The sequence below is a fragment of the Diuraphis noxia genome, unplaced genomic scaffold (genome assembly GCF_037042655.1).
Source record: "Diuraphis noxia isolate RWA-SAM2 unplaced genomic scaffold, SU_Dnox_SAM2 contig0001, whole genome shotgun sequence".
In the NCBI taxonomy this organism is placed as follows: Eukaryota; Metazoa; Arthropoda; class Insecta; order Hemiptera; family Aphididae; genus Diuraphis; species Diuraphis noxia.
In genome coordinates, this window is record NW_028301711.1 from 8,098,683 (window position 1) to 8,170,771 (window position 72,089).

At 28.2% G+C, this 72,089-nt stretch overlaps 4 protein-coding genes across 8 annotated transcripts; 2 read left to right on the plus strand and 2 right to left on the minus strand.

Annotated features, from left to right (window-relative positions):
* The first annotated feature begins 3,037 nt into the window (after positions 1 to 3,037).
* Gpo1 (glycerophosphate oxidase 1) lies at positions 3,038 to 11,804 on the plus strand. Of its 3 annotated transcripts, none has more exons than XM_015516106.2 (13): positions 3,038 to 3,246; positions 7,587 to 7,690; positions 8,644 to 8,809; positions 8,945 to 9,167; positions 9,228 to 9,391; positions 9,451 to 9,745; positions 9,811 to 10,004; positions 10,114 to 10,308; positions 10,376 to 10,632; positions 10,703 to 10,861; positions 10,928 to 11,116; positions 11,185 to 11,283; positions 11,444 to 11,804. In XM_015516106.2, the coding sequence occupies exons 2-13, from the start codon at positions 7,595 to 7,597 to the stop codon at positions 11,474 to 11,476; spliced, it is 2,070 nt and encodes a 689-aa protein (XP_015371592.1). In that variant the 5' UTR covers positions 3,038 to 3,246; positions 7,587 to 7,594; the 3' UTR covers positions 11,477 to 11,804. The 3 variants fall into 3 exon arrangements, with proteins under 3 accessions (XP_015371592.1, XP_015371590.1, XP_015371591.1); XM_015516104.2 differs by having other exon boundaries at positions 3,041 to 3,246; positions 11,460 to 11,804; XM_015516105.2 differs by lacking the exon at positions 3,038 to 3,246 and adding an exon at positions 3,843 to 4,351 and having other exon boundaries at positions 11,460 to 11,804.
* Positions 11,805 to 35,784: 23,980 nt separating this feature from the next.
* On the plus strand, positions 35,785 to 47,463 carry LOC107167168 (uncharacterized). Of its 3 annotated transcripts, XM_089217874.1 has the most exons (4): positions 35,785 to 36,074; positions 37,357 to 37,469; positions 39,627 to 39,707; positions 46,343 to 47,461. In XM_089217874.1, exons 3-4 carry the CDS (start codon positions 39,655 to 39,657, stop codon positions 47,043 to 47,045), a joined length of 756 nt encoding a protein of 251 aa, XP_089074000.1. In that variant the 5' UTR covers positions 35,785 to 36,074; positions 37,357 to 37,469; positions 39,627 to 39,654; the 3' UTR covers positions 47,046 to 47,461. The 3 variants fall into 3 exon arrangements, with proteins under 3 accessions (XP_089074000.1, XP_015371579.1, XP_089074001.1); XM_015516093.2 differs by lacking the exon at positions 37,357 to 37,469 and having other exon boundaries at positions 35,787 to 36,074; positions 46,343 to 47,459; XM_089217875.1 differs by lacking the exons at positions 35,785 to 36,074; positions 37,357 to 37,469; positions 39,627 to 39,707 and adding an exon at positions 45,036 to 45,088 and having other exon boundaries at positions 46,343 to 47,463.
* Positions 40,786 to 44,242, minus strand: LOC149059405 (uncharacterized). Its single transcript, XM_089216970.1, has 2 exons — positions 43,951 to 44,242; positions 40,786 to 43,785 (listed from the first exon to the last, which is right to left on the minus strand). The coding sequence occupies exon 2, from the start codon at positions 43,772 to 43,774 to the stop codon at positions 42,608 to 42,610; it is 1,167 nt and encodes a 388-aa protein (XP_089073096.1). The 5' UTR covers positions 43,775 to 43,785; positions 43,951 to 44,242; the 3' UTR covers positions 40,786 to 42,607.
* Positions 47,464 to 51,520: 4,057 nt separating the features above from the next.
* Positions 51,521 to 51,916, minus strand: LOC149059406 (uncharacterized). Its single transcript, XM_089217604.1, has one exon. The coding sequence runs from the start codon at positions 51,914 to 51,916 to the stop codon at positions 51,686 to 51,688; it is 231 nt and encodes a 76-aa protein (XP_089073730.1). The 3' UTR covers positions 51,521 to 51,685.
* Positions 51,917 to 72,089: the final 20,173 nt, after the last annotated feature.

Sequence of the window (72,089 nt, forward strand, 5' to 3'; positions counted from 1 at the left end):
ATTCAATTTTCAAGCTTTTCTGCCTAACAAATAAATTTTTATCGATATTAATTTAAAAAAAAAAAATAATTATCGAAAATTTGAAATGCTATGAATAGTTCAACTTAAGTCGAAATTTTTTGAAAATTGCATGGTGGGTAATATACTTATATAAACATTAGGTGAAAATTTCATGTATCTATGGTCATTTGTTTTAATGTTACATCAAAAACCAAAATCGATTTTGACGAAAAATGAGTGTGCGTTAAATTTCCCGTTTTTCCCGTAATTTTTAGTTTGTTTTTCTCAATTATTTAGAAAAGTATTAAGAATTTTTTACTTTTGACCCCCCAAAGTACCAACTAGATTCACTTTCTGATCGAACGAGGAACTGTTCTACTGAAGACAAAAAAAAAAAAAAAAAAAACACACATCATGGTAAAATCAATACAATCATCGCTCCGCTCAGAATCTAAAATGACAGAAAATCGGGAATTTTTACGCAAAATCAGATTCGACCAAATCGATTTTTTTATATGGTTGTAATTCAAAATCTAATCACTGTAAATACTTAAAATCTTCACCAAATGTTTATGGTAGTGCTATCTATATACAGTTTAATTTTCAAAAATTTTTGACTTTTTTTGAGTTATTTATAGACCACTGAAATTTTCGACGTTTTTGAGAATTTTTTTTTGAAGTGTCGATAAAAAAATGTTGGACGACCAAAAAAACTTGAAAATTTAATACAAGATTCCTTATGATTTGTTCTTATTGTAGCTAAAAAAAAATTAAAAATCGTATGTTACGATTTTTTTTAATAAGCGTTTATAGTTCAAAATTTTACGAAATCTGTCGAAAACGCGAAAATTTGCATGTAATTTTGAAGTTGAAAAATCATAAAAATATTTGTGTTTATAACTAAGGATTAAAAATACAACACTAAGTTTTCCTTCAAGTAACTATAGAGAAAACTCGAAGCATCATTATAGGAAAAATTTTAAGTGCGTTTGAATTTTAAATTTTTACGAAATAGCGTAACGATAACGATTTATCCTCAAACGATTTTAAATTTTTGTTATTATTCAAAAAGTATAAGTCGTAGATACTTGAAAATTTTATCAGTTACTAAGGTTAGCGTTTTCTTTACATGATTTAATTTTCAAAATATGTTGACTTTATTTGAGATATTTATAAACAACTAAAAATTTTCAATTTTTCTGAAAATTTTTTTTTGAAGTGTCGATAAAATTTATTGGCCCTATCAAAATACTTGAAAATTTAATACAAAGTTAGTCATAAGTTATTCTTATAGTGATTAAAAAATTATAAGAATACATAGGCACAATTTTTTTTTATTAGTATTTGAAGTTCAAATATTGACTTAATACGTAAAAATTACGGCAATTTTCAAATTATCTTAGACCGAAATTCATAAAAGTTTTTCTTTTTAATTCTAAGATTTGAGAATTTAATACAAGGCTCATAATATATTTTTACAATAGCAGTTGAAAAAGAAAATAAATGTATAGCCACAATTTTTTTTTTACATGTATTCAAATTTTAATTTTGACAACATACGTAAAAAACCATGAATATTTGCAAATTATTTTGTAGTTCAAAACTCATAATATTGTTTGTATTTATATCTAAGGTTATAAAATTTAACACCAAATTTTCCATAAGTTTTGCTTCAAATAGCTATAGAGAAAAATGTTTTGACCGTTTGAGTTTTAAATTTTTATGAAATTGCGTAATGATAACAATTTATCCTCAAACCAGGTATTCGTATATCTATGATAATATAAAGTATTATGAATTATGATAACTATATGATAACTACACTAATTGATTAACCGTGCCTTATGCAAAATGCGTCTCAATTGAAAAATAAAATATTTGTTTCAAAATAGAATATATGACAATATTTAAATATAATATATCCTAGACTGACAAATCATCTCCGTTCAGAATCGTTATTCGTATACAATGATACCTATCATTGCATTCAAATTTAATCCCATCCATTACAGTAACCTACTGTACAGCAGAGCGACATCCACGACTTACCCGCTTTTTTTTTTTTAATTCTAAGATTTGAAAATTTAATACAAGGCTCCTAACATATTTTTACAATTGCAGTTGCAAAATAAAAGTAATACATAGTCACAATTTTTTTTAAAAGCATTCAAAGTTTGAGTTTTAATAACATATTATGTAAAAATCACGAAAACCACGAAAATTCGTAAATTATTTTATGCTAGAAATTCATAAAAAATTTTCAGCCAGAATTTCATAAAGATATATCTTTTCACAGCTAACGTTAGAAAAATATATATGATAGAAGATTCCTAATAATTTTTCTATTTTAAATTACTGGAAAAAGTAATACTATTGTTGTAAATATACATAACAAATCGTTAAGTTCTAAAATAACGACCAAATACAAAGCAGAAGTCAATCGAGCCGAGTCATCAAGAATGCTACAACTACATAAGGCGACGTCTGCGACAGGAGCGGGGCTGTTCTGATTTCGCTTCGATTAATGTCGTGTCTAGTAACGAGCAGTATTTTTACATTTCAAAATTGTACAAAAACAAATACATAGCATGAAACATTTTAATTTACAATAAACTAAAAATAAAAATAATAATGATAATAATAATAATTTAAAACTTGGTATTCGATTTTGAATAAAGATTACTCTGTCCACGTGCCTTTTCAAAAGTGTTTAAGACGCGTTTTCGAATGTTTATTAAATATTTAAATGTTACTCGAGTAGTCGAGTTCCTATCTACTTTACGAGCTGCAGACACAAAGTTGCTGGCAAACGTACAACAATATATTATACGAAAATTAAACAAATAAACTTAAAACTATACACAATAATAATAATAATAAGCGCGCGCGTACACCAACGCGAAATAAAACGTGCGCGGCGTGCTCAGGTATTAGCGCGCTTGCGCCGCCGAGTATGATGTAATTTTTGCCGACCGCGCGCGGAGTCCCCAATGTCACGTCAAGCCGCCAAAGCCGCCGCCGCCGCATCAGAGGACGTCGGTCGCGATCGCTCGCGGAGGGGAAAGGAAGAGAAAAAATTGTTTTAATAATATTTTTTTTCGCGTTCCGCCGCCGACCGCCGGGCGTTTATTTTTAAAAACTCGGCCACCGCCGCCAGTCGAGTGCCGACCACCGATCACCGTCGCCGTCACCGCCGCTGCCACCGTCACTGCCGGACTGCATGACCGACACCGGCTCACAAACGGGGTGAGTACCTCCGGTTCGGTTCATAATAAAATATTATTAATACTATCATTATTAATTGTTAAAATATATTAATATCGCACGATTATTATTATTGGGTTTTGATCGAGATTTCTGTCCGGGCCCCTCCCGCCCATTTTCCGCTCTGGACGGCATTGACCTCGCTACGATCGATATCTGACGAGAACGCGCGACGGTAATAGTAATGTCGCAAAAAAAATGAAATGATAATAATAGTAATATTATTATCATTATCGTTCGTCTGCATGCCGTGCGTCTGGAGGTGATAACGATGTCCACAATGTTCGAGTTTCCGGAATCCAATCACTTGCATCCTGTCCGTCCTGTCCTGGTCGGTGAGGTTCGTCTCGCCCGTACGCGCCACCGCCAACACCACCTCCGACCTCGTGACTCGTTATTCGCGATGATAACGCTGATCGCGGCCCGCCGCCCGCACGCACTCTCGTCTTGGCTCGCGTCGTATCGTTTCGTTTTGATTCCCCTCCAAAACCGTGGGCATCGTTCGTTTTGCCGATAGCGAACGATAAACCAATAGGTACCATACTACCATTAAATAATTGTAGGTTTTTTTTATCGCAGTCACCATTGACCCGCGTTTTTACCGGCTCGCGGTGGTCAGCGATTCTGGATTCAGTGATCGTAACATACTCGTCGCGCGTCGTGTTCACTGCTCACCGCCAGTCGGCCCAGTCGTGTTCCGGACGTGTTTGTCGCGTTACGCACGTCGCCGCTGCCTGCTGCCCACCGGCCACCAGTCACTCTCGCTTTTAATTCGCCACCGTTTCGGCTCGTTTCCGGTTCTTGTCTTAATCAATTATTATTATTAATGCTATAATGTTAATATCATCAAGACATACCGTAATTAATTATTGTCACGAGTGTGTACGGTTTTCGTCCATCATAGCAACAAGAACAATATCATTATAATAATATTAATATATATTTTTTCTTCAAATTTTCGTCTGATTAATCTTTATTATCACCTATTATTATAATTCTGCGACCGTTGTCAGTCCGACGAGTGTTTCAAGTCTGTGAGCGATTTTCGTGTTTTTAATTTCGCTGCCGCCGATCTCATAACGACGAGGTATAAATGTATAATAATATTATTGAATTAATAATCTCTAAACTACCTAACTGTTTTATGATTTTACATAATTTTCGTCCACGTTCTTGCGCCAAAAAACGACCTTGGCTCTACAATCTCGTACGATCAAGATACCTGTTTTTCGTTGACTCCACTCAAACATACCTGTACTGATTTAATTACCAATGTGACCGAAGAATTATACTTAAAAAAACAGTATTCAGGGACATCAAACGTAGCCTAACTATCTACATTTAAAATAAAAAATTTTTTTGAAAAACAAAATCATCCAGTGTAGACTTTTTGAAAAATAGCCAATAATAGATACTTGTATATACCTACCTAGTCCAAATAGGATTTAAATTTACTGTAAAATATTATGTTCACGTTCCTACCTATCTACCTACTCCGGTTACAAACATCAATTGATAACATATTATTTTTCTCGGGCATTTTGTTTAATCGTTGTCACTCCGCTGTTGTTGAATGATGTGTTTACAGTCATGTATTTGTACTTTTTGTAATTATCTAGGTATTTAACATTAACATTTTTCGATGATTTATTTTTCACAAACACAAATTTTGCACATATCATTGGATATTTTATTAATAATAATTTACATGTAAAAAACTAACTTACCTACCCACATGAATTAATTATCGCTGTAACCTGTAAATAGTTTTTTTTTAACAAATATCCACCTCTAACAAAAATTTTGTTCTTTGTAATTCCTAATAAGTAATAATATTTAATCGTTTTGAATTTAACGTTAAATGTATGCAAAAAACAAAAACCTGTAAATATAAATTGGATTGGAGCTGTAGATGATAATCTAACTTTTGAAAGAACCTAAGCGTACTTAAATGTCTCTAAATGAGACAGAGATTTAACTCAGGTCGCTCCTACAACTATATCAACTATATCTACCTACTTGTTAGATAAAACATCTTATTGTAATTAAAATACTATTTCATTCCTTGTAGGTACCTAACCGTTTAGTTATGTACTGTTTAGTATGCATAAGTAATCAATGTTAATTTATTCATACAAATATACGGGCAAATATATTAAATGTGAAAAATGCTTATGAGATTGACACATTTTTTGTTATTGTTAGTTGTTAGATAAGTATTAGTAAATATATTCTGTGGCATATCTGTGTTACTAATTAGGTACTATTATAATATTATTATGTTCTAAAAATTACAGAAAACAAACATTTCCATTGGCTTCAAAAATCGTTAATTGTTTCAGCCAACCTACTGCAGTTTTATCTATAATTTTGAATGTGATATATGTAATATTACTATTGATATTATTTTAACATGATTATGTATTATAAAAAAGTTCTAAACTCCAAATTTCTGCTGGAAAATATAGTTAATAATTATTATCAGTTTACAATAAATTATCTGAGAATAAGTAATCATAAAATTAATAGTCTCATAATTAAGAGTTAACCTATTAATTATATATATATTACCTACCTACAAATCTATTTTTATTTTGTAAGAATTAAAATCAAATCAAAACATAACTAGATAACATAACAATGTATTGGTTATATTTGACAACCAATACTGTGTGAAAGAAAAAAAAAATGGCTTTTAATTGTTCAACTGACTAACTTGTCCATCCATCCACACTTATATTTATTTTGATTAAATATTGTTCTTGTTTTCTAAATTAGTTTGGGTATTTGTATGGCCATACATGAGATCAAAAACACTAAAATAATAATCCACATAATGCGTGCCTACATTTTAACACCTAATTTACATTTTAATGTCTACCTTGGTATATAGCATTATTTTGTAACTATTAAGAAATTTGTAATTAACACACTTAAAATAAATAACGAGTGGTCTAATTTTTTATATCAATATTAATTTATTCTATTTTTGTTAGTAATTGCATGAATTATATTGTGTATTTGGTTAATTAAATACTAGGTAAGTCATATTATGTTAATGAGTATAATTACTCTTATAATTCCTAACTAAATATGATTACTTATCGATTTTAATTTATTCATGCTTGTGAAAATTATTTTAATTTATGTTTAGGTACCCATTATTACAATCTAACATAATATTATCTTCTTAAAATAATATTTTTTCTTTAATAGCTTATTATTAATTTCTTGTAGCAGTGGTAAAGTGATAATCTTACAGATTTCTTTTATCTAAATGTCTTAAAATAACTAAAAAACAATTGTTATTTTAAAAATAAGAACAGATTCACTGTTGACTAATAAACAATTAATGTACATAAACTTATAAGGTCTTAAGTCATCAAGTAGAAATACAAATCGAACTAATTTTTTAGTTAAATATATTACATATAATGATGTCATCATTGTCATCTAGCTAAATACCGATGAGTGATGAATGATAGTGTGAGGTATTTATATTTATTCAAACAGAGGTCATTGTTTATTTATTGGATATTGAGAATATGAATTGTCTATGTTAATTTACAAATTAAAAATGTAATCATTTTGTTTCTTTATGGTTTTAAAATTGTTTGAATTTGAAAACAAGTTCAATATCATTCAATGTCACATTGACTTAGAAAAATGTATTAGGTTCCTCCCTATTATTTATGTAAGAAGTTTTATATTTAAAATTTGTTAAGTATAGATATACAAGTATTAGTATATTATGCATAACATGATTTGACTTTTGGCAGTTAATCTAAAGGTCTGCTAAAAAAGTATCTGGCCTTATTCCAATTAGTAAATCTGCTTCAGGATTTTAAAGAACAGTTTTTGTTTATTTAATTTCAATATTAGCCATTTTATTTGTTTGAATCAAATTAAAAAAAATTAGTAAGATTAAATTATTTGTGCATACCGTTCATTGCAGGTAATAGATACCCAATGAATACCCAATTCCTTTACTATTTTCTAACAGAGTAATATTTTAGATTGGTTTGTAACACATCAATATTTGATAATGAGTAATAATATCTACTCTAAAATTATTTGAACGTGAATCTATTTGTATATTTCAATCGTACATTAGAAATGGCTTATCAATTATTATCAGTTTATCATATTCATTGTACAATGATAAAATATGTCTTAAATAAGTAATAAACTATTCAATTATACTGAAATTAGTAAAATTTTTGGTATTTTCAGTATTATAATTTTTACTTCAAGTAAATGATAGCTTATAACAGTTACCTACATTATGTAATTTACTAATTAAATTAAATTTTTTATCTTAGATTACATAATGACGTCAAAACTTTATAATCTAATTGTTGGTGGTGCTTCAGTTACCGCTGGAGCCTATTTCTCCACATGGTTATTGACTGGAGAAAACCCAACAGTATGTATTACTTTTGTTATATTACTATTTTATTATTATTGCACTTGTTGTTTAAGTAGATACAGGGTGATTGATTTATCATAAAACACTCATTATTTCAAAAAGTATTGATTTTTTCAAAATATTTTTTTACATGGTTTCAAGTTGTTAAAAAACCTAGTTTTTATTAAAAAATTACATTTTCAAATATTTTTTATCCTTATCATTTTTTAAGTTTTTTACTTTTTTGAATGACAACATAGAGTTTTAATTTCATATTCCAAAGCAGAATATTTTTCTAAGTATTTTGATACATAAAAATTGAATTTGGGGCTAGTTGTTTATGAGTTATAAATATTTAAAGTTGTGATTGGCAGAGTGGAGTAGTACGGGGTTATTCTGCAAAATGTTTGTCCACTACTCGACTACTCTGCTTGTCTAAACTTTAAATACTTATAACTCATAAACTATTAGCCCCAAATTCGATTTTTATGTATCAAAATACTTAGAAAAATATTCTGCTTTGGAATATGAAATTAAAACTCTATGTTGGCATTCAAAAAAGTAAAAAAGTTAAAAAATGATAAGGATAAAAAATATTTAAAAATATAATTTTTTTAATAAAAACGTTGGTTTTTTAACAACTTGAAACCATGTAAAAAAATATTTTGAAAAAAGTCAATACTTTTTGAAATAATGAGTGTTGCTTGATAAATCAATCACCCTGTATACACATATAATATATATATATATATGTATTTTTTAATAAAAATATTAGGACCTAGGTAATAGGTATACTCCCTACTCTTGTCACAAGCATTGCTGACAGAGAGTAGGTTTCAAATTTATATAGCAAACTTGTTTGTATATTAAAATGTTTTGATGTTAAAAAAAAATAAAAATACATTTTAAGTAAATACATTTTATCATTACTTGTGATACATTTAATGAAAATTATTTATTTTTTACTGAAGCAATTACAAACAGTGCAAGCAGAAGCCGGTAAAAAAACTGGAAGACTACGTACATTACCTCCAAGAAGTACTCAAATCCAATCTTTACATTCAGAAGACTTTGATGTCCTGATTATTGGAGGAGGTGCTACCGGTGCTGGCTGTGCTATTGACTCAGTCACGCGAGGTAAGATATTTAGTCTAAAAATGTTGAGCCTGTTTTAAATATTAAATACGAGATTAAATATGATAATAAATTTGAATTTATAATATAATTTTAAATTAAATTTAAATTGTTGATAATGTAAATAATGATTTTCAGGTTTAAAAACTGCACTGGTTGAGTTAGACGATTTTGCGTCAGGTACATCAAGTCGCAGCACTAAACTCATCCATGGTGGTGTACGTTACTTGCAAAAAGCAATACTTAATTTAGATATGGAACAATACAAAATGGTCAAAGAAGCATTGCATGAACGAGCAACAATGCTTAAGACAGCTCCTCATTTAACCCATGCAATACCAATCATGTTACCAGTTTATGAGTAAGTTCTATTTTTTTTTATTTAATTCACATGTTTTGATTATTTCTTATGGTTATATAGGTGGTGGAAAGTTCCTTACTACTGGGTTGGTATTAAAGCATATGACCTTGTAGCAGGTTCAAAAACAGTTAAAAGTTCTTATTATTTGACCAAAAATGAAGCATTAGAAATATTTCCCATGCTTAAAAAAGATAAATTGGTTGGAGCTATTGTATATCATGACGGTATTGACAATTTAATTGTTTAGTTTGTTTAGTTGTTTCATCGGTTTGTTATATTTTAGGTCAACAAGACGATGCTAGAATGTGTCTTGCTTTAGCACTGACAGCAACTCGTTATGGTGCCACTGTAGCAAATCATGTAAAAGCAGTTCATATTCTTAAAGACGATAATGGAAAAATTAGTGGAGCACACCTCCGAGATGAACTCACTGGAAAAGAATGGGATGTTAAAGCAAAGTGCGTCATAAATGCTGCTGGGCCTTTTACTGATTCTGTACGAAAAATGGATGATAGCAATGTTAAGGAAATATGTACTCCTAGTAAAGGTGTTCATATTGTATTACCTGGTTATTACAGGTAATTTTTACTAATCCTAATATAATATATTTTTGATTTAAACAATGTATTTCTCATATTAATAGCCCTGAGCAAATGGGACTTTTGGACCCCGAAACGTCTGATGGCCGTGTTATATTCTTTTTACCATGGCAAAAGCATACACTATCAGGTACCACAGACAGCCCATGTGATGTAACATATAATCCTACTCCTACAGAAGATGAAATTTCGTTCATATTAAATGAAATTAAAAATTATCTGAACTCAGATGTCGAAGGTATATATTTAAATTGAGCTTTTAAAACTATAATTTAGATAGAAGTCATAACCGGACTTAAAATACTATATTTTTTTATATTTATTTAATATTTAAAAACTGATTTTAGTACGCCGAGGTGATGTCTTAAGTGCATGGGGTGGTATTCGTCCATTAGTGTCGGATCCAAATAAAGGTGACACTCAGTCACTGGCACGTAATCATATTGTGCATGTAAGCAAATCTAATTTAGTAACAATTGCTGGAGGTAAATGGACTACATATAGAGCTATGGCTCAGGAAACTATTGATGCTGCAATAAAAGGTTGCTTTGATTTTTTTTTTTTACTAATCAATTATTGTTTTTATGCAACTCAAGATTATTTTTACAGCTGTTCCAGAATTAAAACCAAAAAAACCTGAATGTCAAACAGATGGTCTCCAATTGGAAGGAGCACATGGATGGACACCAACTATGTATATCAGATTGGTACAAGATTTTGGTTTGGAATGTGAAGTGGCTCAACATCTAGCTACGTCATATGGTGACAGAGCATTTGCTGTAGCTAAATTAGCTAACCTTACTGGCAAACGTTGGCCAATAATTGGTAATAAAATTCACCCTGAATTTCCATACATTGATGCTGAGGTAATAATAGATTAAAATTACACTACAATTTTCTGTACATAATTTTTGAAACTTTATTTTCATTTAAAAGATTCGTTATGGAGTTAGAGAATACGCTGTTACGGCTGTTGATATGATTGCTAGACGTTTACGATTGGCATTCCTAAATGTACAAGCTGCTCAAGAAGCACTCCCAACTATTGTAAACATTATGGCTGAAGAATTAAATTGGAGTGAGGATGAAAAACAGGTTTGATATTTGACAACTTTACAACCTAAATAGATACTATTAAATGTATCATGTTACTATGTTTAGAAACAATTGAAAATGGCCCACAATTTCTTGGCCACTGAAATGGGTATGAGCGTGAACAGAGCATCTCGAGACAAAATTCCAATTACTCTATCTCAAGAAGAAGTTAAAATGTATGTGAAGAGATTCCAGATTCTCGATCATGATCACAAAGGATATGTTTCTATCAATGACATTCGTAGGAGTATGAAGGTATTTATTTTTATCAATTATTTTATTTGACGTAGTTAACAATTATACGGTCTTACATTTTAAAACAGAATGCTGGTGAAAATGTAACTGGAGATGAACTTCATGAAATTCTGAAAGAAATAGACACCAATATGAATGGCCAAGTTGAGCTGGATGAATACTTACAGGTATACATATAAATATTAATCAATTTCAACATTACTGTTTTAACATGAAAATTAAACTAAACATTTTTTTATTTTATTTTTTATTTTGAGTTTATACTAATGTTTTTTTAATATAATTTTAGTGTGATGAGTGATACCATATTAATTTATTTTATATAAGATGTGTTTTCTTTTAGATGATGTCCGCTCTTAAGTCTGGTCATATATCCCACTCTCGTTTTGCCAGAATGGCCGAATTAGAAGAATTCCATAATAAAACTCAAAGCAAAATTAGCGTGGAAAGAAGTGGCGGTGGTTTATAGATGAATATTCTATTGCGATAAATCCCAATTTATTTATTTATTTTTGGTTTTATTTTAGCATCCACAAACAACTTTTTTAGATGTTATTGAATTCTACCATAACCAAAGTATTTCTTTAATTTTAATTTTTTGTTTTGTTACAAAGTGTTACTATGTATAAAAATAAAAATTACTGTTATGACCACAATGTTAAATATAAATATAGAAAAATCTACAAAATTCTTTTGTTTTTATGTTATTATATTTTAAGTATATCTAATAGTATATATTTTTTAAATAAGTTATAAGTCAGAACTCATCTAAGTACTAAAAAAATAAACCATGTTATTAAAGTCTGGTTACTAAAAACAAAAAGAATAATTACCAAACTGTTTACAGTGTAAACACTATTTAAGGTAACACTAAATATGTCAGGTGGATGACCTTGTAGTGCAATTAGGTTTTCAGGAGGTGATAAGGAGTACTTAAATATATATTTTCAGACTAAAACTAAAACTAACCTACCCTGCATGTATCACTATTATCATTATAGGTATTTTGTTATACGTTTAATTAAGACAGTCTACTCGTATGAAATATCTTACGCTAAAAATAATGTTTAATTATTTCACTCTTATTTTATTATTTTATTATTATTATCTGATTATCTTATCGTTATTAGAGCTATTGAAAAATAAAACAAAATTCCACTATATAAATAGTTAAAATTGTAACCCTATTATAGTGGATTACTAAAAAAAAATCACCCTATCACCTTCCAAAAACCCAATTGCAATACAAGGTCATCCATCTGACATATTTAGTGTTACTTTAAATCGTGATCACACTGTATTGTTGCATGAATATTAAAATTATAATCAAATTTATTGTGTAAAATAATAAGTCTTTATCAAACTTTGCTCAGGAAAATAGTGATATTATCAGTTATTTCCACTGACAAATTTGTGACAATGGATTCTAAAAATTGTCAACAGCTATTAAACGCTTGTCTCATAAATTGTTCCCTCTTCTACATTTCATTTTTCTCACTTAATTATTGTGTATTAAACTTGATGATGAAAAATATTTTTTCTTTAATTATTAAAAAAAATTTTAATATTAGTTATTAATAATTAATATTTAATATTATTGAAATTATCAAAATATCAAAATATGATACTTTCCAGTATGTCGCGATTTTAATTTTATTCTTCTACAGTATATAGGTAATATTTTATTTTTAATTAATGTATTACTGTTATTTTGCTTAACTTGTTTTATAGAATTTAAAATAACATTTCATTTTAGATTCTGAACGAAGTGAAGAATGTATTGATTTTACAATGAAGTGTGTATTTTTTTTTTCTTTGTTTTTGTGTCTGTGTACAGCATAACTAGTCGAAATAATGCTTCGATTTCAAACTTTGGGGGTGGTTTCCGATGTAAAAGTGAAGATCCTTGGTGCATTATAGAGGTCAAATGTAAACATTTTCCAACATTTTTCAAAAAAATCGAGAAAAACAAAAAAAAAAAAATGACAGAAAAACGGGAATTTTTACGCAAAATCAGTTTTCGACCAAATCGATTTTTTTATATGGTTGTAATTCAAAAACTAATCTCTGTAAATACTTGAAATTTTCACCAAATGTTTATGGTAGTGCTATCTATATACAGTTTAATTTTCAATTTATAAATTATTTATAGACCACTGAAATTTTCAATTTTTTGAAAATTTTTTTTGAAGTGTCGGTAAAAAAATGTTGGACGACCAAAAAAACTTGAAAATTTAATACAAGATTCCTTATGATTTGTTCTTATTGTAGCTAAAAAAAAATTAAAAATCGTAAGTCACAACTTTTTTTAATAAGCGTTTACAGTTCAAAATTTTACGAAATCTGTCGACAACGCGAAAATTTGCAAGTAATTTTGAAGTTGAAAAATCATAAAAATATTTGTGTTTATAACTAAGGATTAAAAATACAACACTAAGTTTTCCTTCAAGTAACTATAGAGAAAACTCGAAGCATTATTATAGGAAAAAATTTAAGTGCGTTTGAATTTTAAATTTTTACGAAATAGCGTAACGAAACGATTTATCCTCAAACGATTTTAAATTTTTGTTATTATTCAAAAAGTATAAGTCGTAGATACTTGAAAATTTTATCAGTTACTAAGGTTAGCGTTTTCTTTACATGATTTAATTTTCAAAATATGTTGACTTTATTTGAGATATTTATAAACAACTAAAAATTTTCAATTTTTCTGAAAATTTTTTTTTGAAGTGTCGATAAAAATGTATTGGCCCTATCAAAATACTTGAAAATTTAATACAAAGTTAGTCATAAGTTATTCTTATAGTGATTAAAAAATTATAAGAATACATAGGCACAATTTTTTTTATTAGTATTTGAAGTTCAAATATTGACTTAATACGTAAAAATTACGGCAATTTTCAAATTATCTTAGACCGAAATTCATAAAAGTTTTTCTTTTTAATTCTAATATTTGAGAATTTAATACAAGGCTCATAATATATTTTTACAATAGCAGTTGAAAAATAAAAGAAATATATAGCTACATTTTTTTTTACATGCATTCAAATTTTAATTTTGACAACATACGTAAAAATCACGAAAATTCGTAAATTATTTTATTCTAGAAATTCATAAAAAATTTTCCTTTTATACCTAAGATTTGAAAATTTAATACAAGGCTCCTTACAAGTTTTTCAATCTTTATCACAAAAAAAATGTCCACCGGAAATTCAAATTAAATTTTTATTAACATTTGAATTTCAAATATTGACAAAAATTCGTCAAAACCATGAATATTTGCAAATTATTTTGTAGTTCAAAATTCATAATATTGTTTGTATTTATATCTAAGGTTATACAATTTAACTCCAAGTTTTCCACAAGTTTTATATAGAGCTAATTTGAAGCGTCATTATAGGAAAAATGTTTTGAGCGTTTGAGTTTTAAATTTTTATGATATCGCGTAATGATAACGATTTATCCTCAAACCAGGTATTCGTATATCTATGATAATATAAGCCTTATAAATAATCTGTCGTTATTGCGATAACAGAAACAACGTAGGTACGTGATCTAAATTATCTGAATTATTTTTGTATTTAGTACACTCGCGAATGCCGACCTTATTCGTTGTCGTTTTTATAATAATTTTTGTTAATTTGTGTATTATTTTATTTAAATTCTAAACGTTTTTCACATCATGGCATCTGAATCGAAGAAAAAATGTAGGCAGTATAATATTGAATATTTGAAGTATGGTTTTATTCAATCGCCTACAAATATAACATTACCAATGTGTCTCATTTGCCGAAAAGTATTTTCAAATGAAGCTATGAAACCATCGAGACTGCAAGAACATTTAATAAAAGTTCATGCTAATAAAAAAAATATGGATTTATTTTATTTTCAAACACTTGAAAAGAAATTTTTGAAAGAGCCGACATTGGTCAATATGTTTTCAACAACGTCGAAACAAGATGATGACGGATTGCGAGCTTCGTACAACATTTCTCTACTGATAGCCAAGTCTGGTAAACCACATACTATTGGCGAAGAACTTATTTTACCAGCTATAAGCGAGGTAATAAACACAATGCTGCATAAACTACAAATGAGGAATTAAAATTAAAGTTCAAGGAAGGTTACCAAGTATTCTGGCTACAAAAGCAGATACCTATACTTTATCCTGGATTGTGGGCTGTTGTACAAAAATTTCTGATCGCATTTCCATCATCTTACTTGGTTGAACGTGGATTTAGTGCAGTAACCAATCTACTCACTAAAAAAAGACAACGGTTACAAATAACTAATCGTGGGGACTTAAGAATGCTGCTTACGAAAATCGAACCTAATATCAACGAACTTCTAGCAAAACACCAACCACATCCATCTCATTAAGATATTTTTTTTGATTTGTACCTATACATTATATATATATTTATAAACAATAAATTTAATTTTTCATTGCATACTTTTTTAACAATATTTTTTTTAAGGGGGGCGTCTGTCGGATTTTTTTTTTTGGAAGTGGGCGGTAAAGATAAAATGTTTGGGAAACACTGATATAAGGTATTATGAATTATGATATCTGTTTTCGCCGTTGCCGATCCTACGATTACGGCGGTTATCGGCAACGACTCGCGTTATGTATCGAGGACGGGAGCGGGAGGGGTTACCCACACAAATGCAGAAATATAATATTTGACTATAAAGATATTACGGCCGGTGACCGCACGGTATATATATTAGTTATTAAATGATAATATTTTAAAAACATGTGACAATTAACTATAATAATAGGTGGGCGCCCAGGACATTAATACATGGAATATAATTAATATAAATATAATATAATATGGTGTACAACGACCTCAAATGTCGTAAAATATATAAAACAGATAATAATAAATAAATGGAATAATTGAACACTAAGGTCGCAATAACAAAATATTAACAGTTGCCAATCAGTTGGCCACTGACCACGAGTGGACAAAATATAATGTACGTATATAATATGACCTGATTGCGACAGCAATAATGGACACGTTGACGTATGAACGTATGATGATCCCACGCTGTAGAACGACGATGATATTATAGGAAAAAACTTGACTCAACCCGATCACAAGTTGACGTCAATCACACTTCATGTTCACACGAAGTTGTGCAATATTGCAACACGCAAGGACGGCGTACGAGCACGACGTTGTGCTCGGTTCGACCGTTGGAAAAAAAAAAAAAAGACAAAAAAAACATTTCGCGGCCGCTGGGCTGGCTATCGGCTGACGAATAGTTACAGGGCAGTGGAGAGGGGAGCTTTGCTGGACATTTTATCTCCTTGTCCGATATCTTATCTCCACCACACCTGTGTTCCCCGAGCAAACATAAATAGCTGGCCAAAGAACGTTCCGCGATCGAACAATAACTATACTAATTGATTAACCGTGCCTTATGCAAAATGCGTCTTAATTGAAAAATAAAATATTTGTTTCAAAATAGAATATAATATGACAATATTTAAATATAATATATCCTAGACTGACAAATCATCTCCGTTCAGAATCGTTTTTCGTATACAATGATACCTATCATTGCATTCAAATTTAATCCCATCCATTACAGTAACCTACTGTACAGCAGAGCGACATCCACGACTTACCCGCTTTTTTAAATATAATTGTACCATAGGCGTGCGCAGCTAGAGTTTCAAGTCAGGGGCAGCGAATATTTTTACCGGCCCATACATGAGTATTAAGTTAACATTTTTAAGCTCAAAGTCAAAATTTAACTTTTGACCTTTAAATAAAAATATTTTAAACCATAATCATTGGTTAATCATAGATTGTTTTTGCTCAACACCGGTATACCATATCAAAATTAAAAATACTTCAAATATCAATAACACATTATTCTTTATTATTATAATACGGTTATATAAGTATTATTACCTATGTAGTTCAGTGGCGGATAGGCTTATATTTTTTTACCGGGAAGTAATTTGAATAAGGTCCCTCAAAAAATAAGACACGAGCGACATTTTATTTTTATATAACGATACAATACAAAACTATATAACAAGTAATATAGGTACTCTTAGTACAAATTTGTTTATTTTTTATTGTTTTAAATCAGGTATGAGATAATATTATAATATATTTTATATCTACATTTTTTAAAGTTAATACATTAATAATTTTTTTAAAGAATTCACTATTTAATGAAACATTATCAATTATACTATCTGTACTAATATAAGTTAAATATCTTTTTCTACACTCATGAGTATAAAACTTTCTAAACGGTCTTCAGTAATTGAGTTTCACAAGCAGAGGTTAAAGTGGGAAAAAATTCCAGAGGAGACTAATGTTTCCAAAAAGTTTTAAGCGTTCCATATATAATTTCATGTATAATGTCTAATGTATAAAATCCTAATTTGTTAAAGGGGACGCTTTTTAACCGCCGTCAGAGGTAAGGGGACAGAGTCCTCCTGCGCCCCCCCCACTTTAACCCCTGTTCACAAGTAATTTTTAATACATTTTAATTTGGAAAAAATCCGTTACCAACCCACTTGTGTGACTGAAAATGATAAAAGTAATTGTATTTATTATCTGAACAAAAAAAAATTTATTTTTGTCATTTGCACATTGTAGTTATGCCTCTCTATTTTTTTTTTTTTACTCCATTTCAAAGCTCCGACTCATATTCGATTATTCAGTTTTTGCCATCAGTAGTCATAGTTTGTTTATAATTAAATAATAAATAATGTATATAATGATATATTATAATTTATTAAGTAATTCAAAAGTAAAATTTAAATTTATATTTATATTTTAAAACGTATCTAAATTAATATACGCATAAACTATACATTAAACACTTCAATGAAAAATATGAATATGCATTAGACAATTAAACAATTTAAGAGTACGTAACAGTTAACAGTGGTATTTGTTGTCTCCGTCTTACCAGTGCGTAATATAGAAAATGCACGCTCAGCAGAGCACTTGTAGCTCATTTAGTTAAAAAATTACAGTGAATCCGACCTATTATGAAATTTGATGGTAAGAACATGATCTGTGTTTGCACGTTTGTTTTTTACGATAATTCAATTTTTAAGTGAGTTATGAGCATATAATATACAGTATATTAAAAATGCTCATAACTCACTTAAAAATTGAATTATCGTAAAAAACCAACGTGCAAACACGTATAATGTTTTTACCATCAAGTTTCATAATAAGTCGATTCACTGTAATTTTAAAACTAAAGGAGCCACAAGTGTTCTGCTGAGCGTAAATTTGCCTTATTACGCACTGGTAAGACGGAGACAACAAATACCACTGTTACGTACTCTTAATAATAAGGTGAAAACTGACACAAATGACAACAGCTAAAGCCAATAGGACATAAAAATAAAATTATAAATTAGTATAAGAGCGTATAAGTGTATAACCATACAGCATTGGTACATTATATATTTATATAGTACAGCTATAATCTATTGATATTAAATACGGTTTTCAATAACTCTGATCTAAAAATAAATCTCAATATTTCCAATGATACGGCCGATACGGGGAACAAAAATAAATATTGTCTATAGCTAAATGATTATGGTATTTTTGATTTTTTTTGGTAGATTGGTTAAAAATAGTAATAATTATTCAATTTGCATCTTTATTAAAATTATTTTCAATTTTCAACACACAAGGTTCAGTACTTGATAAATAGCCATAGGGCCCCATATATCAACACAGGATAAGGCCTACCAGGAAAATCCCGAATTCCCGGTGGGCCTATCCGCCACTGATATAGTTCGGCCCATACAAATATATTCAAACCGTCCAGGGGCAGCAAGAGCACGGCTGCCCCTGTGCGCACGCCTATGAATTGTACATAATTGTGTTACATTTACATTGTCTTGGGTATTATTCTGAATATAATATTAAGAATTATAAAACCAATATTTTTTTTAATTCTTAGTTTATTATTTATATAAATAATTGTCATAGGTAGATATATAAGTATATTATTATTTACAAATACAATATATTTAAACATTGGCTAAAATTTCCCAAAGGCAACTATTCTTTTATTAATATCTATAATATCTAAAACAAAAAAATATTTAGAATACTTTTTTAGTCTTATAGTACTCTAAATAGTCTAAATTTCCCACGAGTATTACAAATCCTTTTGAAAAGTATTTTACCCAAGTGTTAATGTTAAACTAGCCTGCAATTAAAGATTTGAAATAAAATTAGTATAGCTCAGTTTATTAAAAATTAAGGTACAAAAAACAATGGTACTGGTCTAGTTGACCCCCGCCATTTTCATCTCTCGTATTTTCGATGTTATAAAATGTATAATATACTGTCATACTGATAGACTGTTGAGTGCAGATAAAAAAGGTACGAAATCATAATATACGTTAGATATTCATGTGAAATTCTCTAATAGATATTTTAAGAATAATGTTAGGTAAAATACGTGCTGTAAAATTAATGATATAAGATAGGTATAATAGCGGGAGCACTATATAAGATATAACATTATGGAGCACTCTACCTCAGTTATTCAGTCGTCGTCATCTGAAAAAAAAAATGAATTTCCGAAAAATTTATAGTGACGTGCATGATGTTTCGTCGGCAATAATTTGTTTGCAAAACGAAAATATTGTCCATAAGACTCGGACTTGTAACAGTTTTTTAATATATTTTTATTTTGATCGCCTGAATTGTTCTGTATAATCATAAATGTATAATGTATTATTATTTGTACATTTTTAAATAAATTATGATTATTAATTATAAGTTATAAAATCGAAAATACGAGAGATGTAACATGTAAGTGGCGGGAGAATTGCCTTATGGGCGGAGGTCAACTAGACCAGTACCAAAAAATTTGATAGTATTTCAAGAAGTAACACAATCTTATTTAAAAGAATTATTAATTTTATTTGAACTCAAATATTGTTTTTACTGAGTAGTCAAATGCGTATTTAAACTAAATACTTTTCAAAATAAGTAACTGTATCTGTATTCTGTACTTAAATATTATTAAAAAGCATATATTAAAAAAATGTTAATGTTGATTGACTAATAATATAAGTACACTGTGTAATCATTATATAGTTTACAAGGTTTAACATAATAATCTGAAAAATAATCAAATTAATTGTAAAAAAAAATTTATTTTTATTTTTTAGTGTCTACTGAAAAAAAACATTTTAAATTTAACTAAATTTATTTTGGAAAAATATTGATAGTAAAACCTTGTAAGCCAAGTAATTTATTTTTTAAAAATTTTAAAATATCAATATTCTTTTGGAGTAAATTAGCTCAGAACATAACGTTTTTGAAATAATAATATAGTGTTTTGGAATTTTCAGACATGATGAGTAAATCTCAAATTAGGTATTCGTTGTCCATATAATTTCTGAATGTTTTTCATTTACGTTTAACTAGTAACAATTTTTTGTCGAATATTTCTGTTTTATCCATTATCCTGCATATACGTGAAAGTTCAGATATTGTATATATTTTAGATTCTGAACGAAGTGATGAATGTATTGATTTTACAATGATGTGTGTTTTAGATTCTGAACGAAGTGATACCCGTTTTCGACCAAATCGATATTTTTATATGGTTGTTATTCAAAAACTAATCACTGTAAATACTTGAAATTTTCACCAAATGTTAATGTTAGTAATATCTATATACAGTTTAATTTTCGACTTTTTTTGAGTTATTTATAGACCACTGAAATTTTCGATTTTTTTGAGAATTTTTTTTGAAGTGTCGGTAAAAAAATGTTGGACGACCAAAAACACTTGAAAATTTAATACAAAGTTCCTTAAGAGTTGTTCTTATTGTAGCTAAAAAAAAATTAAAAATCGTAAGTCACAACTTTTTTTAATAAGCGTTTACAGTTCAATATTTTACGAAATCTGTCGAAAACGTGAAAATTTGCAAGTAATTTTGAAGTTGAAAAATCATAAAATTTTTTGCGTTTATAACTAAGGATTGAACATTCAATACTAAGTTTCCTATAAGTTTTCCTTCAAGTAGCTATAGAGAAAACTCGAAGCATCATTATAGGAAAAATTTTAAGTGCGTTTGAATTTTAAATTTTTACGAAATAGCGTAACGATAACGATTTATCCTCAAATGATTTTAAACATTTGTTATTATTCAAAAAGTATAAGTCGTAGATACGTGAAAATTTTATCAGTTATTTAGATTGGCATTTTCTTTGCATGATTTAATTTTTAAAATATTTTGACTTTTTTTGAGATATTTATAGACGACTGAAATTTTCAATTTGTCTTAGATCAAAATTCATAAAAGTTATTCTTTTTATTCTATAAGATTTGAGAATTTAATACAAGGCTCATAATATAGTTTTGCAATAACAGTTGAAAAATAAAAGAAATATATAGCTACATTTTTTTTATATGCATTCAAATTTTAATTTTGATACGTAAAAATCACGAAAATTCGTAAATTATTTTATTCTAGAAATTCATAAAAAATTTTCCTTTTATACCTAAGATTTGAAAATTTAATATAAGGTTCCTTACAAGTTTTTCAATCTTTATCAAAAAAAAAATGTCCACCGGAAATTCAAATTAAATTTTTATTAGCATTTGAATTTCAAATATTGGCAAATATTCGTCAAAACCATGAATATTTGCAAATTATTTTGTAGTTCAAAATTCATAATATTGTTTGTATTTATATCTAAGGTTATAAAATTTAACACTAAGTTTTCCATAAGTTTTGCTTCAAATAGCTATAGAGAAAATTTGAAGCGTCATTATAGGAAAAATGTTTTGAGCGTTTGAGTTTTAAATTTTTATGAAATCGCGTAATTATAACGATTTATCCTCAAACCAGGTATTCGTATATCTATGATAATATAAAGTATTATGAATTATGATAACTACATGCAATGTTTTTGGAAAAATTGATTAACCATGCCTTATTCAAAATGCGTCCTAATTGAAAAATAATTGATTTGTTTCAAAATAGAATATAATATGACAATATTTAAATATAATATATCCTAGACTGACAAATCATCTCCGTTCAGAATCGTTTTTCGTATACAATGATACCTATCATTGCATTCAAATTTAATCACATCCATTACAATAACCTACTGTACAGCAGAGCGACATCCACGATTTACCCGCTTTTTTACTTGGATCAGTGCAATGACTATACCTACTCATAAATTAATAAATAAACTAACACATTTTCATATTTTTCCAATAATCGTCAAGACCAGTAATTATTGATAAATTCGATATCGTTGAATCCAAGATAACAAAATAAATCCAATTAGTCCAATTAGTTGATAAGTTAATAAATAATGATTAGGGTTCAAATTACAACAGTAATCTTTGATTAATTGTTATTTATTTATTTACCTTGGGATTCAGCGATATTGAATTTATCACGAGCACCTGGTCTTTACAACTAGAGAAAATAGGGAAAATAGTGAAAACACTGAAGACCCCCAATACTTTGAGAAGCTAAATCAACGATAAATAAAAATTCACGAAAAATATGGTTTTATTAATTCATGATATTTTAATTATATATGTTACCATTTTAAAATCAAAAGTTGACAGTGGTTTTAACCAATAAACATAAGGGTGAAAAAAACTTAAATATTATACGGTTTTAGAAAAACATAAACCTAAAAGTTTTAAAAAAAATTCAAAAAAGTTAATATTTTTCGAGATAATTAGTGTACCTACCCACTTAAATTGATCACCTTGTATATTTTTTATTAAATGGTAAATAAATTGAGCGTCTTAAAAATGGTTCATGTTCAATTCGATAAAAAAAACGAGTGACGTTCACGTATTGCCCACTATAAAATATACCCACTAAACTTGAATAACATATCACTGAACAAAATATCCCTGTATTATCAATAAAAATCTGGTTTGATTTAACAATATTTTGATCAATATACAGTCAATGAAAAACTTTGTTGATTAAGAGATAAAACTTTTGTTAATTCAACAAATTACAATTTTGTTAAATTGACAAAATGGTTTTCTTGAATCTACAACACCATTTTGTATTTTTAATCTGATAATAAGGAAATAATTTTTTTGAATTGACAAAATAATTATTTTAAATCTACCAAATATAATATTAAATACATACAATTATAAGTTGTATAAAGTGGAGGAGTTTAGAAAGAATAGGTATTTAGCAAATATGTTTTTTGCAAAAAACAAAACAAAACATTAAATTATTTTAGTTTTATTCATAACACCCAGTATATAATACATTATGCATACAACTAAGATTTTAATTCATTTATCACTTGTTGAATTAATACATTCGACTTATCATACTTTGTAGTTATCTTAAAAAAAAAAATTGTGTAAACAACCACACATCGCTTGACTCTATTGGATACTCTACATTGAATACGTGAAAAATCTTAAAACAGATGTTAAAGGCTTTAATGGCTGAAAACATTTTATACTTAATGTTGTCAAAATATACAAGTATTTGCTTTGGATCAAATAGTGTTCCAATAACTAATATACAAGGCTGGATTGCACCCACCTCAGACATTTTTTGGAGTGTAGATTCCATGTTCACAGAAGTTGGTTTCACAATTATAAATGAGTTTTGTGAATCTCGTATACTGTATTTAGTAAAATCTTTCCTACCATTTTCATCACGAGTAGATTTTTTGGATGAAGGAATGAATACACAATGTAATAAATACATAATAACCAGTACTTTTGAATCTGAAAAATGAATAATTTGTTATAAACATTTTTCCATTTTATAATTAATATAGAACACAAATAAATATTAACAAAAACAATTAAAGTATGATATTGCCTAATGATTGGCTACCCTGATATTTGTAGGCAGGTACTAAACAATGTAGTATGTATAATAGTATAAAATAATAAATTACGTTTTTTTTTCAAACACTGCAGGTATTTATACAAAAATATATCATGTTCATGTATTGATACAGATTTCTACAAATTTTGTTGTCATACTATGACTATATCGTTATACTTCTAATCCATACTTCATATTTTATATTATTCAAATTTAAAATCTTAGTGTCATTATGCAATACTCATTATATTATATACTCGCTATGGCTCGGATATGAATGTCCTTAAAAATACCAAAAAATGCCCTTTCAAAAAATGTATTATTTATTTCATTAAATAAATTTATTACGTAACGAAAAAAATTTAATATAATGTTTAATTGCATTTTGCATTTTAAATTTAATATTGTTTCGTTTATATACAAAAATAAAATGCTAATTAAATAATATCTGTTTAATATATATGACGTCGTGTGAAATACACCTGCAGATGAACCTTTGCCGAAAAAGCCCCGTCCACGCCAAAGAAAAATCTGTCAGAAAAACATGTATTCGACAAGTAATTCGATAAGTATGTTTTTAAAAAAAAGCGGGTAAGTCGTGGATGTCGCTCTGCTGTACAGTAGGTTACTGTAATGGATGGGATTAAATTTGAATGCAATGATAGGTATCATTGTATACGAAAAACGATTCTGAACGGAGATGATTTGTCATTCTAGGATATATTATATTTAAATATTGTCATATATTCTATTTTGAAACTAATATTTTATTTTTTCATTAAGTCGCATTTTGCATAACGCATGGTTAATCAATTTTTCCAAAAAAATTGGATGTAGTTATCATAATTCATAATACTTTATATTATCATAGATATACGAATACCTGGTTTGAGGATAAATCGTTATCATTACGCGATTTCATAATAATTTAAAACTCAAACGCTCAAAACATTTTTCTCTATAGCAATTTGAAGCAAAACTTATGGAAAACTTGGTGTTAAATTTTATAACCTTAGATATAAATACAAACAATATTATGAGTTTTGAACTACAAAATAATTTGTTAATATTCATGGTTTTTTACGTATGTTACATGTAAAAAAAAATTGTGGCTATACATTTATTTTATTTTTCAACTGCTATTGTAAAAATATATTATGAGCCTTGTATTAAATTCTCAAATCTTAGAATTAAAAAGAAAAACTTTTATGAATTTCGATCTATAAGATAATTTGAAAATTGCCGTAATTTTTATGTATTAAGTCAATATTTGAACTTCAAATACTAATAAAAAAAAATTGTGCCTATGTATTCTTATAATTTTTTAATCACTATAAGAATAACTTATGACTAACTTTGTATTAAATTTTCAAGTATTTTGATAGGGCCAATACATTTTTATCGACACTTCAAAAAAAAATTTTCAGAAAAATTAAAATTTTTTAGTTGTTTATAAATATCTCAAATAAAGTCAACATATTTTGAAAATTAAATCATGTAAAGAAAACGCTAACCTTAGTAACTGATAAAATTTTCAAGTATCTACGACTTATACTTTTTGAATAATAACAAAAATTTAAAATCGTTTGAGGATAAATCGTTATCGTTACGCTATTTCGTAAAAATTTAAAATTCAAACGCACTTAAATTTTTTCCTATAATAATGCTTCGAGTTTTCTCTATAGTTACTTGAAGGAAAACTTAGTGTTGTATTTTTAATCCTTAGTTATAAACACAAATATTTTTATGATTTTTCAACTTCAAAATTACATGCAAATTTTCGCGTTTTCGACAGATTTCGTAAAATTTTGAACTGTAAACGCTTATTAAAAAAAGTTGTGACTTACGATTTTTAATTTTTTTTTTAGCTACAATAAGAACAAATCATAAGGAATCTTGTATTAAATTTTCAAGTGTTTTTGGTCGTCCAACATTTTTTTACCGACACTTCAAAAAAAAATATTCAAAAAAATTGAAAATTTCTGTGGTCTATAAATAATTTATAAATTGAAAATTAAACTGTATATAGATAGCAATACCATAAACATTTGGTGAAAATTTCAAGTATTTACAGTGATTAGTTTTTGAATTACAACCATATAAAAAAATCGATTTGGTCGAAAACTGATTTTGCGTAAAAATTCCCGTTTTTCTGTCATTTTTTTTTTTGTTTTTCTCGATTTTTTTGAAAAATGTTGGAAAATGTTTACTTTTGACCTCTATAATGCACCAAGGATCTTCACTTTTACATCGGAAACCACCCCCAAAGTTTGAAATCGAAGCATTATTTCGACTAGTTATGCTGTACACAGACACAAAACCAAAGAAAAAAAAAATACACACTTCATTGTAAAATCAATACATTCATCACTTCGTTCAGAATCTAAAATATTTCTGGCGACAAATTCAACTTCAAAGGATGTTTTCCTACATTGTCATCGACTATGTATCAAAACGTTCAGATTAGTCATGGCTAATCAACTTTTTCATATTTATATTGATAGGACGTCGCACTCGCATTTGTTGTTAGCAGAAGCTCTTCTTATTGGTATTGTAGTTGCTGTCATCTAATTTATACTAAATTTTCTATAATGTACAATGTATCACTTTGTTTAATTTGGCAAATTATATATATTGACTTGTTAATTTAAAAAAAAAAAAAAAAAAATGAACACCTGACAGCGTCTACCACTCTAACGCAACACCTTGCCAAAAGTTCGTAATGGGGACGAGAACCGAGAGGTATTGAGTGAGAAACCACTGAAACTTCCTACATCATATTAGAGTAATAGAGTTTTTTTTAATTTCTTTATAGATCGGTATCCCAACGCACAGTTATTTCTCTCTCAACTATCTTGTCCTATATATTTCTCTTTCTAAAGCTCCGTCAATTGCTTATATAGTTATAGATCTATGATTTAAATATTTCATTCACCTACAACCACTGTTAGACACTAAATTATTTTGTAGCCGTGTCTCTGGCATAGAACTGTAACATAATAATAATATTACATAGGTAAGTATACTAAAAATAGTTTTTCATAAGAATTTCCTGTGTAACTTAATACTCGTATTATGTTGTACTGGATAATTGTCATTCATTATTTTGATTTCCATTAGAGAGAAGTGTTGCATTAACTGATGATTGTTTAATAGTAAACATAGTCATATATATAGGCTATATAATAATTAAGATTAACAAAATAATTATATTTAAACATAATGATCAAAGTTAAGATGAAAAAAGTGATAAAAATAATTTTATTTTTTTCTGTCTTCCTTAGGAATACACTGTACCTTTAGGTACCTATATCAGAAAATATTTTTATATTAAAAAAACGTTTCATGTTATCAAATCAATTATATTAAGTAACATAAATAATATTACAATATTATATTATATTGTCCATTACCTATAGTATGATGTTATTATCGACGACGATGTAATTTCAGGGAAAAAATAGATACCAACACTAAAATTAAACAAAAATAAAAACCAATTACATGTATCGTTAGTTTCTTGATACAGCAGTGACAATACCCGATAGTTTACAAATTACAAAAACATATTTTTACTCTTTAAACATTGATATAATGTGAAACATAATTAAATTATATATAATATGCTCCCTAATGGGCATCCACGAGGCCATGACTACCACCATTATTTCTGTAGCTACTTTTTGAGTAAGTTTGTTGCTCCGCGTGATATTATAATTCATTTTTACGTGTCCCATAAAAACTCGATTGTTTGTGTTTGAGCCTATAGTGCACCTGTATGTGGGTTTATGAAATTTATGCTGTGGTCAACAAATCGGTGTAGAAAATTTGATATTTTAACTTTTAAGTCTTTAAGATGAATTAATTATTGAACGACGAAGCACAATATAATTAATAATTATGACATACGAATACAATCATAAGAATAGTTGTTAATGTATTAAAAATAAAATGGAAAAATGTGTAGATAACTTTATTAATGATGTAGATAGCATACGACACATGTAATTGTCTATCAACAATAAAAAAAAAACCCACTAACCTCTGGATCGCTGCTGGTAGCTTGCAACAATAAAGGTAGGTACTATTTTAGAGCGCGGATTTGTATGTGCATGTGCATATTTATTCTGGCTAATCGTATAATATGCTTGAGTGAACAAATCATTTGTTTCATGACATAATATTATTATAACGATTTAAAACATGAAACTTGTTTAGCGCATATTTCGACATTTTTCTATTATAAGGGCTTATTTTACAATTTTAATCGCATATTTCGATGTTTTTTTAGACATTTTTGAAAAACATAGTATTATAATATAAAAAAAAAATATTATATTTTTTTAGTTTCGATTAATATCAACATAAATTAATAGGTATACGTATTATGCATATAACAGATATAGCATATAAACGGTTTTCTCAAATTTGACCTTAGATCAATAATCCGGGAAATAAAATACGTATACCAAGATAAGAAAATATTTTCAAATATATTGTATTTTAATTAAATGTTTGAAAAATAAATTTTTAGTGCATATATTATATTTATGCGTAGGCATTTAAGATGTTTTAGAGCTGTTGCAATGGCTACAAGGTCTGAGACCACACATATATTGTTTAGAAAGTATTCACAGGATGTACGTGTTGTACATGTACAAATGTATCACGTAATGAACACAAGGAAAAGTTAGTTTCTAAAAGTATATCGAAAAGCCCACTGCGAATACTCAAGTGGGACCTTGTAGAAAGACAATGCATTCTGACTGTTGTCTTTCCTATATAAAGACGCTCGTAGGGCGATCTCAACACACTATTTCTGCGTGACGACTAGTTGACAGTATTCATGCTAGAGATATTTGTCTTAAGTTGTACATTACTCTGAGTGTTTAGAATAAACTTGTTAAAAATACTAATCTGTCAATAAATCTATAATAATATTTAAATTGACTACTGTGTTAAATTCATTTGATTCGACCCTTGTCAACCGAGCTCCATAACTGGTTCGCAACAGAAAAAATTTGGTGCCGAAACCAGGGATCTTTACAAACATCGTATCAACACGACGAAGATTTCTACCCGAATCATTCAAGGGAAATCTGATCAACTTCTCAAGAATAAATTCAAAACATCTGCCGTGGACCAGCGAGTTCTAGAAGTGTCGACATCAATTCAATGAAAAATTCAGTAATGTACAATAGTTGGTAAGCGTAACTCATATGTCAGATAGTCCGAAAAAACGTAGTAGTTTAAATATAACGTTAGACGATAGTCCTACGAAAGTAGAATTATCCAAAGCACAGGTTTTTGAGATTGTGGTGGGTACTCCGACAAGTGAAAAAATGTTAGGAGACAATAGTAACGCTGGGACAACACTGTCCACAGACACCACACTATCAGCTTGCTCTATAGGGCTCGATAAAACCGTGGAGCATGTAACGCGTATGGTACCCGAATTTAGTGGGGGTATCGATGAAAAATTAATATTTTTTATAAATGCATGCGAGTTAGTATCGGAAATAACTCCGGTAGCTAATAAGGACATAATGTTGAGAACTATCTTAACTAGAATAAAAGGGCAAGCTTACGAGGTGATAAGATATGAGGAAATCACCAGCTGGGGAATGCTAAAAACTTTGTTAAAAAACACGTATGATAAACCTATAAACGCGGCATACTTACAGATAGAATTATTTAGCGCGAAACAACGTTATAAGGAATCGTTAATAGAGTATGCCACTAGAATACGTAATCTGGTACAAGCGGTATCAGAAGGTAGCACCCAGGGAAAGAGCACGAGTGATGCTCTCGCCGTTAAAACCAATATAAGGGAACAGGCGTTATTAGTATTTTTGGAAGGGATTAATGATAAAATAAAAGTAATGGTAAAAAGTAAAAATCCCTCCACATTAGAGCAGGCAATACAAATTGCAATAATTGAAGATAAAAATATAACCCCAAGCGAATTAAAAAATAATTTTAATAATAAGGCTAAAGGGGAAGCGCAAAAATACAATAAAGGTAATTGTCATGTATGCGGAAAATACGGGCATTATGCTAGAGATTGTAGGTTTAAAAAGGGAAGTCCTAAAAATGAGGGTGGTAAATTTAGTACAAATAAACCTACAGCAAATACATATTTAATATGCACATATTGCTCAAAAAAGGGGCACACTATAGATAAATGTTATAAAAAGAAAAATAAAGATAAACGTGATAAAGGAGAAAATTCCAATTCGGGAAACGAAACCCGACCGCAGGAATAGAAAGTCCCTCTGTGGTTGAGGATTTAAGGGAAATATATGATATAAAACAAATAACGGTAGCAATGGAAAATCAACATATTAAAAGTAGGTCCAAACATTTTATGAATAATCCGATAGAATTTTTAGTAGATACAGGTAGTAGCGTAAATATAATACGATTATCCGAGTTAACATCGGACACAAAGTTAATACCAGGTGAAACAATTTCCTTAAGAGGTATAAGTAGTACGCTAGAAACTACCATAGGTATAGTCGAGATACCGATTGAAATAGGAACCGAAACTTTTAAGAAAGTAAAATTTTATATAGTAAAAAATGATATGCCACTTATTAAAGCAGGTATATTAGGTAGACCGTTCTTTCAATTGCAAAATACCACAATACATATGCCATACGGCTGTGGTACGCACACGTTAACACTAGGAAATCACATAAGAATACCTCCGCGGGTAGAATACATAATGGCGGTAGGTGTTGACGCCGGCACGGTTAAAGATAATGAAGTAATAACTATTCATCAGGAGGAGCTGCAAGAGCAAGTGTTCTTGGGCAACGTAATAAATACAGTGAAGAACGGGCTCGTGCTAGTAAACGTCATAAACATATCTGATGAGGAAAAAATAATACAACCGGTGTCGCTAAGTCAAATAAAATATGAAATTTATAGAGAGGAGTCAGTCATGTATATAAACACTAATAAAAACGAAAACTTGTCAAACTATTCAGAAAGGGTACAAAAATTAAAAAATGAATTACGTACTGAACATTTAAATTCAGAAGAGGCCCGTAGTGTTGAACAAGTGTGTATAGACTTTATGGACATATTTCATTTAGAAGGGGATAAGTTAACTTATACAACGTCCATAGAGCATGAGATAAGAACTCCGGGGGGAGAACCTCCCATATATCAGAGACAGTATAGGTTACCACATAGCCAAAGGGACGAAATAACAAAACAAATAAAACAAATGGAAAGCGACGGTATAATAGAACCAAGCAGTAGTCCATGGAATAGTCCTATACTTTTAGTTCCGAAAAAAATAGACGTATCAGGAAAACCTAAATTTCGTTTAGTAGTGGATTTTCGAAAATTAAATAATATTACAGTAGGTGACAAAATGCCATTACCACAAATACAAGACGTATTAGATCGACTAGGTAGGTCTAAATACTTTTCTATACTCGACCTTGCTCAAGGTTTTCATCAAATTTCGTTAAATAAAGAGTCACGGGTTAAAACAGCCTTTAGTAGTGACATAGGGCATTGGCAATATACTAAGTTACCCATGGGATTAAAAAACAGTCCTCCCACATTTCAACGATTAATGAATAATGTACTTTGTAATTTAATCGGTTTAAAATGTTTAGTATATTTGGATGACATTATAATTTTTTCCGCTGATTTACGTGAGCATGACAAACGAATTAGAGAGGTGTTTTCTCGATTACGTACACATAATTTAAAATTACAACCTATAAAATGTGAATTTTTAAGAAAGGAAGTAATCTATTTGGGACATAAATTAACAGAAAAAGGTGTACAACCCGACGAACGAAAAATTAAAAGTGTTAAAACATTCCCTACACCCACAACGGTAAAAGAAATAAAATCGTTTCTCGGATTAACAGGTTACTATAGAAACTTTGTACCTGACTATGGAAAAATCGCTAAACCAATAACAAATCTATTAAGAAAGGGAATAGAATTTATATGGACACCGGAGTGTCAAGAGGCTTTTGAAAAATTAAAAAGTATACTATGTAACGAACCACTATTGCAATATCCGGATTTCGAAAAACCATTTATTATTACGTGCGACGCTAGTAATTACGCGGTAGGATGTGTTCTCAGCCAAGGTGTTATACCGGCCGACTTACCTATCGCTTACGCATCACGTACACTCAATAAAGCTGAAATAAATTATTCAACAACCGAAAAAGAACTAGTAGCTATTATGTTTGGTGTTAAACAATTCCGACCATACGTTTATGGACGAAAATTTACAATCATAACCGACCATAAGCCATTAACATGGTTATTTAGTGTCAAGGACCCGGGCAGTAGACTACTTCGATGGCGAATAAAGTTAGACGAGTTCGATTATGAAATTCAATATAAAAGTGGTAAAACTAATTTAAATGCGGATGCATTAAGTAGAATAAAAGAAATTAACTTAATTGAAACTACAACCACATACGATAAATTTTGGGAACAGTTTAATTCTAAAATAATTATAAATACTCGAATAAAAGAAATAAGTGGACAAATAGCAAATGCACCTAGGGATTCAATAGTAGTGATAGATATACCTAAGGATAAAATAATAACTAACGAATTAATCCAAACCATAACTAGAGAGGTTGACCTAACTAATATTAATACCATTATCGGGGATATAGCGTATATAGAAAAAGACAAATTAATTTGTTTAGTAACTAAGGAAAATGATAGCGACGTACCTACTTACGAAAATATATATAACACGTTAATAAAGCTAAGACAGTTTTGTGAAAGTAATCGGATAAATAAACTGACAATACTTAAAAATGAAATAAATTATACGAAAGATAAATTAAATTGGGCACAAGTAAGAGCCATGTATAGATACATATTTAAAAGTACACCTATAAACGTTTTAATATATTCTGAAACTGTAATGAGTAGCCAGGACAAAATAGATGTAATTAAGTTATATCACGATTCACTTCTGGGAGGTCATTTAGGTATGACAAAAACGTTAAAAAGAATACGAACACAAATACAATGGAAGGGAATGAGGAAGGACGTACGACAGTATATAGAAAAATGCGAATCATGTCAAAAGAATAAAAATTCTAAAAATATTAAATTACCAATGGCAATCACTACGACATCGACAAAACCTTTTCAAAAGATATTTCTAGACATAGTAGGTAAACTACCCACATCTTATAGGAATAACTCTTATATATTAACTATTCAAGATGACCTAACAAAATTCTTATTAACAATACCTTTAGAGGACCATACAGCTAACACAATGGCTATGCTGACAGTAGGAATACGCTAACTTACTATTTTAATACATGTAATATTAAAAAAAAATTTTTTGTAATATTTATTAATAATGAATTTCGCTGTACGAATATATATATGTAATTGTAAAAAAAAAAAAAAAAAAATGATAATACTATACTAACATAGCATAAGAAATAATTGTACCACCAGAGTAATAAAAAAAAAATATTTGTACAGTATGGATACCGAATATTAGTCGTAAGACAACAGTTAGAGGTCTTATTTAGCATAAGCCCTCGTTTTGTGGGGGAGGTGTTGCAATGGCTACAAGGTCTGAGACCACACATATATTGTTTAGAAAGTATTCACAGGATGTACGTGTTGTACATGTACAAATGTATCACGTAATGAACACAAGGAAAAGTTAGTTTCTAAAAGTATATCGAAAAGCCCACTGCGAATACTCAAGTGGGACCTTGTAGAAAGACAATGCATTCTGACTGTTGTCTTTCCTATATAAAGACGCTCGTAGGGCGATCTCAACACACTATTTCTGCGTGACGACTAGTTGACAGTATTCATGCTAGAGATATTTGTCTTAAGTTGTACATTACTCTGAGTGTTTAGAATAAACTTGTTAAAAATACTAATCTGTCAATAAATCTATAATAATATTTAAATTGACTACTGTGTTAAATTCATTTGATTCGACCCTTGTCAACCGAGCTCCATAACTGGTTCGCAACAGAGCGCATATTTGGTTGGTTTTTAATGCATATAAATCCGTGTTCTAGTTAACTAGATAATAATTTGAAGCCTAATAATTATTACCTATACTATATACATCAACATCATTACATTGTCATTATTATACATATAGCCATATAGGTACTACTATAGATGCACTCAACACCTACGGACCACGACATATTAATGAACCGTATGTCGACTATTTTGTCGGACGACCAAATAGGTCGGTCGGATCACTCGGATCGCGGAGTGTTGTTGCATGAGACCGCCGACCAGCCGTCCGTGCGGTGTACGTCGAAATCGAAGTCACCGCGGCCGCCGCGTCAAGGGCCACGTTTCCGAAAAGCGCACATCAATTGGTTTTGAGTGATTTTTTTGATGAATTTTGGTCGGGCAATTTTAGCGATGAATATCGACTGTTGTAAAAATTTTAAATTCACACGTAAAAATTCACATTTGAATAATACATTTGAAAATGTATGTAGAACTTCATCGTATTACATTTTCATGTTTTTTGATGAAGCAAAAATTAGTTATCGACAACAGTTGAACAAAAAAAAAAAAATTAAAAATTTCTAATGGCTATGGAATATGGATAGTTTAAAAGGAGTCGAAATATGTTTAAAATTTTATCATGCATAGAAAAAAAGTACTAATTTACAGTTTTTATAGTTATTGAGTTACACGAAAAAAAATCGATCGAGTCAAAAAAATTGATTTTGCGTAATGATTTCCATTTTTCCATAATTTTTTTTGTTTTTCCCGACTATGGTTGCTTGGACATTTTCTGGTTCCTGTCTAGTGTACAGTTATACCTAAATGTCCAGGTTTTTCCAGAGTTCCTCGATGTATTTATGTGATAGCGACAAGTAGGTATTAACTATTAACTTTTGGATAATATAATATTTTGTTAATTTTTGGAAACAAAAAGTGGGTCACATAAGCTTATAAAGGCGGCAAAAAGCGAAAAAAAATACAACTTTAAAAATAGCAAAGAGTAGCACTTAATTTATTATATTAATTATATTTATAATCATTAATCATAAATTAAGTTAATGACGACTAAAAAAAAAGGTTATCAGTTGGTGTCCAGTTTTAGAAATTTTAAAAGTTGACAACCCTATTCCCGACGTTCAGGAAAAATTAGTGGACTTTTTTTGCGTTAAACCCGCTCAAAGTACCAATCAATCAAATCCGGTTACTTATACCAGGAAATATGTGCTGAAGAAGAAAATCGGTACATTTCGACTGCTCCGGAAAAAATCAAAAAATACATCCAATCTGTAAAACCAATACGTAATAGTATTATTATTGTTATTATAATATATTTTGTATTCGCTCCGTTAGGAACAATAGGAACCTAATGAAATGTGCGTAAAAATAATCATCAGTCATCGCCGTTCCCCCGGCGCGCGGCGGCTATACTTCGGTGCAAGCAGCCCACTACGATTGGTCGATCGGAAATTTCCGTTTCCGAAATAACCGAAATAACCGCAAGAAACGACGTCTCGTCGGTACCGTCTCCGGCGCGCACGGCAAAAGCTACAAACAGGTCCGGACGCGACCACCATAATTATACTTATCTATGGCGAACACTGTTTTAATTGGGCGGCGATTAAAATAGCGATACGCGTAAATAAGTAATAATATTACTATATGGTTTGGATCAACCGCTCTTTACCAATTATTATTATTATCATTGGGAATTCACTATCGTTATACCGCCAAGAAATGGGCAGGCGAGCAAAATAATATTGCATTTATAAACAATATTATTATTATTGTGGTGTATTTTTGTTGCGCGAACTGTTCGAGACGCGCGACGGTCGACGACCACTGACCAGTGACGACTACTTCACCACATGTCCACATCGTCAAACGCGCGCACGCGAGCGCATTATTATTTACTAATAATTCGTGCCTCGGTATTTACTGATTAATTACTGATTAATTACTTCACGCGTTAAAGTCTCGAAGAATACTTTGATTTTTTTTTTTGATCGACTAATGTTGAAATACCGTCCGGAAAGCGCTGTCCCGCTTGAGCTGTGAGCTGATTGTTATTATTTACGTAAGTTTACACGTTTTCAGAAGTTATGCACGGGCGGTCGTGTTTTCGACTCGTCAATGTTATTATGGCTTTAATTTTATTGAAAAATATTCATGGAGATATCGGTACGAAATTAATTTATTTTCCTAATTAAAGCCCTTATTGTCCGCATTATTGCAGTAAGTTTATGTTAGGTACTACATTCCATTATATTTAGGTATATTTAATACCTATATACATTTATTTACCACGTTTATATGATGGCGTTAAAACGGTTTGAAATTTAATCGTTTTTAAATTTTTTAACTGCATAGTGCATTAGTATTTAAAACAGTTGTTATACTGGACAGTTATATTAAACTGAAATATTGACATGCGTCTTAAATTGTTTTAAATATTTATATATTTTAATGTATTTAATTTAAATGATTAACAAAATTGTGCAATTACAATTAATACAAGTTACACTTATGAAACTAATAGAATACAAAACAGATTTAATTTGATAGTTTTCCTTATTCATAGTATTTATACATATGAGATAAATTAAAGCCTATTAGATAATAGACTAATATAGTTTTTATAAAATAATTTTTTCTTTGTAATAATAGAATTAACATTATAAACAAAAGTTCAGAATAGAGTTAGCTGTCAGAGTAAAGTTAAGGTATGTTTAGTTAAGGTATATTTTAATGATATGTTTTGTGGGAAAATATATGATTTAAATCTTTTTTAAAACATACAATTCCATAGTTAATATACAATTAAGCTAATACCTAAAATATTAATAATTCTAATATTGTGATTAAGAATGTTTTTTTTAATATTCTGAATTTATAAAAATAATTTCCTAACAAATCTACAAATATAATACTTGTATTACCTATCTTCTTTCTATTCAATGCCTATATTATGTTTAACCCTATAACCTTTTGGAAACATTTAAAGTGTATGAAAATTATTATTAATTACACTATTAACTTGAAAATCAAAACTTCTTATAGTGATAATTTTAGTTGGGTTTTAGAACTTTCAATGCTCAGTGTTGGTAAGTTACTTTTTAAAAGTGACCATGTTACATTACGAGTTAGAAAATAAAATAGGTAACTAGATTAGGTACTTGTTAGTTACTCAAGTACAAAATTAATGCGTAACATATAATTTTTTTACTCAAAAGTAACTAGTTACATTGTTACTATAACATTACCTATGTTATGTAAGTTTCTTAAAAAAAAGTATTTTAAATCAATCTTTTATAACAATAATGTATTTTCAAAATGTTGATCAGTTATTTTTATTTTAGCTCCTTTTTGTTGTACAAATATCTCCAGCTACATTAAAGAGCCTTTTGTCAGAAGCGATTGGAGGAAGTGACTTATTAAACTTCACAAAAATTTGTCTCATCCTAATTCCTAGGTAATCTGTTTAAAATGTTTAAATCGCCTATATAAACTGTATTATAATAACGTTCCACTTCATCATTGGGTTGATCAGAAACTAACTCTTCACTAAAGAGAAAATCATAGGCTGTAATTGATGTTTATAATTAGTTAAATTGAAAATAATATTAACACAAAATCGTTAATATATATGATTATATTAGATTACACTGGGGAGAATTTTGTAATTACATAATACACAAATACTTACTTAAATTATTAATATAATTAAATCCTCTGATGGAAAGGAAATGTAACACTCCCCAACGCAAAAAAAATTTGATTTATAATTTAACGCATTCTGCTAAGTTACTTCTAAATAATTAACGTAGTTGTTCTAGCGTTACTCAAAAATAATAATAACAAAGTTACCATAACGTTACTGAAAAGTGTAACATGTTACAGTAACGAGTAACGCACTTTATGTTACTACTCTACACTGTTATTGCTAAAAAACATAGATTCTTACCAAGATTTGATGCTTTTATTAATACATTCATTAGCTAAAGAATATAGGTATTTTTACATGTCTCTTATCAATTGACTAGAAATGGTGTAATAGCAAACTAACAGCGCTAGTTACAAATTCCCTGACTGTAACATTGGGGTATAATATATAGAATTTTCATGATTTTTTTTTCTTAACTAGGCAAAAATACTTATTTTGAGAAGCAAATAGGTACATATCACAAAAATTATTTAAGATCATGATATTTTACATTACATAGCATACCTATCTTTATTGTTATTGAAATAAAGTACAAAAAATGAAAATAATAATTATGTTTAACAATATTGTTATAAAACTAATATTTTTTTGAAATATTAAAATAGTATTTGGTAAAAATATTTTTACTAGAAGAAAATTGTTTTTTTTTAAATAACAATTTGAAAAAATTGAATTTAGACTAATAATGGTAATACTAAAACAATGTGAATGTATGATGTTTATGTATAGTTATATATATATTATTATATATATAGCTCTGGTATTTTAAAATTACTGTAATAGTCTAATGTCCAGTACTTGCTTTTGAAGTGAATGGCTGATGCATATTTTTTTTTTTAAGTTACTTTTGAGAGACTTGTATTTCACCTTAAATTATAAGAATTAATTAGGTAAGAAAATCCTAGTATTTTTTTATGAGCTTATGCATATTACATTACCTAATAGTTAATACTCAGTATATGGATAAATTTCTTCTCATTTAGTAAAATTATAATTATTTATATTAACCATAAGAATATACCTAATTAATGAATGAATTATACCTAAATTTATTTTAATTGCAAAATTATACATTATTTATAACTTAGTATTATAGTGTAATGCTATTATTTATGTTTCTAGTTCATTGAAAAAAAAACTATATCAGTACACCTATTCAGTATCCATCCCTGTAACCCGTCACCCGTGTAATCAAACTATTTCATTTTACAAATAAATTTCATACTACACAATATTTTTTCAAGCATATCACAGCAGATCATTTTCAATGACTCGGGCCTATAAAATTCTGTTTGGTAAACTTCAAATAATATTATAACAATTAGGTACCTAAACCTACCTTTATAACTAAAGATCAGATTCCTGTTCAATTGCATCTTCGTGCGGCTTGTTATAAATCCTATAGAAAAAAATCTAAAAATCTAAATCATTAGGATGTAGATTAATTTAAGGAAAGTCTTACTTTGCTTGAAATTGCCCAATTGTTTTGCATGCCTTGCGACCTCCGCCTATAATTATTATAAGCATGTTAATATGTCAGTAGTTCTTAATGAATTATTCAATTTAGATTGTTTTATATTGATAAACGTTAAAAATAATTTTGTATAAGACAATGGAATATCACTATAATTTATCATTTCAGAATTATCTAAAACAAATATTTGTAATTTAAATTTTAAATATTCTTATTAAATGTTAATTTTCTTTAATAGTTTATGATTAAAAGTTACTCAATGTGTTATTTACAGCTAAACTACTGTTGAATAATATTTTTAATTAATTAATTAAAAACTTGGGTTTGATGTGACATAAAATATTATGTTGAATTTGGATTTTATAATATTATATACTACTAACTCACTACTTAGATTTTAGATGATGTTTATTTTTTATCTTTATGTTTAGATAATATTGATTTCAAACAAAATCAAAAATGTCCAGGACTAGAGTATATGATGGATATACTAAACATAAACATATTAGAAGGTAAGTAAATAGTTTAGTATATCAGTAGATTAAGAGGACGTGATACCCGCATGGCTGCATGTGTTATCACTAGGGCCCGGAAGTTCGTGCACAAAAAACTATCAAAATATGCATGCAAATATGCGCTTAAGATCAATAAAATATGTGCTAAATATGCATTTTTTTTTTAAAAAAACGTTATTTTCTTTTTTGGTAAAAAAAAATTATAAAAATATAAAAATATGGGAAAAAACAAGCACAATTTTATTTCACTGTTCACCTTTATTTCGCACATTTTACAAAATGTCAAAAAATTTTATCCTTCATCGGATGCAAATATATTTTCACCAAATTCGGCCACATAACTACAAATTCGATTCGTTCCGACTTTTGGCATTTTAAAATTAATGGAAACCGATGTAAAACAAAAACCACACTATAGGACAATCGCACACGACTAAACCTTGTGTTCGGACTCTCACTATACGTTCTTGTTCTTGTATCGTGCTGGTGCTATCACGATAATCGCAACAGTCATTACACCATTTTATTAATACTTGATATTCGAGAATATAACAATTGTCGATTATCGTTTTAATTCAATTTAGCCTAAGTATAACTGGGTTATCGCCTATCATGAATTATTGCATGAACTTCCGGGCCCTAGTAATTACATAATATTAAATTATTAAAGTAGAACCATAGACCTTATATCGCTACTGTCACTGCAATACCACGTAAATAACATTTCACAAATTGTTCAGGAGAGACATAAAACTAATTAATTTGTGTGCAAGAAATAATTTTACAGTTTTTTTTTCTTATATTGATATTAGGAGCTTAATATAGTTTAAAAACAATGAAAATTATATTTTGTAATATCATTAAATTTAATTAATAGTACTTACGTGGTTTTTCAGTAATATAATGAAGATACGAGGTATTGAAGGATTGAGATACGTGTTGTTTAAATACAAATGTTGTAGATACGTGTAATTTATATTTATTTAATTTATTATTATAATACCTTATTTAATAACATTAATTAATACGTCTTTAAAATATATCAAAACTGTATTAAAGCAAGCACGTACTCAGGATCAATGTTTTTGGAGGGGGGGGGGGGTGAACCCCTAAAATCCCACTGGATACCGGCTTTTCTTATAGTATCAAATAATAACCAGCTAATACATTTTAAATTTTGAAATAACTGAACAACCTTTGTTTTATTTCACAAATCAATAAAAAAATTAAACAATATAGTATATTAAATAAAATCAAAAACTTGAAGTAGGTGTGTAGTATAAATAATAATACAACAGTTAACTAAAATAAAAATATCTTGTTAAAACATAATAATTATAAAAAAACAAAAACATAATATCTGATTTTTACCACATTATAAATTGTTAATTCCTTATTTAATATCTTAATTAATATTGAACACCAATAAAACTGCAATATAGTATAAATAATAATATACAAAATATAACAATTTACTAAAATAAAATAATAAAAATATCTTGTTAAAACATAATAATAATAATTATAACAAAAAAAAAAAATCATAATAACTAAATTTTATCACATTTTCTTTCTTTATAAGTCTTTAAGTGAGGTATATTGTCATAATAATCGTGGACATCAGTTGGTAGAACAGTTTTTAATTTTTGGAGATCATTCCACTTGGACAGAGTAATAGGAATTCTGCTATTATACAAACAAGGTGTGTTGATGGACAGATCTATAGTTTTTTTTGTTCGATGGTACTGGGGTAATTCTGTATATTCATGTTCAAAATTTATTTTGTAATATATTTTTTTGGTTGTGGGATCATATCTAAGAGCTCTTATATTTCGAACTTCAGGGTCACCCTTTGATCGTCCAGGTCGGATAGACTTATAATAATTCAACTTTTTGTAGTCATAGAAATCTGAATAGTTAACAGAGTGGGATTCATAGGGTGACGGATTTTTCCTTGCTAGTTTTGTTAGTTTTATGTAGTCAGATGGCAAATAGATTTCTTTGTTTTTTATTGTACGTTCGATTGAACTATGTACACTGTCGCATGGCATTTGTGTATGTCCTTTGACAAGGAACTTTTGTTCTATAATAACATTATTTTCTATAGAAAATTTAAGTAACGCATTGGACAATACCGTGTTGCGGTTCTGATACCCACAACCGTCTGAGTATATAATAATGTCTTTTTTTTTATTTTGAGTCTCATCTATGCATTGTTGTTTAATATGATTCAATATAATTGTTGTAAATACCGATGCTTCGAGTTCCCCTTGACTTTCATCCCACCAATAATTAGAACAAGGGTGGTTAGGTTCTAAATTATATACCGTAAAATTGTGTACTTTAAGTTTCATGCTGTAATACAATGCACTAGCATTCAGCGCAGGGCATAGTTTCACAGCTTGTAAATCCATTGTCAAGACTATTTTTTTGAAAGCAACTGCATCAAGCGTATCAACTTTAAGCTCTTCTCGGGCTTGATTTTTTTGAGCAATGTGTAGCTCATAGTTTTCTTCATTTACTTGTTTGACTTTATAACTTGAGCAGGTATCACATAAATCTTTTCTAGGTTGGTATATGGAAAATTTTTTTTGTTTCATAAATCTGGAGAAAAAACTTCTACTTAATGGTTTCATATTATTATCTTCTTTACATTTCAACAAATATACATCATAAACTTCTTGTTGGCTATTAAACGGACCCTCAAGGTAAAGTCTCTCAGACCTCTTTCGACAATAATGACTGGGCATTTTCGGCAAAGACCCAAACCAAGATATGAGATGATTATGTCGTACAGACACTGATACTCGTGGTATAGGTTCTTCAATTTCCTCTTCATTATCAAATTCCAAATTTAGATTATTTTGTAAATTATTTTTCTTTATCTTCTTTGTTGATTAAGGTAATCCATTAATTGAAGAGTTTATCCAATTCCTCACCATCCATTCATTCAAACAGAGCGTATTCAAAAACATTTTTTTACAGACCGGTAATGATATGTCTTCTTTTTTTAAATGATAAGTGTAGGAATAATCTCTTCGACTTTTTTCACTTTCGGTCATTATACGTTTTGTTTCTGTTTTGGTAATCATATTTACACAAAAAGTTTGCTTTTCTGCCCAGGATGTACAATTATTCCAAAAATGGTTAAACAGCTCACTCCTCTCAGATTCAGAAAAATTATCGCAGTATCTGTTTTTTGATTTATTGCAAAATTTTGAAGCACATGTTGGTTTCATTTTCCTTTCATCCTTATTTACATCTTGAGATACTTTCTTGCCTTGCCTCTGAAACCCTATGTATGCCTTTCCTAGCAATCTATTTTGTTGCATAACTTCCCTATTCCAATTTTTTTTTTGTGATTTTATACCTCTTTTACGCACTCTTTTGTCAGTGATTGAATCTGAAGTTTCAATTTCGATTTCTTTTGAATAGTCATGATCATAATTAATTAATTCATCATTATCAGTTTCAAAGTTAGTTATAAAGTCAGTCTTGTCATAAATACTGTCATCAACTTGATTTTCAGTGATCGGTGAAGTATTATTAGGAACATTTAAATTATTTTCATTAGAAATATTACCTGGTACATCAATGGAAGTTACAACTTCTACATCCTCATAAGTTAATTCAATATTATCCTTTAAGCAATCTTCATAATAATTATTAAATTCAGAATTATCAGTTTCAAAATTAATTATACAGTCAGTCTTGTTATAAATAATGTCATCAACTTGATTTTCAGTAGTTGGTGCAGTATTATTAGGAACATTTAAATTATTTTCATTATAAATATTATCTGGTTCATTTATAGAAGTTACAACATTCTCATAAATGAATTCAATATCCTTTAAGGAATCTTCTGTTAAAACTTCATATTTTGTTTTTGAAATAGATGAATTGGCTATTAAATTAGTTTCATATTTTGGTTTTCTATTAGAGAAATTGGTAATATTTGTCTTACCTTTTTTTTTATAATATGTAATGTTGTTCATAGCGTCATCTTTATTACTAGCTTCATTAGCAAGCTCCAATAGGTGTTTGATTCTTCTTTTTGATGTCATTATGTATAATACTAAAAAAACATAAATAATAATAATTATACAGTGTACCTACTTATTATAACTATCATCATAAAACTGTAATTTTATTTGAGTAGATAATAACATAATTGAAACTAACTACTTTCATACAATGTTTTATTGAAATAAATTAACTATAACTTAATATTTATAATTACCTGTATAGTAAGACGTTCAATATTATTATAGATGAACTGTCTTAGACTAGCAGTCTAACTCCACCAGCGTCCAGCGTTTATATTGAATAATATTATAATATTGTTCATTATGGTAGATACGTGTTATCAAAATCAAAATGTAATACGTGGTATCACAAAATCTTTAATTTGAGCGGGAAAAAACAATATAATGGACTCATGGTACATAACAAAAGTGATAGAGAAAATTATAATCTATACAGTGATACCAAAATGTCATTTTCAAAAAAAATGTTATTTACGTGGTATTGCAGTGACAGTATCGATATTATATATTAGTTTAAGGTCTATGAGTAGAACTTGTATAATTTTAAACAGGTTTTTATACTCAAAGTTCGAAATTTCTATGAAATATTAATGAAAAACAAATTTTCAAAGGTAAAATGCAATTTTTTTTAACATATGCATATTTATGTAAAAAACCTCAAAATAAACAAAAATATGCAAACTAAAATTTCATTTTTGAACTCATCAGTTAGTGAATCAAATTTGTAGCTCATCCAGCAACTTTTTGATGCACTCATTTAAAACATGCAAATGCATGAACTTCCGGGCCCTAGTTATCATCAACAAAGTGTATAACATTACAAAATCTGTTTAGCGCGGGATAGAGCCACTCAGACTGTAATTTTAATAGAAACACCAAAAGTTAACATAATATAGAAGATAATATTTTCTGTGTTGTGGAGTTTTTATTTATTTTATATTTTTGATAAGAAAAAAGTTATAACACTTTTGAAAATCTGATATTTTTAAGTTTTTCAAATTTCAATAACTTTTCATACATTGGTCTTATCGAAAAAATAAAATGCTGGGACACAGTTAAAGTTCTCCTTTTTCATAGTGAAAATTTGGTTTCTTATTTATAACTGTAGACTTCTCTGTTCTTTCTCACACGAAACAGTTTTTGTTATGTTACGCACTTGTAAGACGGAGACAATTCATGCGGGTATCATGTCCTCTTAATATTTTATTAATAGCTTTATGGGCAGTCTTAACGGATTGTCAGTTGCTTATTATTTTTATTTTTGTGTTCTCCCTTTAGTTTTAATTGTCCATCAATGGTTTACCTTTATTTTGCCGAAACAATATTTTGCTGGTAATCTTAGTTAATATGAAATTAGTATTTCTTAAATAGTATACATATTCATAATTAGTTAAACTAAATATTTTAACTTAAATTTTAAGTTAATATAGAAAAATGTTTTGTGTTAAAAATTACTTTTATTTCTTTTTTAATTTGTAAAAGTTACAAATCAATTAGAGAATAAAAATATCTTACTTAGTTGAAAATCAGTTAGGTACATTTTGTTTTTCATATAAAATTATCTATAATCTTTTTAGGAATTATTTTATTTATAATTTAGTATAATATACATTTAACATGTTTCTACATAACTTATTTTTATGATCACCCAAATTTACAACTAGATAAACATTCTTAAAAAAAAAGATGTCGCAATAGAAAATAGAATCATTATTACTGCTTTAAAAAGTGATAACAGTTTAAAAATTTTTTTTTAATAACACCTGTTATATTTAATATTTTCATCGCTCTTCTCGGAGTAGGTACAAAATATTAAAACAAATTTTAAAAAATATTGATGGCTTAAAATAAAAATAATTAACTCAGGCACACAGTTAAATATTATCAAACAATTTGTAATCCAAGTAAATCGGCCCACCTGTAACTCCCGGTATTCTGATGAGCCAATTGATTGTTGATCATTTTTATAACTTATCATATATATAAATAGTTACTTTTTGATATTTGAAAAATTTATCTTTAATATAATTATTTTTTATTTATATATATATAACATTAAATAAGTATTAGCATTTTTTAGAAGTATTCTTGACCATTTGTTGTTCTGTAACATCTAATTTATCTTATCTATGGGTAGGTACTGTACAGTCAAGATGCAAGTTAGTATAATTAAGCCTATATGAGATAACTATACAGACTACTGTAGTATTTCTAAATTGTTTTGTAGTTAGATGATTATTTTCCATAAAATGTCTATAATATTATATTTTGAAATTATGCACTTATATTAACAATTTAAGAAAAAATACTGTATAAAGTTAGTCTTCAATTTTTTTCCCTTTATCTTAATAATATTAATCACAATACATTTTTTAAATAAGAATTGGGCTTAACCTTCAATTCATTTTTTGTTATGCATCTAGATCTCAGCTATCTCGATGTCTAACTATAACTATTTTTCTAGGTATGCAAACTTAATATTTAAGTGAATTATAGTTGCATTACAATGGTTAATTGTTATATTTAAGCAGTTAGTCATTAAAGTCAACTATGTTAAACTTATTAAAATATAAATTATTATTTCAGCTACACAAATGATCCTAAATATACAATATTAAGTTTCGGAGCTCAGAATATAACTGAAGATAATTGTGTTGCATCAACACCAACTAAACCAAAGGCTGAAGAATCTTATAAATGTGATATTTGTGGTGAAGAGTTTTTATTTAAAAAACGCTTAATATCTCACATAAAGTGTCATATGAGAGAAAAAAAGTTTGAATGTAATACTTGTAATGCAAGGTTTTCACACTTGGGAAACTTAAATCTTCACATCATGATTCATACTGGTGAAAAACCATTTAAATGCAATATTTGTAATAAATCATTTTCACGGAAAGGTAATTTAGAAATGCACACTAATATGCATACGAAAGAAAAACAATTTAAATGCAATATTTGTAATATGACAATTTTACATGAAACAATCTTAAAACGTCACTATAAAACTCATACTGGATACAGACCATATAATTGTGAGTTTTGTGATAAATCATTTGCAAGGGTGGATAATTTAAAATATCACATTATGATTCATACGGGACAAAATCAATTTAAATGTAATATTTGTGATAAAAGTTTTCTACACCAAGGACTCTTAAAACGTCATAATATGATTCATACTGGGGTTAAACCACATAAATGTAATTTTTGCAATTCCTCATTTTCACGTATTGATAATTTTAAGACTCACTTGAAAAGGATCCATCCTGGAGAAAAACAGATGTAAATTTAATATTTAAATAAATGGCTTCTACATAAAACTGGATATTAGGATTCATTCTGGAGTTAACCCCTTTAAATACTAAAATTGAATACATGTTTTTCTCATGCAATATTATTAAGTAGATGCCAAATCAATTAAAACGTTAATAAACCATTTAATTGGGATACCAGTAAAAATATTTTAAAAAGAAAGCATTTACACAAAAAGTAATTGAAAAATCATATAAAATTTTATTTAGTTTAACAGATTAAAGCACAAGGAAATAGGGTAATTTTACCTTCTTTTTCGAAGAATATTATTTTGTTTTACATTTATGTTATAGTATGTATTAAGCTATATATTACAAGTTATAAGTATATTGTACAATGATAATTTTTTATATTTGAGTTAAACAAATAGCATAGCTTATAAAATTAAAGATCAATGTTAAGAAATGTTATTTTAATTAAATATAATATGTCATGAATCATAAATATGTTGTAACTATACATTATACCATAAAAACCCTTTGTATTTTTTAAAATATCTTTTATTACACTGTCTTGATCAAAAAAAATGGCTCATGTTCTGATCTTGTAATTAGCAGAACAGTTGAATTGAAATAAGCAAAAATAAAACAGTATGGACAATTTAGTATAAATCAAACATGGTCCAAACTACCTTCCAACTAAACTTTCCTGATACCAAGAACAAAATGATATTTTTACAAAGTAGTTTTTGACAGTGGCATAAATTGGGTGGTGCAAGCTTATATTTTTGCACCACCAGAAAATCATAAAAAATTGTATAGGTACCTATAGTTTCCATTTTCAAAAGCATATATTAGTTAATCAAACAAGTATCTGTGGACATATTTCTATTGGTGTCTAAAGTATTAGAATAAAATCATAAAAATTTCCAAACTATTTTGAGTTAACTACTTCATAAACATTTAAGGTTCTGAGCGGAGCGATGAATGTTTTCATTTCAATAAACATGTTTATGAAAAAGGCTTCTCATTAAATTAAAAAAAAAAATGTTTTTATTCAAAAAAAGATGAAAAGCCTATTTTTATTGTAATAAAAATTAGTAACCAGATGTTTAAGATGAAATGTTATGTACATTAATTTTAGAGTCATTTATTTTGTATCTGCGGGAGTAGGGCATATTTTATCTGCCGCATACCCTGTAAACAAAGTGCGCACGCCTATGGCTGTAAACAATAGAAAACATTTATATATAAAAAAACCAGTTGTTAATATAAAAATCTCTATTTACACAGCACTCTGGATTGGACATATACCAGGTTCAAATGTGAATCCAAATTATCCAGGGACCCACTCAAACACAAAAAATGTCATAAAAATCAGTTTAGTTCTACAGTTGTCTAGGTCTAGGAGGCAGTTTTGTGCCAAGATCACTAAAAATTTTGATTTGGTATCCACTACTAAATAGTCTCAACTGGTGCTGAAGAAGGGAGAGTGGTAGTATTATATTTAAAAAATAGTTTTTTGGAAACTGGGAATGTGTTTAACATGATCAACTTCAAGTCTTTATTTTTGGAATCTAAATAAATAGTGCATGTACAGTTCCGCCATTAGTACTATCTACATTTAACTGTACACTAACTGCAGCCGAACAATCAATTGAATATTTACTTTGTGTTAAAATACCATAACATTTGTCATCACTACCAGCAGAATCATTTTCAATGGAATTAGAATCTGAATTAGTTAATGAATTCATAAAATTGCATTCAGACAAAAATAAATTTTTACAGCAAGTTAAATATCTATTAATTAGGTACCCGTGAAAGTTTAAACATAGGATGAGATATTGAAGGAATGATATATGGCTTACTTTTAATGTTTTCTAAATCAAATAAAAAACTAAATCTTGTTTCAAGCTTTTAATAATTGATATTTGATAGTGCTAAATGTCTGCAATATATTAAATTTGTCTTTTGAATTAATATAACTCTTAACGAAATGATGGTAGGTGGGACATAACCCAAAAAAAAGATTATTCAGATTGTAACTTATCAAGTGAAATGGCAAGCGGTTCCATAACAAAACAGTAGTCTTCTAAAATACCCATCTTTTTTGTTGGCTGTTGAAGTTTTAATTCAATAAATGAAGATTTTACAGTTTCCTTATGTGCAATTATTTTTTTTTACTGCATCAAATGAATAATTTCACCTTGTTATAATAGGTAAAGGAAATTTGCAATTACAGATTTCATATACTTAGTCTGATGCTACTGTGCTTCAACTTAAAAGATTCCAAAAATGTATGTGTGATAATGTGTAAAAGCTATGAATACAAAAAATGTTAATGAATTTCTACTAACTACCAAAGAAATTGCAAATTTTCACAATTTTAACTTCACGTGCTTATAAAAATGTAAGTACTGGAGATTTACTCTTAACATTTTTTTATTTTCTACTAAGAAAACTTTATGAGGTACCTCACATAGAATAGGTATTCAATAAAAAAATATCTCATTATCTCAATAATGTGAAAAACTAAAATGCATACATAATAATATAACATTTATGTACCTATATATTTTAACTTTTAAGTAATATTCTGAGTAGAAATATCAAGATTTAGACTTTATATTTCAATATGGTATTTGTATTTCAAATTTGGATGGATTTTTATTAAGAAATTGTCAGGTAGGTTACCTAGCGTACGAGTGTACAAGTAATATTTTACTACTTTATTTTTTATTGAACATATGTATTTAATTAAATATCCATAAATTATTTTTATTATTATAAATAATATTAAATAATAACTAAAATCTAAATAAATATTTTAAAATACAAAGAATACAAAATATTTCTTGGTGCCTTTTCCACTCATTGGATAATTCGGTGAATGGACTGAAACGGTTTGAACCCTAAGTGAGTCAAATAAGTGGCGACCACTGAAAATTACCTAAATATACATTTGAAATATTATATTACCTTTATTATATCATTAGTGTCCTAAAGCTTGTTTAAAAAAGTTTAGTCAATTGATACTTATATGAATTATTATATATATTATTTATATTCATTATATGAATATAAATTTTTAGTACCTAGTATAATATACCTCTAAGACAACGAACTGGAGCACCCATTTGTGTTGGTACTGCTTACAAAAACAAGCAGAATAAAACAAATTAAAACAAGGTATTCCTAAAATGACAACACTACAACAGTAAATCATATAAAGTACTTTTTTGGTATTTTCGATACATACATAAGTTATAAAATAATATATATAATTTACATTAATGTTATTAGGTAGTTGCATTCTTAGTTAATTAGAAATCAGTACTAGTTATTGTAGTATCTGAGTTAATATTCAGTGATCATTTAATATTAGTAACAATAAATTTGAGGGGCAAGTAGCTTTTCTTATTGTTACTGGTTATTGATAGCTATAGTTGTAAATGAATTATGAGAAAATATCAAAATAAAAAACCGTTATTGTGGGTATTGCAAATCTGTATCTAAACCGACAATACAATATAAAAGCTAGATCCATTAAAAAATAAGTCAAAATATATCATCAAAAAATATTCTAACCAATGACTAAAAATACCTATTAATTCCACCATATTTAAAAAAATTTAAACTCTAAATGTACAAAGTATATCTATGTCTAACAAATAATGCATAAAATTATTGAAATATAATTAGTTACTAAATGACCAGGCAAATATTATTTGTTTTGCCATATAAATTATTTTAAATAAATCAAAAGTGAAATATTAAATTTGGAATTCATAATGATTTTAGCAGTAAAGCATCATAAATTTAAATTAAACTACACAATTTTATACTTAATATTCCATTATTATTATTTATTATTAGGTATCATATTATTACAAATACGGACAAAAATATTGATAATAATGATAATAATGATATTGATTAGGTATATCGAATATTTGAATATGTTTTGAAAAAAATTGAGTGTACAGAAAACTATAAAATAATAAACATTGAGAAAAAATGTCAAGTACCCAACGAATATTATTTATTTTCGAGTATATTAAAAAATAAATGTAAAATATGTATTTATAGAAAGTTTCAAAATTGGCTCGTCAGACGGACATTGGATCAGATCGAAAACCGAAAAATACCTTTTTAATGTCAAGCTTTTGCGTGCATGACTTACACAACCACATTTTAGTTATCACACATTTAAAATTTGAGTTCATATTTATGAATTATTTCTTTTCATAATTAGTCCTATGCTCACATACACACACACAGTGCTATCCATTGTGTTAAAATTTAAGCACTCCTACACCTATAGGCTATAAGTTTCGGTTGATAGAATTTTACATATAAATAAAAATATGTTTATAATATTGGTTGATAATAATGTCATAACTTCAAATACTTGGTATGAATATTTCTTTATTATGTATTATAATTTTATAAAATACAATTATTGAAAACAATATTGATAAATGAAAAGTAAAGTAGGTACCCTTGATCACTTATTTTACAGAAAATTTAAATGCTTTTGTCTGTTAAACATTGGCCACTGCCAAGATAAATTTAAGATAAATTAGGTACAAAATTAAATGTTTTTAATAATAAATGATGTAAAAACTAGAATCAGGCAATATTTATTTATGTAAAAATATAAAAAAAAATGTTAGCCTGTGCGCCAGAAAAATCTGGAACCAGAGTGATTTTTAATGGTATTTTTTGTGTCCGATGTCGAGCGCTTGCGTCTTTGACTGTATCTGGATATATTCGACTGCAGCAACGCGTACCCTTCGGGGAAACTCGCCTGAGAATTGGCCAACATATGCGGCAAGCCATCACACGATTTATTAGCGCTAATCGCCATCAGGTACATCATGCCTTCGACGTTTTTGTACATCTTGAATAAGCAAGAACAAAATAAATAGAAAAAACTTAATCAACTTAAACATATTATGTGAGGAAAATAACAAAAGAAATTTGGTGGAAGCACGTATATCTAGGGGCAAAAGATCTTATTCAATCTAATTCAGTCACACCACTATAGCAATATTATGCTGTATGATTCCTATGTTTATCCCGAATATTAAGAGGGCGCAACATCCGTATTTGTTGTCTCGGTGTTACAAGCGTGTAACAGCAAATTATCGCTCAGCACTATAGTCAGCTGTTCACGTTTTACTCAGTTAGCTTAAAAAGTATAGTGAATAGACCTACTATGAAACTTGATAATAAGAACATATTATCTATGTTTTGTTGTAAGTATTTTTACGATACTTCATTTTTTGAGCGAATTATGACAAATTTTATTTTACAATTTATCATACAAGCATAATTCACTTAAAAACTGGACTATCGTAAAAATATATTCAACAAAACACAGATAATTGTACTATCGTCAAGTTTCATAATAAGTCAATTCACTCTAATTTTTAAGCTAACAGAGTAAAACGAGAACTGCTGAGCGTAAATTTTCTTTGTTACGCGTTTGTAAGACTGAGACAACGAATACGGGTGTTGCACACTCTTAATGCTATATGTTATTATATGATCAAACTTTACGTTGCTTTGCGGCGCAGAATCTCTCCGTCTTATTTGATTATAATATTTGGAATTCAAAATATGAAATGATTTTTTTGAATCACATTTTAATAACGAATTTAAATATGTTTACAAATGGACTGGTTGGAAAATCCTAAACTATTGTAAGCACAAAATACTTACGGCACATCTGACATCGTATCCGTCATTCGATTCGATGAATCGGCCGTATAGCCTCATGATCAAACTTCCATCGGTGTATGGATTTAATGGTGTCGAAGACGATTGTGGCTTACAGTTAAATACCATAACTGGTGGATCATTATCTGCAGAATAAAACAGAATTATAATACACATGTTCAATGAAAGTGTTATGATATTAGGTACCGTATTAAATTATATTCATATTACAATATTAATTAAACGTGTACATTATAAATCACTAGGTATTAGAAACTGTAAAAATACTAATTAAGAATTGAATGACATTAAATTATTAATGCTCAAATACAATAAAGCAGGTATAGAATAATAACATAGGTAATGTATACAAATTGTAATTTCAAAAATTGTAACATATTTATATATTAAAATAGGTACCTAATACTGTAGAATAATTTATTTAAAATATAATTTTTCGTACTCAATCGCAATTAATGTATACCCAACCTTTTTGAATTCTATACTTTTGATCATATTAATATCAATTTCAATAAAATATACTAAATTAATGTGTTCAGTAGTTTGATGATGGGGGAGGGCGGAAAGGCATACTAAGATTATAAGAGGCATAAATTGTAGTTTGCAGTAACATTGTTATGGTTATATTTTGTGTGATAATTATTATCATTGTTTTTCTTTTGTATAAAAAATAAGAAAAGCGTTATTTTTGGTATATATGCTATATAACATATCGACTTTATATGTATTGTACTATATTAAAAACTAAAATAATAATTTGTAACACGTACCTGGCTTACACATACGTTGTCCAAGGTTATTCAAACTTCCAAATATTACGAAAAATGACATTTCCGTATCGTACTTAGTCTGAATTTCGAATTCGATGGTGGCACAACTTTCAACCTTTGACGAATATTGATCATAAGAAATGACATCAACATTTCTTGTTTGAATTATGGGGCATCTCCCACGGGTAATTGGACCTTCTCTATCTGTATGAGTACCTAGCGAAGTTATATTTAAAATAAAGACAATATTTATACAAAATAAAAAAAAATTGTTCATAAAATTTAATATCTACAGTATATAATAAGGTTAGTGGTATTTGAAATTCAATTTAACGCATAACGAAATGGGAAAATTCATTTCGGTACTTACCAAATTTAAAATTATCAGTTAATTGCATGCTGGCTGCCTCTCTGAGAATAATGAAAATAACGATAAATGACATAATCACTACTACTATCGACGTCATTGTGGTTTTGCCTTTTTATATTTAGGTAAGGTTCAATACGACGAAGAAAATTGACGGAATCGAACTAACAGTTGAAAAATATTATATTATCTAGATGAGTGAGAGAAACGAGACGGATGAACTGGTGAACTGTAAGAAGTTGGTACCTATTCTGATTGCAATATGGTAGTGAAACACCCTTCGCAAGCTATTTTATATGCCGCCTCATCGCTAGTGGTGGCGGTAGCCATGGCCATCCCTTCCACCGGCTGTAAATAAAAGTGACATTATACCACAGGCTTTTACCGATTAATACTCCCGCCCACCAAACAATTTATATTACAGTAATGTAATGTGTTTATTCGTAAAATCGTACCTAATAGCGCTGGTCGGCCCGAGCAGTGGCGTGACAAAGGGAGTATCGAATTCCTCACATTTTATTTAAGGGAGGGGTGATCGTTAAGGCACATAAGAATTTTGTACACATTTTCTATAAATAATATATATTAATATATGGGACCAGCATTAAAACGTTGTATTATGTCGGTTGTGTATCCATCGTCTGTTCCCAAAACTCCGAAATATCATAAAAATCGTGTCGACATTTGGCGTAAGTACCTACACAAAACCCACACACAAAAGTTTAAAGATATATTTGTCAAAAATAATAATTTTTCAAAAAATTTCAAAAATGAATTACATAAACTAAATAAAAAGGTTTTCAAGGTCTATATTTTTCTAAAAAACAAATTGATCAATTGGAGTTTAAAAAAAAATCAGATTAAAATTTGTATTTTATTCTGTAATATAAAATAAAAATTTTATGCTACACGTACATGTATTAACTTTGTAAATTATATCAAAATTAAAATATTGATTAAAACAAAAGTTATTTAATTTGTCATGTTTTCTAGTTCCTTGTCTTGCTTCTAGCTGTGGAGCATAAGTGTATCTCAATAAGGTCTATCCTAAGAATTTTTGTCAAAATTGCATTAAATTTCGGCTATACCCTTCTATCATAGGTTACATATTTTAGATTCTGAACGGAGATAAATGTATTGATTTTACAATGATGTGTGTTTTTTTTTTTTTTGTGTCAGTCTACAGCATAACTAGTCGAAATAATGCTTCAATTTCAAACTTTGGGTGTGGTTTCTGACGTAAAAGTGAATATCCTTGTTGCATAATAGTGGTCAAGTGTAAACATTTTCTAACAGTTTTCAAAAAAATTGAGAAAAACAAAAAAAAAGTGACAGAAAAACGGGAATTTTTACGCAAAACCAGTTTTCGACCAAATCGATTATTTATGTGGTTGTAATTCAAAAACTAATCACTGTAAATACTAGAAATTTTCACCAAATGTTTATGTTAGTGTTATCTATATACTGTTTAATTTTAATGTTTTGACATTTTTTGAGTTATTTATAGACCACTGAAATTTTCCATTTTTATGATAATTTTTTTTTGAAGTGTTCGTAAAAAAAAAAATTTTGGAAGACCAAAAAAATTTAAAAATTTAATACAAGGTTCTTTATAAGTAGTTCATATTGTAGCTAAGAAAAATTAAATATCGTTAATCACACATTTTTTTATAAGCGTTTATAGTTCGAATTTTTACGAAATCTGTAGAAAACGCGAAAATTCGCAAGTCATTTTAAAGTTGAAAAATCATAAAAATTTTAATTTTTATAACTAAGGACTAAAAATACAACACTTAGTTTTCCATAAGTTTTCCTTCAAGTAAGAAGACTTGAAGCATCATTATAAGAAAATGTTAATCGCGTTTGAATTTTAAATTTTTAGGAAATAGCGTAATGATAACGATTTATTCTCAAACGATTTTAAATATATGTTATTATTCAAAAAGTATAAGTCGTAGATACTTGAGAATTTTACCAGTTATTTAGATTGGCATTTTTTTTACAAGATTTAATTTTCAAAATATTTTGACTTTTTTGAAATATTTATAGACAACTGAAATTTTAAATTTTTCTGAAAAATATTTTTTGGGGTGTCAATAAAATTTTTCTGGTTCTATCAAAATACTTAAAAATTGAATACATAGTTCCTCATAAGTTTTTCTTATAGTGATTAAAATAGAAGAATTTTTTTTTATTAGCATTTGAAGTTCGAATATTGACAAAAATTCGTCAAAACCATGAATATTTGCGAATTATTTTGTAATTCAAAATTCATAAAATTGTTTGTATTTATATCTAAGGTTAAAAAATTCAACTCTAAGTTTTCCATATGTTTTCCTTCAAGTAGCTATAGAGAAAACTCGAAGCATCATTATAGGACAAATTTTAAGTGCGTTTGAATTTTAAATTTATACGAAATAGCGTAACGATATAATGATTTACACTAAAATACAATATTACTAAATTATATTATGTAGGTATATAAAATGTATGCCACAATGATTAAACTTTCGGTATTTTCAACAGTCTACACAAAATAAACTCGATCAAGATGTAATTCTAACTTACCAATTGATAGTGTTGGCCAACGATATAATTTTCAATACCGATATTGATATCGAAGCATATTAAAAATTTAAAACATTAAAAGTATAGAATGCATATTGCTTTAATATTATATTATGAGTGTATTGAAAGTATATTTAAAGTATAACCAACAGCTCATTTGCACTTTTTACAAAAAACTTGATTTTTATTTAATATAATCCCCTTTTCATTAACTTTAAAATCAAAATGTTGCCATATAACACTTCTAGCACCAGACAACGGTACTAATTTAAAGTTTTCACTTATTTTATTTGTAAAAATAATAACGAACGTAATAATTACGAAAATAATTATGACGTCTCACCGCGAGTTAACAACTGATACTGAAAATAGATTAAATTGTTTGGTGTGGTGGTTATTTCTTTGGAACATATTAATATCGCCTCGTATCATAATCTACGTTTTTATCTTTATTAATAAATTATTATATCTGACAGATATTTTTTTTAAATTTAATTTTATACTGTTTACTCATTTTAGTGTTTAATCATCCGTAAAACCGCAAAATTCCGAGCCCCGATTAATCACACCGATATTGCGATATTTTCGATAATTATTTTTAGATATCGATATCGAAATTATTGAAAAAATACCCACGATATCGATATCGTTGGCCAACACTACCAATTAATAGTAATTTGTTTCAGTACCGGTATAAGATATAGTAGATAATAAATATCATGCATCCTATAATCGTCGTAGATAAATCATATCATAATCACATAACATTTTAATTTATCATTATTATTATTACCTATTATAAGTTCGTAGCTGACTAGATAATAATATAACACGTCATTTTCTATAAAATAATATGCAATATTGAATTCATTTCTATTCTATCTTATACATAAAATGTGCTTGGGATTTTTTTCCGCAATTCCCAAGTCCTGCATCAATATTATTATGTTATATTTAATTCGCATATAAATAGTGTATTATACAATATTCATGATCCTAGCTAAATCATACATGTTTACAAGTCCATGGTAATTATGTCTATGTTCGGTTTAAGCAAGTACCGATAAGATATAACGTTTAAATCGTTTAATATTTAAAATTTGAAAATCACTTCATTCAAATACGCATAATTCCCATAAGATTATGACGTCGGTGGCTTTTTAAAAATAAAATTTTTGAAGCATTTCACCAACCTCCTTACCCAAAATATTATCATTATTACATTATCAACAACATAAAAATGTATTTCCAACAACACAAACTATTTTCTCAGTATGGATATCGCAAATAATGCTCAACAGCGCCTCGCAATGTACCCAAGTGTACCTTGGACGGGGGCGCTCCACCACAGGTTTATAAATTATACAACACACTATTATGATATGAATGTGCAGGACAGACCGTTTTTGTTTCGTGATACTACGCAGTTTCTATATCGTAAAACTACTGCGAAGTACAACGATATTACGCTTTATTTTTCTACAATACACAAGATTATTTTCTGGCGAAGGGTCGGATTTGCCCAAATATGGTAGATACCGGCATTATATCATTATTCATTGTATTGTATCGGGCGTGTAAAATCAGTCTGTACCCAAAAATCCTAAATAAATCGTGTCGACATTTGACAGGTACACACACATCCACACCTACACACATATATATTATATTTTATATATTATATTAAATCATTGTAGACTTCGGATTATAATCATTTGTATATCTGCGTATGCAATTACATATAATCGCCTTTTTTTTTTACCAAGCATGCATATTTCATTGATTCGTGATATAAACGGTATATAATCGAATTTTTCTCAAAGGTGAGCAAGTTAATGAAATTAATTAACTCGAGTTAACAGTTAACGAATTAGGAATTTAATTCGATAAGTTGAAAATTAATATGGAAAAAAAATGTAATATTATAATCGTATTTTAATACAAGAAACACACTAAATAAAATATATCTTAAAAAACATAGTACATAGTAGGTAGGTACATTCCCGATAACTCCTGAACTAATTACAAGAACTATAAATAAATACACATAAATTTAATAATATAATAAATTACTTTTTGTTTTGTAAATTTAATTTTTCGTAATTTTTTTTTTAAATTAAATTTTTAGTGCATATTTCCATGCATATAACATAGTATTTTCACTTCATATAATCAGGTTCATTGTAAATGATTTGTATACAATATATTACATGTTTTAATTCGGGTTTTGCTGCTGCAGCTATGGTCATACAAGAATTAAAATAGTAAATTGTATTCTCCTAGTAAATATTGATCTCTCTTTCAGGTATATATTTAATCTTTTTATAAAAACCTTGTATCGAAAATTCGACTTTCCGAAGAACACACATCTCGTGTATTGTAACGCAGGGGCCATGGCAATATGGCATTCCCTTCAAGTTACCGAATGTTCGACTTATAGAGATTCCATTGTATCATAATATGAAATACCTGTATAAAATTGTATATAATATGTACTGTAATGTATGTAATGTATACTTTATACAAATCTTTATCAAATTTAATTTGTATTTTTTCACAGTACCTGCACTGGCGGAATCGATAAGAATTCGGGCGTTCATATTATAACAGTCCATACCATCAATATAGAATATAATATATGATATGGGGAACATAACAATACATATTTGTTACTTATTGTACATTAATTTCCAGGACTGTTGTTTAATGAACGACCAATCCTTTGCGAAGGTTCGGATATGACCATAATAACTAATAAGTACAGTGGAATCCGCTTATATTATATATTTATGGTGATCCCAAAGTGAGTTTTATATAACCGAATGAATCTTATAGGTGAAGTGAGAAGAAAATTTTAATCACATATTTATGAATTTAATTTTACTACATATTTTGCTTTAATATTAATACATTAAATACATATTACATATTACATACTTAGTATTGAATACATTTGAAAATTCTGATCAAAAAAATTTAAATTATACACCCGCATGTGTTGTGTCCGTCTTACAACCGTATAACATAGCAAAATCTGTTTAGAACGGGACAACTTTACTCCCTTTGTATTTATAGTAGAATTACCAAAATTCCACAACGCTTAGGTAAGAACTTTATCTGTGTCATAGCGTCGTTATTTTTTTGATAATATAAAATAATATAATTAAAGTTATAAGCTTAAGAAAATACATTTGTGAAGATCTAAAATAATATTTCCATTTCCTGATGTGCAACTTTGAAGCTCAAAGTTATAATTGGTCAACGTTGATAGTAGAGACGATATTTAAAAAATTTGAATCATCAATAATTCAGAACTATTAAAACTGTATAAGCATTGGAAATATTTTTGAGTTTATGGAATTATAAAAATGAATGAAATATTACTTTGTTTAGGTTTTTTTTTTAATGTTTTAGTCGTTATATATTGTATGCTTGGTCAAAAATCTTGAAAAAATATGATCTTTATAAATACATCTTAGCCATTTCAAGAATTAAAAACTACCTTCCTGTATTGGCTATTATAATTAGACAAAATGCTAAGTATATTATAATATATTATTTTGAAATACAAAAACCTGAGGTTGGAATAATAAAAAAATGAAATTGCCCTTACTGGAAAATGGAAATTCAAAAAATTGAACGTCAAAAACGATTTTAAATAGAGCATTCAAACTTTAGTTCTTACATCTTTCGTTAGTAAGACGGAGATAATAACACATGCAGGTGTGGTATTTAATAGAAAGTAAAGTGTAATATATTAATTTACGTAAAATTTGGATATTTTTTCCGTGGATATTTTATCCTTGGATATTTTGACCGATTACCATTTATATTACCCCTCCTTGAGCCACCTCTATTAGGTAGGCAGACAAATGTCCACGGGAAAAAGCCCAGAAAAAAAAAACATAACGGAAAATAAGTCGAAAAATATAAATGTGAACACTTATGTATATCCCGTTTTACCATTTTAATATTTTATCGTTATAATTTTTTAAGTTTTTACTTTTTGGAATGACAACACATATAATTTCGTTATAATATACTTAATATCATATTACACTTTATCCAACAAAATATTAATACCATAATTATTGTTTTATTTTTACAGTCAACTGACCTGCGGTGACTTTTATTATTATTATTATGTCATTTATATGACTATATTATGTACCTACCAATTTTGTATTTGAGTATCCGTAATCCGGATATAAAATTGTCTATATTTGTTATACTTTTTTCCGTCAGGTTTTTTTTCTGCGATTCCTTATATTGCTAAAGATAAGTTATTACGGTTAAACCTTAGATGATACTACATAGTACCTACTACCTACAGTATAGAGTACCTTGTCTCTAAGTAATTTTATATTTCTGTGACTGTGTAACTATGGAAATAATTAAATCCACTCAAAGAAATGACAAAATTTGTTTTAAAGATTTTACTTACGTACGTCAAAAAGATAGTAAATTTTTTATTAGATGGAGATTTTCAAAATATAGTTCGTTTAAGTGTCCAGCTATTTTACGCGCAATATGATATTTTATATTCGTAATATTGTTCATTGTTATCATAATAATTATTTTTATTTTTACGTAATCTAACTGTGTGATCGAGATAATAATATAATAGTTAGGTCAATAGAACGTGCAGGCAATGACTGGTTGTTTTTGGAATGAAATAATATAAATAATATACATTCTTGGGTTAGTCATCGCCGCCAGCGGCATGCCGACAATTGTTATTTTTCTACAAAGCTGTTAACACGTCCTGTAGAACTCAGATTTATATATGGCGTTAAATACGACTGTTGAGGCCAGAGCGTTACACTTACGTAAATTAATATATCGGGCACGGAGAATAGCTGGTCGCACACACACACACATCATCAGTGTTGTAATTATTGTTTTATTTTTGTATGTTCTTATTTCTGTCCCGTGTGAATTATATAATATGTAGATATCCCCGTTATCGTATGCCGCCGCACCGGCTACGCGGATATTAATTAACACGGCCGCCGCGATTTTTTGTCTCGCATCGTACGTAGTCGCGTTAACACGGCGTGTGCCAAAATATTTTATTATATAATAATTTCATCTCAAAATAATGAAAATTTGGTTTTATTATATTCATTAGCGCCAGAAGGGCCTACTTATTATATTGTGATACAAATTAAATTATTATACCTTTGTGTTGGCGCGAATCGCCTATTATATTACATTTGTGTGCTAATACCATTTTGCGCGTTTTTGTGTTTATGTTATTATTGTATAGTTAGGCAGTAAACGGAAAAAAATCCCCGGTAAAAAAGTCCCCGGAAAAAAAGTCCCCGTTAGTAAAATCATACGAAAAAACATCATTGTACGTAATTATTACATTTATCAAGTTAGGCAGCGGCTGGCCAGCAGTGCACCGACAACTTGTGAGTTTATATTATTATTTATGCTATAATACATATTATTTAGTTGTTAGGCCAAAAGGGCCATTTATTTATTATTAGTATTTTGTTGAGCCATAAGGGCTATACATATTTATTATTGTTCTGTCGTGCCACAAGGGCCGTTCATTATTTTGTACTATTATATTCTATTATGCCATAAGGGCTGTATATATATATTATATTTATTTAATTGTTAAGCCAGAATTATTTTTACACGAGCATCAGCTCTGATAGCTGTGCTTATCTTTATTTGGTTTGGTTCGTACCATAAGGGCCGATCATATACTCTTATACTCTGTTGGGCCAGAAGGGCCAATTTATTATCTTTGTATTGTCAACCACAAGGGCTGCACATCTGCATTATTATATTTATATTACTTAGCCATAAGGGCTGTGATTTATTAATATTATATTTTTATACATTTGTATTGCTGTGATTTTATTATATATTTGTATTATTATTATTATTGTGTATTATACAGCAACAGCAACTATTACCAGAAATCTTGTTACCATTTTATTATTATTTGTTTTATTCTACACACCCACATATTATATACACACATAACACACAAAAAATACACATAATCCACAACAAGCATTACGTAGCTCGACAGTATTTGCCCGGCAATCCCGACCACTGCTGTTCGAGCTATTACACCACTACACACCCAACTGAATCTAGGAAAAAAAAGCAACGGAAAAAAAAGCAATGAAAAAAAAAACAAATGAAAAAAATATAAACTAATAATTTAAAATTTCACTAAAAAATTAAAACTAAATGCATATTGCATCAATATTACGTCAATATAAAACATAGATAATGTATCATAATATAATTTATTTATTTATTTATTTATTTTTTTTTTTTTTATTAACATAAGACATTCCTAGCCTAAGGCTATCTAAATCTAGGGATATTTACAGTTTACATAATATTTTTAACATTATAACGTGATAATTAAAAGATTTTTAAAGGTACTAAGGATAAATTACATAGGTAATAAAATATACATAAGTAACAAGGTGCTTACAATAATAAGATATTTACATATTTACAATAGTATAACTATAAGTAACAGAAGTCGTAGAGTGATCTGGAAGAAGTGCATGTGTAGGGTGAAGATTTTAGTGTTGGGAGGTGGCTTAGTGTAGAAGGTCGTGGGGACGACCTCGTTTTAATCGACGATGAGTTGGGTGGGTGAGTAGGTTATAGTGAATTGCACCTGATGAATTTTGAAGAGAGCAGTGAAAATTATTTGCTAATGTTTTAATATGAGCTTTGATATCTTGAATTTGAAAGTCTTTGTGTAGATTTGCATTTCTGACAAACCACGGAGCATTTGCAATTATTCTGAGGACTTTATTTTGAACAGTTTGCATTTTTTTTATGTGCGAGGATGCACAATTACCCCATACCGGGCAAGCGTAGGTGAGAATTGGGCGTATAATTTGTTTAAAAATTAGGAGAGAGCATTTTTTCTGAATAGTTGAATTTTTGTTCAGGATGGGGTAAAGCATTGAGATGCGCTGGTATGCTTGCTGGACTTTGGATGAAATGTGGGGCCGCCACGTGAGTCGTTTGTCCAGAGTTACACCGAGGTATTTAACCGTCGGTTGCCAGGGTATATTTTCACCATCAAATTTTAATTGGGGGGGGGGAGTAGTATAGCGACGTAGACTAAAAATAACACCTATGCTCTTCGAGGCGTTAATTTTGATCCTCCAGTTTTGACACCAGTGTGAAAGGGTAATTAAGTGATCTTGCAGATTTGTGGATATAGCTTCGATGTTGCGTGACTCCGTGAAGATGGTTGTATCGTCAGCGAAGAGAGCAATTTGTGTGCGTGGTGATTGAGGGATGTCGGAAACGTAGAGGTTGAATAAAATAGGACCAAGTTTGGAACCTTGGGGAACACCAGCAGAGATGGACTTAAGGTTAGAGGCACTGTCGTTAATTCTGACTGAGTATTGTCTATTTGAGAGGAAAGAGCGAATTAGGGTTAGGTTAGGTTAGATATATTTGTATTATTATTATTATTATTGTGTATTATACAGCAACAGCAACTATTACCAGAAATCTTGTTACCATTTTATTATTATTTGTTTTATTCTACACACCCACATATTATATACACACATAACACACAAAAAATACACATAATCCACAACAAGCATTACGTAGCTCGACAGTATTTGCCCGGCAATCCCGACCACTGCTGTTCGAGCTATTACACCACTACACACCCAACTGAATCTAGGAAAAAAAAGCAACGGAAAAAAAAGCAATGAAAAAAAAAAACAAATGAAAAAAATATAAACTAATAATTTAAAATTTCACTAAAAAATTAAAACTAAATGCATATTGCATCAATATTACGTCAATATAAAACATAGATAATGTATCATAATATAATTTATAATATAAGCCTTATGGTATGAGATATAGCTAATAAAAAATTTGGTAGATCACGCTGCTCATCTCTATATTCTTCACATATTTTTTCATATTTAGTAATTTGTTTATCCGTACTCAAAACTGCTGGACACTTTAATGAAGACATTTTTGAACATCGCCATTTAATTAATTCACTAGTTTCATAGTATAACGTTTACATATGACCACCAAGACAAATTTTTTTATTTTTTTTGTTAGATTTAATTATTTCCATTGTTTCTGGTAAAATAAGAGAACAGTCGAGAACACAGCATAACAAGGCGTACTAACATATTATAGCAAAATTCCTATATAATATTATTGTTGATATTTTATCAATTATTGAAAACCCGAAAACCTAAATTACCTATTTATCCATCATCTGTCCTTGAATCATTATAAGATAAGTTTGAAATATGATTTTGACATTTTTATTATAGTCCTACATATATAGGATGTATTTAATCGCAAATAATCACTTGATTAGTGTCTCGTTGTTTTGGAGTCGGTTGTCGGGGAAATCCGCACGAGTTTCGACGAGCATCCACAGTTTATAAAGGAAGACAGGCTTTAACACAAAAATAATAAATCACAATTACATATCCAAGGTTTTAATTGAATTGTTTTTAAATAGGCAACTACTACATAATACATATTATACTTAAAGGCGGAACCTTTTTTAAATAGTTTGCTAGTACCAAATGATTTAAAAAAATAATCATTAAGCTTCTCACTGATTAAATAAAGTTAGTTGAGTTTTAAATATTTTTGAAAAAACAAAAATGGGTCTTGCTTTTTTTTCCTTTTTTTTTTTATTCATTTGCTATTTTTTCCTTTTGCTTTTTTTTCACTGCTTTTTTTTCCGTTGCTTTTTTTTCAATTGCCTTTTTTCCCATTACCCACCCAGCTAGTCCTCACATATTTAAGACCTAGGTGTTAGTGGTGAGTAACAAAGGTGTCCGGAGTGCGAATATTAACATTATATGCTTCCGGCCCTGGCAACGACCATTGAAATTGCTTACAAAAGCAAAAAAAAATTTCAATAGAACGTGTAGGCGTCTCCGTGGCGGGCGTCTTCATGACGACGGTACCCTGCATCTTTGGTCTGAAAAATATGTCACATATTCTTATACATTTATATTATTTATGTGCTATTGATATTTCAGATATAGAATTAACCTTCTACGAATTACAAACCATGACTGGTCATTTTCGGAATGAAATAGACTGGAAATAATATATATATATATACACTCTTGGGTTGGTCGTCGCCGCCAGCGGCATGCCGACTATTGTTATTTTTCTACAAAGCCGTTCACACGTGTAGAAATCAAAATGTAGCTGTAAACCTCTGATTTATATATGGCATTAAATACGACCATTGAAATTGCTTACAAAAGAAAAAAAAATATATAGAACGTCCAGGCGTCTCTGTGGCGGGCGCCTTCATGACGACGGTACCTTGCATATTTGGTCTGAAAAATACCATTGTATCCCCCTGAAACATGGAACGTACACGAGGTTATATTACACTCTAGGCACCGTACAATCGTTAAAATAATATTTGTGAAAGCTGGAACAATAGGTTTCCGCATTTAATCGGGCATAGTCATTCAACAACTTGGAAGCTGATTAATAAAATTGAGGAAGTGGGGGTAGGTAAAACTAAAATACCTTTACATAATATAGACCCCGTAAGAACAAAAAAATAAACATGAATCAGGAAAAAATGTAAAATTACAATATTTATGTATAAAAATTGTTAATAATGAGTTAACAATAGCAGAATTTTAAAATAAGATTGCTGAACAAAACGAGATGTGGATTAAATTATTATTATTGTATTGGCAAACGTAATGCGTAGATCAAATTATTAATTTATATCTGTTAATATACCGTATAGGCAACTATTTTTTTTAAATATTATAATTATATTATTATTATACTGTAGACTAGATTTTTTAAGACGTATAACTATTTTAAAAATATTATTATTATATTTGGATCAATGTTTGTATCAGGGCCTTGCACCCGATTTAACCCGAACCAATAACACCCCTATACATGTGTTTTTCTTTAAGGGTAATTTTTTTTATATACCTATAAACCGAACCTAACTTATATGACAATTATAACAAAAATTAATTGTTTAATCAATTTAAATTTGTATATATATATATATGCATGTGTGACATCATTTAAAAATTCACAATGAATAATAATATAGTATTAAGTGAATTAAGAAATTAATGAATATCACAAATAAAATGATGTGCATGCCGTGTAGAAATTCATATGATTAACAGAGTATGGTTTAGTCACGAATTAGTAATAAGTATTAATACAATGATGATTTTTTTTTATTGTGTTTCGGTTACATTTGCAATAATGAAATAAGCAATATAACAGATATTCCATTTATATATGTGTTTTCTTCAAGGGTGTAATTTCCTAATAAATTGTTTTTATATACCTATATAACCGAAACTAACTTATATTAAATTTATATACATATAACACATGTCATCATAAGTTCAAACAAATTACTGCTTGTAGTTGTGTAGCCTATAGGTTATTGAATAATACTGAAGACAACATATTGTATGTTTTAAGGAATTGGAATTTATTTAGTGTAACCAATGGGCAATGGTTTATTTTAGGTAAGGGTAGCCTAAAGGTATTGCAATAAAATAAGTAAGAAAAAAAATGTAATTTGCCGATTGTACTTATTAATTAAACATAGGTATCATTTAATTTAATTATATTTTAAGTTTTGATATAACATTAAACACAATAAAATTAAAAAATGTTATAAAGTAGTAACATGATACCTATTTATAATATATATATAATATCATTTATAAATTAAAATACATGTTTGCATGCCAACAACATAAAAATGATGACAAATCTATAATATTTTAAGCATAGTTACACCACTTGATGAATTTAAATTCAATTTATTAAAATATATATCACATTATATGTTTTCTTGTTTTGAAAGTTGTTTGAAATATTGCAAAAAATAATATTAATATATGTAAGCCAATGAAAAGGTCAGTAATGAAAATTAACAAACAATAGTAGAATTATAATATGAATTGAAGTAATTAAACTTGGTAATACAATATATCAGTATAATATTACATGTATATTTTTTAAGAGATTGAAATTGAGTTTATTGTAGTGTTTTTATGTTTACTTAATACTTATTATTACTTCCATGTATGTAACAACATTGACATAAACAATTGACCCACTAAGCTCCTACTTAAACTCTTATCTATGAATTAAATGTATTGCAATATACATGAAAAATGTCTATCCGATCCGTGCATTCAAACTACTTATATTTTTATTTATTAAAATGCTGGTCGAATAATAAAACAATATATTTAAAAATGAAATGGTGTGTATTCTCATAACAGTGTGATATATCTATATTTACTGTACATCATAAGCGTGCGCAGGCCTCTTTTTCAGGATATGCAGAAGGCTGACAATAGCGCGCCCTGAAAGTTATTTTAGGCTCGTAAAATTATGATTAATATGTAGGTATACACAATTCACAAATATTGAAAAAACCTACTGCTTAATTAAAAAAATATTGTAATAAATACCATTACATAATACAAGAAGTATGTATTTCGCAAATACTTGGTAGTTGATAACTGATAACTGGATGTTTCAATTTTTCAGACTCGATGTTCGGCCCTCACAGAACTTCAGGGTATACAGCTGCATACCCTGCATACCCCCTGCGCACGCCTATGCTGTACATTACATTACATAATATATTACATATTATAAAATAAATATAATATTTGCTGATGTACGTTAATAACAATATTTATAATTAATATATGATTGTAATGTAAATAATTACATTACATCATTGTTGAGAGCAAAGGATATGCATAACATTTACAATTTATTAAAGTGAGCATAATGTAGCATTATATATATATATATATCTGTGGTCGGGAGCCAAAAGCTGATATGTGAAAAAAGTAAACTTTTTCAGGAGAGCAATTTCAAAATTTTATAAAACCATAAAATTCCAACTTATGAATCACCATTGCGTGCTACAAATTATATTTTTATACATTTCGTAGATCATGATACAAATTACATTTTGATGATATTTAATAAACATTTATTTAATATTTTACTTTTCAATACATTTAGATAATACCAAAGTAGTTATCATATTTTGGCACAATTTTTGGGGTAGGCAATTAACATAACATATTTTGACAATTTAATTTTATTCAACTTAATCCTTTTTATACTTAATAAAATATATATGTAACATAATATTAATAATAATAATAATAAAATAAAATTATATGTGATGCCTTACAAAATAAAAATAAATTAATAAAATCTTTAGTAACACCATCTTTCTGTATCTAATGAATTTTTGAATTGAATAATACCAAAAGACTTGTCATACCTCAACAACGATATTTTCAACCCAATAATTTTATCTTTGTTCTCATTTGTTACTTTTAATTAGAGTACCTGATAAAAGTGGTGGAATTTTTTTAAAATGTTCCATTTCCATTTCCACAACTTTTAATGGAAGGGAAAGTCTGACATTCCGAACAAAGTTATACAGTGATGTGTTTTTATTTTATTTTTATTTTTTTTGTGTCTGTGTAGGTTACTTTAAAACAAATGACCATACCATTAGTCTATACACGATACAATTATCAAAATTTTCTAAATATTTTGATTTTTTTTAAACTGTTTAGTGTTCACGGACATTTCCAGTTTCCAATTTGTTTAGTTTTTTTTGTATGAATATCAATAACATTTTATTTGTTGGTAAGAAAGCTTGACAATAGAATAGAAAGCTCCTAATATATTATCGTTACAAAGGCAGATGTAAAATATTTAAAATACGCAGTCACAAATTTTTTTATAAGCATTTCAAGATCAAATTTTGAAAAAAATAATAACCGTAGATTTGACTGATAAATACAAGCCTAAAACTTATACCCAGTGTTTTTTTATTATTGAACCTAACCTAAACATTAATAAATTTTGAAAATATTTTTTTACATTGTTTCAAGTTGTTTTGCTTGTCTAAACTTTAAATGCTTATAACTGATAAACTACTCATCCTAAATTCAGTTTTTATGAATCAAAACATTTATAAAAATATTCTAAAAATATATCTGGATAAAATAATGACACATTTTTTAAATTATAATATTAATCTACACTTTTTTTGTTTATCAATTTATACTTAGCAAATAAAATAAAATAAATTTTACTTTTATCCTTTTATCTTATAACTAAAATATGGTATTTCATAGTTATAATATATAATTTTTATCAAATTTTAAGATTCATTTTCATTGATTCATAATTAATTTTATTTGTTTTTGTCATAAAGTCAATTGTATCTTTATTTTTGAAGGTTAGGTACAAGTGTGCAACGTGTAGATTTTATCATTATTTATAATATTATGTTTAACTGCAGTATTAATTTGATTAATTATAACAAAAGTTTATAATTAAGTAAGATTGTATTAAAAGAAAAACAATGTAGGTACCTCCAATATAAATAATGAACAACAAAAAACATGTACATTTATGTATGGGAAATTGGGAAATAAGTAATAAATGATTTGTTTTAATAAAATGCATTCTTTGTAGGTAAATTTTAATTGTAAAAAGCAATATATTACAATTTATATGATACTCATGGAGTAATATTTATAGTAAAAATATTAAAAAGTAGTTCATTTATTATCTGTACTTTATTCTTTTTTTTTTAATCAAGTATTGTAAGTCACTAAAAAGCATTAACTGAATAGACTTATTAATAAAATATGAAACAATACGTCAAAAATAATACTCATAATATAACTAAATATATATTGCAGTAATACAACTTTTATATAGCAATTAATTATTAAAATGTATATATAAAAAATTTAACTAGTTATACAAATAATGGTTAATAAGTAAATTATAAAAATATACTAAATATATATCTTACTAAAATATTTAAAAAAAAAAACAAACTTCATAAAGTATAAAAAAAAAGTTACGATATATTTTACATAATATTATTAACAACTATTAAATTCTTTCATTAAGCACCTACAACACAGTAACATTTCAGAAGTCTTATCCTGAAGCCCGTTTCTTCATGGGTTTAAGATTTGGTATCCACTACTAAATAGTCTCAACTGGTGCTGAAGAAGGGAGAGTGGTAGTATTATATTTGAAAAATAGTTTTTTGACAATTGGGAATATGTTAACCATGATCAACTTAAAGTCTTTATTTTTGGAATCTAAATAAGATAATGCTTGTATAGTTACTCAATTAGTACTATCTACATTTAACTGTACACTAACTGCAGCCGAACAATCAATTGAATATTTACTTTGTGTTAAAATACCATAACATTTGTCATCACTACCAGCAGAATCATTTTCAATGGAATTAGAATCTGAATTGGTTAATGAATTCATAAAATTGCATTCAGACAAAAATAAATTTTTATTATAAGTTAAATATCTATTAATTAGGTACCCGTGAAAGTTTAAACCTAGGATGAGATATTGAAGGAATTATATATGGCTTACTTTAAATGTTTTCTAAATCAAATATAAAACTAAATCTTGTTTCAAGCTTTTAAGAATTGATAGTGCTAAATGTCTGCAATATATTAAATTTGTCTTTTGAATTAATATAAGTCTTAACGAAATTATGGTAGGTGCGACATAACCCAAAAACAAGATTATTCAGATTGTAACTTATCAAGTGAAATGGCAAGCGGTTCCATAACAAAACAGTAGTCTTCTAAAATACCCATCTTTTTTGTTAGCTGTTGAAGTTTTAATTCAATAAATGAAGATTTTACAGTTTTCTTATGTGCAATTATTTTTTTTACAGCATCATACGAATAATTTCACCTTGATATAATAAGTAAAGGAAATTTGCATTTGCAGATTTCAAATACTTTGTCTGATGCTACTGTGCTACGACTTAAAAGATTCCAAAAACTACATAATTTATTAAAAACATTTTTGGAGGTTATATTATAACACTTATCAGAAATTTTGTCAACATCAACAGTTGCAATCAAGCTAAGGGTATTTGCAGAACAAGTTATATGATCTGGTAAGCATAATACCTATATCACCACTTTCCATATCTTCAGAATTTAAAAATAATGTGGATAAATCTACAGTATCAAAATCTGTGCCAAAACTACCCCATATAATTATGTTCATCACATATAGATTCATCACCTAACTAGTTATCATAAAACTTATTTGAAAACTCCATACCAATAGATTTCAATGAGTATGTTCTGAACGCCTTGCAAAAATTGCTAGCACTATCAGTTTTTGTATGTGATATTTTAGAGTACTAGATATTATATGTATGAGTTCATTCATTATTTCTGCTAAATTACAAAGTATGATTGACTTTAATTCTTCTACAACCAAGAACGTATGAATATCTAACATAAGTATGCTCATCTATAAAGTGACATGAGATACCTACTTAAGTAACTTTTGTTATTGCAAAACCACATATCAGCCGTTGTGCATGTAACATTTTGTTTGGCTATTTAATCAGTTAAAATAGTTATGTATAATGTGTACTTCTTAATTAAATCTATAGAAATGACTCTACGATCTGGTAATGAGATTGTATCGTCAAGGCCACATAAAGCTTTTATGAGACGTTTGAATGATGGTGTTTCGCATGTCTCCAAAAGTTT

Bases quoted from the DNA above. Each gene is read 5' to 3' on its own strand.
- Gpo1 (XM_015516104.2), top strand. From the start codon at position 7,595: ATGACGTCAAAACTTTATAATCTAATTGTTGGTGGTGCTTCAGTTACC. The intron at 7,691-8,643 runs GTATGTATTACT...TTTTTACTGAAG, and splicing joins TGACTGGAGAAAACCCAACA to CAATTACAAACAGTGCAAGC. The intron at 8,810-8,944 runs GTAAGATATTTA...AATGATTTTCAG, and splicing joins TATTGACTCAGTCACGCGAG to GTTTAAAAACTGCACTGGTT.
- LOC107167168 (XM_089217874.1), top strand. From the start codon at position 39,655: ATGTCCAGGACTAGAGTATATGATGGATATACTAAACATAAACATATT. The intron at 39,708-46,342 runs GTAAGTAAATAG...TTATTATTTCAG, and splicing joins AAACATAAACATATTAGAAG to CTACACAAATGATCCTAAAT.
- LOC149059405 (XM_089216970.1), bottom strand. From the start codon at position 43,774: ATGACATCAAAAAGAAGAATCAAACACCTATTGGAGCTTGCTAATGAA.
- LOC149059406 (XM_089217604.1), bottom strand. From the start codon at position 51,916: ATGTACAAAAACGTCGAAGGCATGATGTACCTGATGGCGATTAGCGCT.